General features: G+C 37.0%; 4 protein-coding genes and 1 long non-coding RNA gene across 8 annotated transcripts; all 5 read right to left on the reverse strand.

Annotated features, from left to right (window-relative positions):
• Nucleotides 1–972: 972 nt before the first annotated feature.
• LOC103960822 lies at nt 973–5,377 on the reverse strand. Of its 2 annotated transcripts, none has more exons than XR_669324.3 (3): nt 5,094–5,377; nt 1,454–4,923; nt 973–1,328 (listed from the first exon to the last, which is right to left on the reverse strand). It is a non-coding gene; the product is annotated as an uncharacterized LOC103960822 (long non-coding RNA). The 2 variants fall into 2 exon arrangements; XR_007260192.1 differs by having other exon boundaries at nt 973–1,362.
• A 16,616-nt stretch (nt 5,378–21,993) lies between these two features.
• On the reverse strand, nt 21,994–23,048 carry LOC103960823. Its single transcript, XM_009373313.3, has 2 exons — nt 22,840–23,048; nt 21,994–22,405 (listed from the first exon to the last, which is right to left on the reverse strand). The coding sequence occupies exons 1-2, from the start codon at nt 23,040–23,042 to the stop codon at nt 22,198–22,200; spliced, it is 411 nt and encodes a 136-aa protein (XP_009371588.1). The 5' UTR covers nt 23,043–23,048; the 3' UTR covers nt 21,994–22,197.
• A 7,668-nt stretch (nt 23,049–30,716) lies between these two features.
• On the reverse strand, nt 30,717–33,324 carry LOC103960824 (SCARECROW-LIKE protein 7-like). The gene is made up of 2 exons (XM_009373315.3): nt 33,171–33,324; nt 30,717–32,983 (listed from the first exon to the last, which is right to left on the reverse strand). The coding sequence occupies exon 2, from the start codon at nt 32,954–32,956 to the stop codon at nt 31,145–31,147; it is 1,812 nt and encodes a 603-aa protein (XP_009371590.2). The 5' UTR covers nt 32,957–32,983; nt 33,171–33,324; the 3' UTR covers nt 30,717–31,144.
• A 12,157-nt stretch (nt 33,325–45,481) lies between these two features.
• LOC103960821 (succinate dehydrogenase [ubiquinone] flavoprotein subunit, mitochondrial) lies at nt 45,482–50,675 on the reverse strand. Of its 2 annotated transcripts, XR_007260206.1 has the most exons (17): nt 50,456–50,675; nt 49,789–49,956; nt 49,583–49,670; nt 49,184–49,330; nt 48,942–49,082; nt 48,368–48,453; nt 48,173–48,265; nt 48,022–48,085; nt 47,703–47,846; nt 47,380–47,567; nt 47,105–47,279; nt 46,850–47,020; nt 46,599–46,668; nt 46,383–46,503; nt 46,272–46,309; nt 45,686–45,896; nt 45,482–45,579 (listed from the first exon to the last, which is right to left on the reverse strand). XR_007260206.1 is itself a non-coding variant. In XM_009373312.3 (16 exons), exons 1-16 carry the CDS (start codon nt 50,558–50,560, stop codon nt 45,794–45,796), a joined length of 1,902 nt encoding a protein of 633 aa, XP_009371587.2. In that variant the 5' UTR covers nt 50,561–50,675; the 3' UTR covers nt 45,482–45,793. The 2 variants fall into 2 exon arrangements, 1 of the variants encoding a protein (XP_009371587.2); XM_009373312.3 differs by having other exon boundaries at nt 45,482–45,896.
• A 4,023-nt stretch (nt 50,676–54,698) lies between these two features.
• On the reverse strand, nt 54,699–59,549 carry LOC103960819 (cytochrome P450 90B1). 2 transcript variants are annotated; one of them, XM_009373311.3, is made up of 8 exons: nt 59,132–59,549; nt 58,634–58,958; nt 58,244–58,396; nt 57,913–58,155; nt 57,733–57,825; nt 57,563–57,641; nt 56,855–56,961; nt 54,699–55,473 (listed from the first exon to the last, which is right to left on the reverse strand). In XM_009373311.3, the coding sequence occupies exons 1-8, from the start codon at nt 59,341–59,343 to the stop codon at nt 55,207–55,209; spliced, it is 1,479 nt and encodes a 492-aa protein (XP_009371586.2). In that variant the 5' UTR covers nt 59,344–59,549; the 3' UTR covers nt 54,699–55,206. The 2 variants fall into 2 exon arrangements, with proteins under 2 accessions (XP_009371586.2, XP_009371585.2); XM_009373310.3 differs by having other exon boundaries at nt 54,699–55,476; nt 59,132–59,547.
• Between the last annotated feature and the right edge of the window lie 12,540 nt (nt 59,550–72,089).

Genomic DNA, 72,089 nt, shown 5'->3' on the forward strand with positions numbered 1-72,089 from the left:
CAAATGGAACTCTACTGCTAAAAAAGAACAACAAATTACATATAGTTCCGCCGACTACATTCACATCAACTAAACCTGTATCTTCCAAACAAAATAACTCCAATTCCTCCAAAATTCAATAGAAAAAAAAATCAGGTGCAAAGTATTCAAACATAACTCCGACATGAATAAGATAATTAAATACATAATCCTGATAGCCAAATCTGAAATAATCTTTGTAATGACTCGTTGCGAGGACTTGCAATAACTTTTACAACAAAGGGAATGTGAAGCTCAACTTATATCATTGCCCCTCAAAACTTCTCATAGAGATTGCAGGGCAACGGAATTAGACTTTCCGCATGACCGAGCAGCTTTTATTTGAGCAGAGGACATCATTGGGGCTCGTAAAAAAAACAGAGCTTCCAGCAGACACTCCCTTACAACAAACTACGGGAATACATCCATGGCCGTATAAATAGCAGCCAAAAGCATTATTACATGATATTACAACCAGATCCCAGAATATAACATAACATCCATTGCGATCAAATTATGAAAGAACAAGCCAATACAAGAATTAATAACATAACACTGTTGCATTCTCATTTAATAAAATCTGTAGTAGCTTCGTAACGAGGCAACAATTACTGCACATGTCTGGAATTTGCCGCATAATATGACTTGCAAAAGAAATAAATTTGATGCGCCGATGGCCATCTTTGTAAACATACATGATTATATACATGATTAACGTGATATATGCAACTATGAACGAAACTAATTAATTATGACTTTACTGTGCAAATAGATTTAGTTAGATTAATACCTTTGGCGACGAGATTTTGAGGTTGTTGCTGTTGCCAACAATCCATGTTCGACCGCTATGCATGTGGCAAGAGAGCAAAAATAAAACAGAGAGAATGAAAAGGCAAAAAGGATGCACCACACACCGGAGGGGAGAAAAAGACTCATGCCGTCTCCCCTCCAAACTGAAAAATTGTTACTTTTGATTGAGATATGTTTTTTGACCTGCCATGCAAGCGCACCTGTCATGGCAAAGGCCGGATGACAAAGATCGGTCCAGGACTCAGCCCTTTCTCTGAACCTTTGGTCCCGACAATCTTATACATCCGATTCATAACCTATCCCCACCCCCAAATCCCCCAGCCTTCAGTTTCCCACTCATCAAATTACAATCACGCCCTTCGATTTACGAATGTACATCACTTACAGCATCATTAACTACCATTAACGACCAGAGAGTCAGTTCTGCAGAGGCTGAAACAACGCTTGAATCAAGCTCGCCTGAAGCCTCGTTGAATTCAACAACAGCTCCTTAGCCATATCTGATTGGATAAACAATCACAGAGCAATCAGACACTGTAGGGAACTACTGAATCAATTCAGCTTGCAGATTTACAAATCGATAGCATATCAAGATAAGAAAAACGAATTAAAATCACATACGAACCTGTAAATCTGAATCAAACATCGAAGAAGAACAAATCAAGCTGGTTTTAACTAGCTATTCAATTCAACAGCAGCTCAAAACATCTTCACAATCTAAAACCGGCATCGATATACAGATCTCTAATCAATCTACCAGAATTCAAAAGAAATCGAAAGAGAAAGCAATCCATGCAGACTGGATTTGCAGGAGTAGAACTACTCAGGACTCAGGAGGACCAATAGAGTTGTGGACAGAGAGAGGGAGAGACATTGAAGCCGTTGAAAGGTTTTAGATTCACCCAGCCTAACGTAATTTATACTAGAGATGGGATGCTATGGACGGTTAGGATTGAATTTTTGTCTTTGAAATCGAAGGCTGATATGGGAAGGGTGGTACCGGTTACCAAGCAGGACACATTAATTTGCCGCTTTAGTTGGTGGAGTGGGAATCCAGCACATGTGCGTATTAGTCTTGTACTATAATTAGGATTCACCCGCGCCAATTTTCTTAATCATGCTTCTAGAATATTGTATTTGCCACAAAAAGGCTGGCAATATTCAAAAAGTAAATAATCTAGTACCAAACCGGACATGCTTACATATAAAGAAAGATACCTGAGCTGCCTAAACCGTTGTAACAACACAAAGACAGATGTAAAGCGGTTAGAAAAAATATCGAAGCACTCTTCACTTGCATTTTTATTAAGAATTAGTAATAAAAACATTTTCACCAAAACCCCTTCAACTATTTTAAAAACACTTCCAAACGAACAATTATTTTCCCAAACCTTTAGCGTAAATATAATTTTGCATCAAAATGCAAAAGCAAGAAAACAGACTGAAAAAAGGTAACAGAAGGCAAACCTAAACCCTCACCCGACGTAACCAAACCATCTAACGGTCAACTCAGAGCAGATCTGGATGGATTCGAACCACCAACCTCTCAAAAGCCCTGTCAAGGACCCTGAGCGCTCTACCATTTTTGAGCTTACAGATCTTCGTTTCAATTGACGAGGCAAAATGAGAAACACCATCAACACCTAGTTTTTCAGTTTCTTCTTTCCAATAAGAAGTTTCCAGCACAAACAATAACTTGTCAACTCACGTTTAGCAAAAGGGAGATGTCTATTTGAATGGGGATAGAATTTAACTCGAATGAAGGAGAATTAAGCTAAGCCCCACAATTAGCCAACAATAAGAGCACTGTAAATATTACACATACTTGCCATCCATATGAGTTGAATGTCTCCAGACCGGGAGTTGAAAACCACTAGAGCGGGACACTAGTCGATCTCTAAACCCTGCTCCAAACTTGTAAACTACAAAGTATTTAACTTGGAGTGAATTACTTGTCAACTCAAATAGAGATCTAAAAAATCCTTTCCACGGGCATAAAAAAAATATTGTCCTAAGCAGAGCAACAGTCGCACAATTATTCCACAGCCCAGGAACAAAACAACCTACACTTTCTCATGCAACCCTAAACAGCATCCAACTTGTCCAAATTCAAAACGCCGCTGTTTCATTTTTACAAACAATTTACAGTGACACAAATGCTTCCAGCTAATTTTTGTTCTTTGGGGTTAAACCCCGTGGATCATAACAAGAAAGATATCATGAACTGACCAAAACAGCATACGTAAGTAATCATCATAGAAGCACAATAATAGAAACATAAAACGGATACGCGGAAATACTGTTTGAAACATAATCAAAATCAGTAAGTGTAAATCTAACAAATCCGCACACCACAATCTGATCCATTATGTATGTACCACAATTCAATAGAATCAAAATTAGGGGGGAATATTCTATCTAAACTTAACAATTGAACAGAATAAATAAATGATAATGCTAATGGGCACATGAAATAATCCTCGCAATGGATTCAATCACAAAAGGTAAATTAACTGAAACTATTACTTGCTGAGATTTAAAACTTTAAAGACCAAAGATTGTGAAGCTCAACTCGTTTCCTTGGTCACCTCAAGTTATGGGAAAAGAGACCGCAACGTAACGAAATTTGCATCTTCCCCATGACCACGCAGCTTGATTTGAGTAGAATTTCGATTAACTTGTAAATGATATGAGAGACTTCATTCTGGCTATTAGGACTCCTCGAGAAGAGAGCTTCCAGCAGCCAACCTCCCTAGAATCATCTAATTTGAATACAAGGCATGGCTTGCAACAATGGCAGCCAAAGCAACATAATTACATAATATTACAAAGAGCCATGCATTAACAGATCTCACAATATCCAGTAACAGCAATTGAGATCAAACAATAACAAAATAGGCACTTCAGGGTACAATCCCACTCTCAGCTCATAGAATTTGTAAGTACAATAATAACGAGGCAATAAACATTAATAACGAGGCAATAATCAGTACATAATGGTATCATAGGTATGCCTTTAAAAAGGAAGCCGGATAGATTTTGGAAGCGGAAATTGTTATGTAGTATGATAGAATGTGTGGAGTGTGGCATAAGTAGATTGCAAAATTACCCAGTAATTATTGGTCATGGATGGATCTTTCAATTAGAAAGTTCTATTTTGTTTGGATCAAATGTTGTAATTTGTATTCTACAATACATAGAGATTACATAACTTAATTTACCTTTAAATTAATAGAGGTGCTTTTTTTTTTCTGGATCAAATATTATATATTGTTTCGGAAAAAAAATATTATAAATTGTAATTTACAACATAAATGGAGATTAAATAACTTAATTTACCTTCAAAATAAAGGAGTTGATTGAAGAACTCCACAATTAGCAAACTGAAGAATTATTATTGTTCATTTCTACCAATCCCTAAGTTCCAAGAATATAGGTTATATCGATTGAAGGCTTCATAGTGTGTGCAAAAAATTAGATTAATCCCACATCGATTTAAGAAAACGTGAGCATGAGACCTAATTAATCGTGCACGTGATTATATGTTCCCTGTGCAAATCAATTGAAATAGGCTGTCAGATAATACCTTTGGAGGCGAGATATCGATGCATTTGTAGTTGTCCGGAATCCATGTCCGACTGTTTGCGGTTGGCGGCTAGCAAAATTGAAAGACGGAACAAAAAGACAAAGACAGAGAGCGCACACCACACCGGAGGGGAGACCCCGGGCAAAAAAAACCCATGCTGTCTCCCCTCAAAACCAAAATTTCGTTATTTTTTATTGAGATGTTTTTGACCCGCCATGCAAGCGCACCTGTCATGGCAAAGGTCGGATGACAAAGATCGGTCCAGGACTCGGCCCTTACACCGAGCCTTTCGTCCCGATATCTTATACATCCATCCAATTCAACCAATACTCCCACCCAAATCCCCACAATCTTCCGGCTACACTCATGAAATTACAATCATGACCCTCGATCAAGATTACATGTGAATCTTCTGATAGATATTCTTCAGCCACCAGGAGATCGAATCGGATCAGCAGCTGAAACGATGTCGAATACTTCTGATTTGGTTAGAGCTCCGTCTGCGAAATCTGTTTGGATACAAAAACTTACATCAATCAAAATATGTAGGAAAGCAGAAACACTAAATGTAAAATTCTTTGCAAATCATCAAAACTTACACAAAAATGCAAAAACAATAACGACTTGATACATAAATTCATATCCAGGTTAGTGAAACGAAACAAAAACATATACGAACCTGTGAATCCGAATCGAAGATCGGCGAACACAGAAGCTCGCGCAGGTGAAACCAGCTGAATTCAAAAGCAGCTCAATCCATCACCTCACAATCTCAAACCACCATCCACGCGTAGATCTCGATACGATCGATGCGAATCCAATGGAAATCGGCAGCGAAAACAATCCATGGAGCGTAAATCTGGAGAAGAAGTCGGAGGCTCATAGAGCTTTTTGGGTTTTGGTCGGGTGGGGGGGAAGATTTGGTGGCGTTGAATCTTGAATGGTTGATAAGCAGGCACCCTAACCTACTTTTATACGAGGATAAATGGACACGAACGGTTGAGATTGTTTTCGATTCATCGTGATCAACGGCTGTTATTGATGGGTTTGGTGGATTTGGCGGTGGGGAAATCACGGAGAAAACATTGCGTTATCGCAAAGCACGTTCCTCGTCATTGATCTTATCAAACACGACATGTTTATTCGGCCGCATCGATAGGTTATTTCGGTTCTAGATTATTCGATGTATCTGGGCTGGTGGGCTTGTTCTTTGGGCCTTCAGAGGCTGATATGGACCGAGCCCGAAATTACAGGCCTTGCGTATTTGCAACACCTATTCACCAAATTTTGATATCTGGACACCCACATTTTTTTTTTTTAAATTTTAATAACGTTATTGATAACACTGGTGAGAACCAGGGGTTTAGATTTAAAGTTTTTGGAGAAGAAGATGGATGTTTCCACTCGTTGTTATCTCTAGAAATAGAATGTCTAGAGATCACAACGAGTGGAACATAGCTACTCTTTCATGAATGACTAGTAACCTAGTTAGGTGTAAATGTAATTATGACTAATTTATTGTGTGACTTACTGAAGTATGATATGTTTCCAATGCTCTTGTGTTGGTTTATGAGGAAATGCTAGTTTTTGGATGTCTACTTGACCTTTTTTTCCTAAAAGGTTGTTTGTTCTTGCCACTTAATACTACTGTGTACTAGTATTCTTCTTCCCTTATAAGTGAGAAGTATTCGGTTTGATTCTCGCCAATGACGAATTTAAACCAAAATATTATGGCTAACCCATTATAAGGTTAAGTCAACTCCCTCGCTACTCAACGTATATAATATTGTATGTATTCAAATAAGCCTTTGTTCCTAGTTTGTTTATACTTAGTTCCCTTTGGTTTTGTGCTTTCGGTCTAGCTAGCTTTGCTTGGGTTGGGCTTGTTCCTTGGGCCATAAGAAACTCTAGCTGGTTTTAGTCCCTTCTAGTTAATCATTGTAAGGGCATTAACAACTCAATCCGAACTGAACTGACCGGTCCAATTCAACTTTTATCAACTTTTATGACTCTCTTGAATTGAATTGAATTTGGATAGTTGACGGATTTTGATTTTGAGAATCCATGCCAACCTATCTGTTAGTTTTGATGGTTCTTCTCCTGTCATGGGCATTTGAGTTTACCGCTTTTAGCATTCAATTTTTTAGGGTTTACATATCTTTAAAATGCTTGATATGACTAGGTTTAACGAATCAAACCAAGATGACGGTGTGGTTCAAATTTCGTTGGTGGCTAATCTAACATCTAATCTAACAAAATCTATCGTTTGACAAAAAAAAAAACAAGGATGTAAAGTTCACAATCCAATCTATGGGTAGGATGACTCAGTTTAACACACAAATTATGAAGTTGATCCAAATGAAAAATCGTTACCAAAAAGAACTACAGTTTAATCACTCAAATTAAGCGTTCATGCGCTCTTGATGATGAACATGTATGACAAAAATTTAAATAAATAAAACTTAAAAAATGAAAAGGAATTATATAAAAGGCCACTTATCCACATAGTCATTCTGCACAGACATTAGAGTATTGGCATCTGGTGCTTAATTAGTTTGTAGATGCATTGGGTTGGGTCTGGCATCACACTTTCTCCTTCTCCTTCATTTCACTTCCATGCGTCTTGTCATATGCAGGGTGGTTCGCATGGATCAGCTGGTCCTGCTTCGTCTTCGGAAGAATCTGGTTGTCTGAAAACACCCCTCCAAATCCTTCTTCATCAGACCTCGTCGCATACCCTTCCCCAAATGATTAGGACATCACATCTCTAAATACGAACATACACAAACTAATAACATTTAGCTACTAATCATAAATAAAACTCTTTTTCGACTGTCTAGCAACATAAACTGCTTACGTTGTAGACTGTCAATTTTCATAATAGTCTTCATGAATCTATCTGTGGATTCCAACAAAAGTTAAAAAACCTAGTCGAACTTTACATTAATCAGGTTGAATTTTTGCTTGAATGTACATCTAAAACCATGAAAAATATATGATGTATCAAAAAATAAGTCTGCTTGAAAGTGCTTTTAGAATAGTTAAAAACACTTTTAAATCACAAAAAACAAACAATTTTTGTGGTTCTTTCGGTTGGCAAGTCAGTGAAAAACATTTCGTCAAGAATTGCTTGATTTCTTATCATAAGTTGAACAAAACTATTTGAATGAAAACACATTCGAAAAAGAATTCATCCTCGAGTATGACTAGATAACATTACCCGCACACAAAAACTGGAAAGTTTTGAATACAAGAAGCAACGAGCGACTAACCCGGTTTTCTGATTAGGGCTTTGTGCCTTGTCCATATTGTGTTTATTATCTAGATCACTGGAAATAGTTGTGGCATGCTTTAATCCGACCCCGGAAGCAATCCGACCCAAGTTCGAAGGCGCTGAAGATTGGGTTCTGAGGGATTTTACTGCATGAATCATCTTTTGCATTCTTACAAGACTTTACAGCTTCCTATAAATACATGAGAGGAAAATTCACCACGACAAACCAGTAAATATACACGGGTGAGAAATAGTGGAAGTCCCCGATTAGGAATAGCACTATATCCGGTTCTATGGGACGCAGATCCATTTCACACCATAACACAATTACAAATAAATGGATAGTAATGAATAATGGGACACCGTACACTCCACATACTAATTAGAGACTCCAAATTGTCCTTTTCGGGTTCAGTCACTTACCCGCGCGATACACCATTAGGTCAACCTAGACCTAATAATTGAAAATTAGTAATTTTAAGATGTAACCGTTCACTTGATTTTTAACTATCATTGAGTTTTTACAATGAAGTATCATCGACCAACCATGTGGTGTTAGCATTTCTTTTTTTAAGATATCAACACCTCAACCAGCTATGTTGTGTAAGCAAAAAATAATCAAGAAAAATATGGAGGCGACACGTAGATAATTGGGTTAAAAAGACAAAATTACCCTTGAGGCACACCGGGACTCTCATGCGCATGCAACATGCAATAACGTCTCAATTAAGGTCAAAGGTGATCAAAATATTATTTATTCAAAACTCTCTCATCACTCCTCATCAAATCATCACCCACAAGGTAACTCCCAATTATTCTTTTCAAATTGGGATTAATTACCAAAATTAATTTATTAATTACCTAATTCATTGCAAGATATTATTTGGCAATCAAAGCCAAATTTCCACCATAAGTGCCACACCCTTATACATAGCCCCTCATTTCTCCAAAAACCTAAGTCCATTCTCTCCCTAAAATTTTCTAAACACTTTTTCTCTCAAATTGTAACTTCAGCATCAGAGATTCTTTTGCCAAAGTCCCCCATTCATCTTGGGCGTATGAGGCTCTTGGCCTTGATCTTAGGTGTTATTGTTTTGCAGGTGCATTTTCATCAAAGGAGAAGAAGGCGGAAACTTGCATCCACAAATTGGTGCTTTCATTGAGAGTTTGATTCACACGCTTGAAGAAAACTCTCGCATTCAAAGTTTCTCATTTATTGTTTACGTTCTTATTCCTAGAATTTTTTTATAAAATTCTTTGAATAAACGTAAAAGAAAAGTATAATGACTATAAATTCGGAAACCATAACGAAGTGGAACTTCCTACGTTCAAAGATTTGGACCAAGTGATGGAGATCAGGCAATAGCTCCACCGCAACGATCAACAAGGCTTAACACGACGAGCAGTAGAGTGGCACCACCCCCACGGCGCACTACTGTGGCAGCCACCACGGCAATGGCTCTTGGCGAGCCCAATACCTATGGTGAGCAGGACACCTCGCAGTAGTAGGCCCAAACCCATGCCACAAGGCAACCAGCCCAGCGCAAAGCAGCCTACATTCAACAGGTCCACGACATTGCAATGCCAGCTGAGGCCCAAGCAACTGCAGCAATTGGAGTAGCCCAGCACTCACGGGCCTAAGGTCAGCGCGCTCCAAAGCTAAACCTAAACCCACGCCACTGTGTAACAGCAAGCCCAAGCCGCTACCTCAGCAGCGTCGGCCCAAAGTCTGCACACGTCCACTCAATGCATGTCCCAAGTTGTCCAAGCCTAGTGTGAGCTCAGGCCCAGCGCCTACATGCGCTACACGCGGGGTAGCCCACTCCCATAGCTTTCCTAACAGCCCAAACCAATCCAAGACCAGTTTAACCGTCTCAACTTTAGATTTCTGGATCGACGATTAAACCGGGGGTATTTTCACCCTATTTCTCTGCAGATTTGACATATCCCAACTCAAATCTCACACCCAAAGTCCATTACTCAAGGAAACGCATATAGTCCAAGCTCTTCCAACCCAAATGGCAAACAACACTTGCCTCGACAAGTCATAGAGTTGATAGGCGCCCTCGGGCAATAAACGACCTTGGTGACAACTCTTGTAGCGTACCGAGATGCAACGTGCCCCAGACGAAGTGTCCCAAAGTAAGACAAGGGCAGCCACTCGACTAGTCACGAACCGAGTGTTCTAGCGGTGTACATTCCCGACTAGGCCCCCGAGATAGCGTATACTCTCGTTTTAGCACTCGGATAAGCATGCACTCTAAGTTAGGCCCACAAACGAGCATACACTCACAGTTGGGGCCACATTCCGATAATCAACATAAGCAACTTTCCAGGCGAAATGTTCATTTACGGCAAGGCCCGCAAAAAGCGTCATCCATCTCACATCAGAGTAGGAAACTCGACGGACGGAGAGAAACAGTCACTTAATCTGGCTCAAGTTTAACTAACAGTATGCAAGAAGTTCACTCGTCCGCTAGGAACATACCATATGCACCGCAGCCGTGACATGGATAAGCTGAACATATAGAAAAGCAGCCTAGCCTAGTAGACCACGACCAGGGGCAGCAGAGAGTTTCGCTACCCCCAACAAAGGCAAATTTAGGAAGAAGTAGAAAGGCTCATGACCGAGTGATTGTGCGATTTCCAATACAACAAGGTCACTGACGAGGCACTACAACGGGACGTAACCAACATAAGCAGGTCATCCTTCACGGACGAGATCGAGCAAGCAGAGCCTCCACACAAGTTCAGCATGCTGCATTTCACATCTTTTAAAGGGGATAAAGATCCGGAGAGACACCTAAAGCATTATCGAAACGCAATGATCCTCTATCGGAACAACGACGATCTCATGTGCAAGATATTCGCCATTACTCTACAAGGCAAGACGCATGATTGCTTCTACACCTTACCGCCACAATCCATTCAAAGTTTCAACGAACTTTCTTTGGTTTTCACCAAAGAATATTCATCATATCACTCGATCAAGAAGAAGTTCGACCATTTGTTCAACATCAAAAAGGACCCAAAGGAGTTGCTTCGCAACTATGTGAAGAGGTTTAAAGCAGAGAAGGTAAAGATAGTCGAATGCAACGACTCAATAGCTAGTGCAGCCTTCCAAAAAGGACTCTCAGCAGACCGCCTGCTATTCGAAGAATTGATAATGAAAGAAGATCTAACTCTGGCGTCTTTCGCTCTGGCATAGAAGCATGCATTTTGGGACGGGGCTCACCGATGCACATTCAAGGCAAGTCCAATCAATCTTGAATATGAAGTCCTTCACTACTCTGAAGGAGATTCAAGGTCTAACCAAACGAGGACCTATTCACATGTTTGATAGTATCTAAAGTAGTAATAAGCTCTACCCTCATACGAGAAAAGTTAGGGGCCCCGACTACCTGTATTCCACAGTTTAAAAGCTCTCATCGATGCGAAAACCAACTGCCAAAAATTCAAAGACTAACTTTGATGATAGTTGTTGCAACCTGGAAGCTCAAGTTATACCTTCAAATGCATGTCATTATCCTCATGACGCATTATTCCACTCAATCCAAACACGCGACAATAAAGGCGCAGACACTGGCAGATGCAAAGTTTTTTTACGAACGCAACAACTTAGCCCAAAATGCGTGCCAAGGGCAGACGAACATTAGAATGACACACTCGAAAGCAAGTTTTTTCCTCGTCGCCCCAAAAGATTTGACATAGGAGCAACATGTACCGGCAGTTGAGCACTACATCCTGCTATGCGTCACACTGTCCCAGCCAGCCTTTGCTCCATAATTCAACTTTAAAGTGTCCTAATACTGGCAGTTGAGCATCTCTTGCTGCGTGTAAACATGGCCCCAGCTCCACAGTTGCCTACCACATATTCACGCCTAGTCTAAGCAGCGCAACAGAACAACCTAACGACGCATTGGAGGCAACCGAGCACACCCTGGCCACGTCTGCTTCACCTAATGAAGACTTTTGGCATTTGCACGTCGACGACGCATCCAGCTACAAGGGCTTGGAAACAAGTGTGGTCCTTGTCACCTCAGATAAGTTCAATGCTCGAGTATGTAATCACTCTAAGCTTCAAAGCATCCAACAACGAAGCAGAGTACGAAGCCCCACTAGCAGGCATCCGAATAGCAAAAGACTTGGTGGTGAAACAGATTGCAATTCATTTTGATTCTCAGCTAATCACCAACCAAACTACTGGGGAGTACATGGCAAAACATACAAAATTAGTACAATGCCTAGAGAAGGTACGAAAGTAACTTGAGGCTTTTCAAACTTACACCATCACTCATGTTCCACGAGCAGACAACGCCCATACGGACGCGCTAGCTAGCCCAGGCTGTATCCTCGACCACCAACTCAACGCTCTATTCTGGTGAAGTATCTACACAAGCCAAGCATAAAGGCGGAGCCAGCAGTTGAGGTGTCACAGGTTAGTACAACTCCAAATTGGTAAGATTCCATTATAAACTACCTGATCAATGGCACACTCCCAATGGAAAAATTGGAGTCTAGAAAGCTCCAAACAAAGGCAGCACACTACTACATGTAGAACAACATTCTCGTTCGAAGATCCTAAGCTAGACCACATCTCTGTTGTCTAGTGTCTTCCGAAGACCTAAAGGTTCTAAGCTCAATCCATAAAGGCATTTATGGAAATCACTTCAAGGGCCGATCTTTAGCATAAAAGGTTCTTAACGTATGCTACTATTAGCCTACTATGCATCAAGACGCTAAGGAGTTAGTACAACAGTGCAACCACTGCCAACGCTACAAGCTGGTACCAACACTGCCTGTTAGTGAACTACACCTGCAGACGAGTCTTTGGCCATTCATGCAGTAGGTAATCGACTTGGTAGGGCCAATACCACTCGCTACTAGGGGTAGAGGCATGATGATCGTGCCAACTGACTACTTCACCAAGTAGGTGGAAGCAAAACCCATGACAACCACAACTTAGACGGACATAGAGCACTTCATATGAAGGAACATTATTTGCCAATTTGGCATTCCTCAATCCATCGTCATAGACAACGGCCCTCAAATCGTAGGCAAAGATTTGGCGAGTTTTTCTATAAATATGACATCAAGCAGTGCATGTCCACACCAATGTATCCCAAAGGCAATGAGCAGGCCAAAACATCCAACAAGACAATTCTCGACTACCTCAAGAAATCTCTCTCCGACATGAAGGGAAAATGGCCAGACGAACTTCCTGGATGTCTATGGGCGTATCGCACAGCCAAACGACGAGTAATCGGTAAAACTCATTTCTCTTTGGCATTTGGTTCAGAAGCAATCATTCATCCTAATGTCATCGTGCCAAGTATCAGCACTATATTGCCAAGCATTAAGCATAACAGAAAAGAGATGGCCACAAACTTAGATCTGGCAGAGGAAAAACGTGAGACGGTCATCACCACATCGTAACCTACCAGTAGCAGCTCCTCTCCAGCTACAACAAAAGGGCTAAGATCCGGCAGTTCCAGCTTGGAGATCTAGTTCTAAGAAAAGCCTTAATCACTACCCATAGAGAATGCCCCAAAAAGATGGAACCCCTACAATATGAGAAAGTACCATGCGAGACCTCTCACTACATCAGATCCCGAAGACTGAAATGGCTTGACGGGCACCACATCGCAAGCTAAGGACTATCCAGTTGTTATGCAATCTCTACCTTATAGCTAAGTTATCGTTCGTTTCACTTGTTTTTCAATGAGGAATTCAGAAGTAATTTACAACTTAGCTCGGCTGTATGCTTACAACAACTGATTACTCATGCACTTCAAAAAAAGACTACGCCCTTTTTTAGGGACTTATCGCAAGAATTGCGCCCCCTAGGACCAACGATACTCTCCATTGCGATAGGGTAAACCAATCCCCTGACACCCATCTGGGTCTGCTCTCCAGTGCGAGAGGATAGACAAATTGCTCTCCAATGTAAAAGGGTAAACCAATTTCCCAACATCCATATAGGTTTGCTCTCCAACGCGGGGGATAAACTTTACACTCTGAATATCCAGACGTGGATGAGTTGGGCTACCCTGGTATAACTAAATGCATGATGGCTTGCCAAGATTTCTAGAAGTAGCCACAATGGTCATTTTCAAGTCTTAGCTAACTGAAGGATTTTGGGTGTCTTGGCCTAATCCGTGGGGAACCGGGTTTTAAAGACAGATGAGGCATATTACGCAATATGCCTTATGGACGACTACCCTCAAACCTTAAAGCTACTACCGAGTGCACTAAGGTAAAGCTGCTATCGACTGCACTAAGGTAGCCTATAGTTTCCAGAATACTGCTTACAACTTGCCCTTCGAGCAGTAAGCCGCGCCAAACTTATACAACCGTCCATTTTTGTGAAAGGTTAAACAAGTTAGTGTGCAAATATGAAGCTTTATCCACTGCTGACATGCTACGTTGTCGATAAGATTCAAACTCTACCAAGCGCGGAATGATCATTTAGATCTACACTAATTCCTAAAGTGTTGTAATACTTGCTGCGCAACCCATGGAATTGGTTACATAAAAAGCAAGGAGTTCTCTCGGACCTTTGCTTACGAAATTCCATACAATCACATACTTTTGATACGAAAGGTTAGCGAATTTCATAACCCAAAAATCTTTAGTATGTTGTGATGCAGGCCACACAGCTCAAAGGATTAAAGAAAGCCAAGTGGTCACACGAACTCGTCTGCTTCCGTAAGTAAGGCATCTAACTGCCGACTCTATGGCTAACAACTTTGCAAAAGTTCTACTCCAACACCTACAGCTGCATAGGCTATGCGGACCTGTCTGCTTATAAAAAAGCAGCACGTCTGCCGCTAACCTAAAAATTAAAGGTTGGGTGTAAACAAAAGAATCAAAGATAAAGAAAAGCGAAGGAAGTAAGTTTATTAAATTTTCTAGCAAAATTGATAAACAAATAGCAAAGGCTGAATGAGTTCAAGCAAAACAAAAAACAATAAGGAAAACAAAGAAATCCTAAAAGCTACCTACAAGACTACTATTCAGCAGCTTGCACATCCCACGACTACTTGGTCGCCACACTTTCAGCATCAGTGACGTTCTCAGCAGTGGCATTATCTTTCACCCCCGATTGCCCCAGCCTGGGCACCAACTTCTCCGACTACTTCACCAATGGAAGCCTCAAAAGTAAAGGTAAGCAAGTCTTCTGGAAAAATAGAAAATGTCTCCAAGTGTTTCCCAGCAAACTCAAAGTTAGACAGCCTATCAAAGAGACGATCTACGTAACCCAGCTTGTAGAAATCGGCCTAACTCTGAACAAGCGAAGGCTCGAGCCTAGCCTTTTCACCCTTCAATTGCTCGCTCTCCTCGAGCAAACCAACATGAACGCACTACAGCTCATCCACTTCCTTGTTTAGATTTTCATTGATCTTCAGTGCATCTTAAAGTTCCAATAATTAGGGTTCAAGCCTATCGACGATCTTCTTGAAGTGGATTACTTGATTATAAGCAGCAATGAACTCTTCATCCTTCACGTAAGCAACAAAATGAAGCTCAGAAATGACACACTCAAGATCTGGAATTTGAGGTATGTAACAGCCAATCTCATTCTCTGCACTTTTATACTTAACTTGGATGGTGTCAAGCCTAGTCTTCAAGTCAACGATCTCTTAGCAAGTAGTCTCAAGCTACAGAGAAGTTAGGGCAGAGATATAAAACCCCTTCAAAGCGACGAGCTCAGACTCTAACTTTTAGATATTCTCGCAAAAGAATAAGCTTCAGCTGCCATAGTTTTTACCATCTCCTTAATAGCCTTGGTATCCTCTTAGTTAAGAAGCATAGACTCGATTATTAGAATCGCCCTTTTTTTGCATCATTGTAAGTAAAGCAGTTCTCCTATATTCCATCATATGTTTTGCAAATGAACTTGGGCAAACAACCCCTTTAACGTCATTAACAAGTTTCGAACATGTATCCATGTCTTCAAGCAAATCTGGTTTCAAGAGTGCACAAATCTCAGCAGCCTCCCTAGAAACAGGCTTAGTGGATTTCTCATAACTACCCATGCGAGCAGTCTTCTCTTTCTTGGTAGGCAAATTAGTCTCAGTAGCAAGGGAAGTGGGTTTTGGCGCCATTCTAGCAGCAGAGTCCACCTTATCACTTTTCACAGTAGCAAGTATCTCCAAAGGTGAACTAGACTTATCCCCTGACGGACGTTTTGGCACAAATTTTGGCACTTAGGACACGATGCAACTTCTATGCTAAGTAATTCTATCAGCAATCGTACTAGCTACCTTTGGCATGGCAGGCATCACTGACTCAGATCTAGCAGCCTTATCTTTCTTTTCCTTGAAAGAAGTCAAGTCAATCATAAGCTTATCAGTAGTAAGCGGACCCTTTCGAGCATCGAAGGAAATCTTTGGCTTTTTCTCAACTAGCATCTCTTGAGCAGGTGAGGAAGATCTTTTTTTTCCACCTTCATTCGCAGTAGGCTCCACGATAGCGATTGGACAAGCCATTGCATTCGCCTTAATCTTCTTCATCTCCTCTCTCGGGAGCAGCCCACCTTTCTCTGGCAAAGAAGACTAAGCAACCAACGTCATTCATGAAGGAAATATTTGTGAAAACTAGTTCATTTGAGTAACATCTAGACATGTAATTTATAATTAAAAGGCGGAATCATGCTTGTATGCACTCAAAAACAAAACTTTACCCATAAAATTCAAGGCCTAGTAATTGTGATGAACCAAGACTCAACTCAAATCTTAAAGAAAAGAGTTGAGAAACTTTTATACCTTTGAAGCACCTCTTTGCTTAGCAAAGGATATTCACCCATGTGAGGGCCTTCTTTCCTTAGTCTCCTTGCTCCTTGACTCCATGGATATGGATGGAGGAACTTTGCTTCTTGGCTCCATGACTTCTTGGATGGATGAAGGAATGGATTCTCCAAGTTCTCAAAATAAGGAACCTTTAAGTTTCCACACCAAGGAAAGCATTGAGGAAGAGATGAGTGACCTAGAGGAAGAAAGATTGCTAGCTATTTTCCTCTAGGGTGGCCGGCCTCCTAAGAGAAGAGATAGCTTTTTTTTCTCATCTTTTCTCTCTAGAAAACCCTTAAAGAACTTTTGGCTATAAAGTTCTATATATAGTCACTTCACTTAAGTGACAAAAAGAACCAAAGCCCATTCATTTACAATATGACCGGCCTTCTAAAGGCTTTGGGCTATTTGGGCCCTTTTGAGTCTTTAGTCATTAAGTTGTCATACAACTTAAGTTAATGGGCTTGACGGTTCTCAGCCCAATGGGCCTTGAGGTCGAATAATTACTCAAAAGCTAAAACAAACTTATTCGTTTGATTAATTAACATATTAATTAATAATAGCCATAAATAATTAAATCATTTAATTATCCTTTGTAATGACCCGTCCTAAATTTTACGGAACGAAAGGGGTATATTTTCACTTTGGTTGGGTTTTATTTGTTTTAAACTTTGTTTTATGCCTTAAATGGTGTGCCAAAGGTGAGGCCTACCCTTGATTTTGTCCCTCATCCCACTTTCCTCTCTTTCTCTTCTCCTTTTCGTGAGCTCTCTCACTCTCCCTCTCACAACACTCTCTTCCTCTCGGCTTTCTCTGAAAACAACATTTCCAAGGGCCTTCCATAACAAACAACAACAACAACCCTTCACCACCATTCTCTCCCCTTTAAGTGAACCCAGAAAACACCCTAAACTTTTCCCTTACCCTCGGCCGACACTATTCATCATCTTCTCCGATGAGTTTCTTGTTTTTCCGACGTTGGTAAGCTTATAAAAACCCTTGGGTTGTGCTTTAAGGTTAGATCGAAGCTTGTTTTAAGATGTGTATACGTGTGAATTGTAGAAAATAGCTCAAAGTAGCTTTTCCAAATTTTTCGACAAGCACCGCCTCTTTCGAGGCGTTTTCCAACCAAACCACGGTGAGTTAGCCGTCATGCAAAGTACCAATCTCTTCCTCTCGTCGAGTACTATAACTTTCATGTTTAGATCACTTGATTTGGTTGAGTAACGAAGAAGTTATGAGCCTTGGAAATCAACCTAGAAATCGGCCAAAAACTTGGCCTGAAAACGAGTCATCCCGACCTATTTGCCCTGAACCCAAACCCATTTAGGTTGAGACTTAGCCCAATTACCCTAAACCCAAATCCTTTTAAGTCTAGGCCTTGGGCTGGATTACCCAAGCCCAACCCAATTATTTGTATTTATTTATTTCTTTCTTTTTAAAAACCCAGAGGCATTCGGCTGGGCTTTCAAGCCCAATACTCTTTAAACAAAAACCCTTTGGACCCAAACCCTTTAGACCCAATTTGACCTGGTCAAAGCTGACTGTTGACTTTTGTTGACTTTTTCGGGTTTTTGTCCGGGACCCTTCTAGGCTAATTTCGACATCCTGAACCCGATTTTGATGTCCATTTTCCCAAATTCAATTGTTTAGGTAGAGTTTTATTAATTGAATCATTTATGTGCTTAAGTGCAATTATTATCGAAGATTCCAGCTTCCTAACTTGAACGGATGTGACTTCACAAGTATCTGTGAGGAGGTCATTTCTTTTTTTTATAAGTATATGCATACTTGCTAGTTTCCAGTTATACTTTGAAAAGAATTTACTACGTATGCCTTGCTTAGACTAAAATTACATGAAGTAGCAAAATGACGAAAGTTAGGGAATTATTCTGAATCCTATAGGTTCATAGGTATACGTGAGATACCATGATTATATTTTACAGCTATGATTAATTACTGTTACAAGAATTGTTGTACTGTTGTGAAATGCTAAAATAATCCTACGGGATGCGAAAGTAAGTTACTTTGTTGATTAGAATTATTGAATTGTTATGGCATGATTATATTTATGTTATCTAATCATCATTATTACACCCCGGTGTTAGTACTCGCCCTAGGACCAGGGCCAGTCCCTCACGTGTATGTTCACATCCGCACTGTTCGCTCGCTTTGGATCCAAGTTAAGTGTCAGTCCTGTCGTACAGATTGTATTAGGCAATTCCGACTTTTATGTTACCGCAATTCGACGTCAGCCTTCATGTGATCATAGTCGACATCAGCCTTCACGTGATCATAGTATAAGAGCGCATTGATTACACCCAATCATGTTCGTTTCAGAAATTATTTGTACGAACTCGTGTGTCAGCATAGGTTAATGAGCATTCGTTATGATGTGTTTACTATTTCGAGATTATGTGATTGCGGTCACCTTATGCTTACCTTGATAGTTGTACTTTATTTACTTTCTTGAGACCTTGCAGGTTACGGTAAGTATTTTCTTATTATACGTACTATGTATATTTTTGGAAACTATACTTGGTTTTATGGCGATGGATTATAATGTTTTTGAAAAGGTTTTTACAAAACGTTATTTTCTGACCCACTCAACTTTATTTTTCGCCCCTCCAGGTTTAGTAGTTGTCTTTACATGTAAACGAGGATTCTGGCAAATCTCAGGAGATGGTTATCTTCAGTGGTATGACCCTCATCCTATTTACTATATTGTCTTATGCTCTGACATCACGTGTGAAAAGGGTTTAATCCAGCTCACCCGTGAACTCTTTTGATTAGGCACTTTTAGGTTTAAAATTTATTCACATTCTTTTTCTACTACACTACACTTTATGGCTTCGTCACCCTCCAAGTGTCGACCAGTATAACTCGATTCGGAGTTCAAGTGGACATTCCGGGTCGGGGTGTGTCATCCTTACTCATTTCCGTTGTTTCTTCAATTTCTACCTTACACGGTGTACGATCCATTAGGTTCCTTTTAACGAGGCAGTGGGCGATTAGAACTCTTCAAATCGATTGTGAATTGAAACATACTTTCAATTATCCCTTTAGTGATTGTACACCTTTAGGGCTTCTACAAACCATGAGTGACACCTAGCAGTATATCATGGTTACCCAAGCTAATCAGAAGAAAAGGAGAACCTATTTAGTTTAGGATTACAATGCAATAATGTCTTTCTATAATACAATACTCTTGACCACATTGTTTGGTTTGATAGTTTATTCATGTCTACTATCCAATGTGATTCTTTTACTTATATGTTTACCTTGAATGTGATTTGGAACGACTTCCTAAATCTCATTCATACTCTGGCCAAAGATTCTTAATCATATCATAGAGTATTTTCCCTCAAACGGTTTAAAGGTTAGAGATCCCTTATTGTGCATTCACTTGCCTCCATGGCTAAGTGGCTTAACCCCAACTACGCCGTGGACTCCCTTTGACGGAGTGACTTTGACATAGTCAAAGATGAAGAACTTAACCACAAGACAACTATGATGCCTCAGGTCAAATGACTACTTTGCATTATCCCAACTATGAGTTCTCATGTGATATAAGTATGAGAACTCCTTGTTGATCGCGTTCAGTGGACTCATTCTCTATTGAGCACCTACATGCTTATCTTGATGTCAGTCATACCAATGACTCAAGATCAGTCACTCTCTTTAAGAGAATACATAACGCGTACTGATCTTAAGAGACTGTCAATGCCCAATTGGCAATCTTATGATCAGAAACGTTTAAGATATGTATACGAAAGACAATGGTCTTATGAATCTAACTTCTTTAGATCACATTCTCCCAATTACATATTCCTTGGACTTATTGTTTAAGCATATAACATTTATATGAGACGACTTTAGACAATAATCTTTGCCTTTTATATTAAACTAGATTAGTTTAACATGTGAAATATCAGTAAAGTATCATCATATGATTGGTTTTAGGGCACATTTCCAACAATTCACGGTACTCAACAGAGGAGCTCAACCCATGATGGATTTTCCCACATTTTTTTCTCTCGGACCAACAGGTAGAAGGCCTGCATGCCTATCATTCCAGCAGCCCATGAGGCTCGTAACCTCCTCATTTCTCTCAATCGCCGGCTTGGCATGTGTCAGGTCCAAGAACCCAAAGAACATAAGCCATGGTGCTCGTTTAGCACTGCGCCCCAGCGCCTCAATCCGTGGCCCCAGCCGCACAGCTGCCCTTAGCTTTAGCCACGCCGAGCAGCCCAAGTAGTGGTCATTACCACAACACCTTCTCAGCCCATGTTGAGCCGACTCTTAGCCTCTGTCAGCCGACGTGCCACATCACCCTGACAACTGCCCCACGACAACATTATCCAAGAAGAGGACAAGGAAAATTAATTTTTCTTACCTCGGTGCGGTGCCGAGAAGACAAAGAAAGCAATGAAAGACGGTCCTTTGCACGGGCAAGTGTAGAAGATTGCTAAGGGAGAGGAACAAATATCCTCTAGCTTTCTCTCTATTGTAGAACAAATTGCTCTCTAAAGTTGATTTAATCATCTACTTAAGGTAGACTTAAATAGACTTTAGAAGTAATTTATTTCTCTTTCCTAGAAGGATATAATTTCCAATTAAAAAAGGAATCTACATCAAAATAGGAAACAATATTATGTTTCCTAAAGGAAGGGAAGATCTCTACACCTGCTGCCTTTTCCTACGAGCAACCCAACATGTGTGGGGGCATTTGTGGAGCCACAAATAATCAAGAAAAATATGGAGACGACACATGGACTTTTAGGTTGAAAATACAAAATTATCCTTGAGGCACACTAGGACTTCCACGCTCATGCAACGAGCAATAACGACTCAATCAAGGTCAAAGGTGATCAAAATGGTATTCATTCAAAACCCTCTCATCACTCCTCATCAAATCCTTATCCACAAGGTAACTCCCAATTATTCTTTTCAAATTGGAATTAATTACCAAAATTAATTGATTAATTACCTAATTGATTGCAAGATATTATTTGGCATAATATCTTGCAATTAGAGCCAAATTTCCATCATAAATGACCGGTCCTTATTTCTCCAAATAGGGCCGACCACACCCTTATATATAGTTCCTCATTTCTCTAAAAACCTAAGTCCATTCTCTTCCTAAAATTCTCTGAACACTTTCTCTCTCAAATTCTAACTTTGGCATCAAAGATTCTTTGACCAAATTCCCCCATTCACCATGAGGGCGTAAAGCTCTTGACCTTAATCTTAAGTATTATTGTTTTACAGATGCATTTTCGTCAAAAAAGAAGAAAACGAAAATTTACATTCACAATGTGGTGTTACTAATTCTTTTTTTAAGACATCAATTCCTCGACCTGCCATGCAGTGTTAATAATTCTTTCTTTGACATTGTAAGTCGACCAGCCACGCGGTGTTACTAATTCTTTCGTTGACATTGTAAACCCTAATACTTCGACCTGAAATCTGATAAACTCAAAAGTTCACCGGGGCAAGTACATTTCGTAAAATTTGAGAAACATGAGATTAATTATTAAAACACAAAATATTTACATTAGCTAGATCAAGGGTAGAAATTAACCACTCAAGCCAGACTCATACACACGAATCTGGCATTTGCTCTTCATAAACAAACAGGAATACGAAAAAAAAGATTGATTAGTAGTAGAAAGTTCGAAATAGTAAATAAAACGGCACAGCATGCTGTATTTTATCTATGAAGAGGCATCGGTGTGGTGTCGTGCTTTCTCCTTCTCCTTCACTTCACTTCCCTGCGACTTGTCGTAGGCCGGATGATTCTCATGGACCAGCTGACCGTGCTCCATCTTTGGAAGGGACTGGTTTCCTCCAGATATCCCACCAAATCCTTCGTCCTCGCACCTCGAGGCATACCCCTCCCCGAAAGAATGTGACAGAAGGTCCCTGATATTTTTCTTACAAACAACATTAGTCAATAGATTAAGAGCACTAGTTTGCACTAATTTTGACACTCATATTTTTGTCATTGAGAGTGCACTCGTCCCTAAATTTTGCCCCTTTATTAATTTTATACCGTTCGCTCAACAGGTCAATAAGTTAATTACACTAGTGGATAATATGTGAAAATCAAGCGAGATATATTGGGATCAAGATAATATATATGAATCGAGACATGATCCAACATGTTATCGATATCCTCAACATGTAATCGATTTGATCAACATGTTACTAATAAATTATCAACGCCATTTCACAAACATGTTATCGATTTAATCAACATGTTGTTAATAAATTATCAACGTTATCGATACAAAGTTCGATCTTTTTCTAATCATGAATTTCAAAAAATACAAGTATGTCAAAGAAATTACACTGACCCAGTTTTCTCAGTAGGTTTCTCCTGTTGCTTGTCCATGCTACTGTTCTCACTTTCGGGCTCACTGGAAACGTCTACACTTGCAGCCTGCTTGAATCGGACTCCGGAAGCTTTCCGGCCTAAGTTTGACGGCAGCGGCGGCGTGAATATCAAAGCTGGCGGTTGGGGTCGAATTAATCTGATCGCAGTGGTCATCTTCTTCATCTTCAAACTTCTCCTGCTTTGCTATTTATACATAGAGGTTGAGATTTTTTTTTGTTATATGCACTCTTGCAGAGAAAAATCTTTGACAGCTCTAAGATTTGTCTGACTGTCGTCGGTGTTACCAGAAGCTTTGTTCTCACGTCGTGACACGTGGTGATGAGAGGACACATGTCGGATTCTGGAGAGAGGAGTGTGGTTACGTGGGCTTTCAAGTGTGCATGTCGGCACTGACATGACATTTGAAACTTGGCACATTTTTTATGCTGGGAGAAGATAAGGGATACGGATGAGCAGCACAACATGTATAGGTTTGATTGGTAGCAGGAATGCCAGCAAAGATAGATATCATACCACATTATATAAAATGCGGATGAGCCGCAAAATTTACTTCCATAAAAATATGGTTTCAAGGAATGCAAATGAAAATCGGAGGCCAGTCATCAAATGTCATCCCACAATTGGCTCAAGGTACCAAGAAGTATCACAAGCGCCTGCATCGGTTGTATTTCGAACCTATTGTCCCCTCCACGACTGTGCATAAATAGAAAACAAGAATAGCATTTTTGTACAAAATAATAAAAAAATAGCCTACGTAGGTCAAAGTTTGATCATTCATTCTTTTCACAATTAATATTACGATCGTGTAGTATTAATTGAATAAGGATTCTTTTCGGATTTTCCTGAGAATTCTCTAATCACGTTCATTCATCGTACATCGTACGGTCAGTTTTCGCCAGATACTGTTTATATTCAATTTTAAATAAAAAAAATTTACAATGATTTATGACCGCACGATGTACGATGAACGGATGTGATTGAAAGATTTCCGGAATCCACACAAATAGGACCGGAGAGGATCCTCATTCGTATTAATTTTCACTTTTAAACGAATTAGTTTTTTTACTTTTAATATATATAAGATGGAGGTCATAGGTTCCTCTTTTGTAAATGAGAGGTTTTAGGTTCGATTCTCCCTAAAGGAAAAACTGAACCACATTATTATGATTTGCCCCTTGTGAAGCTTAGCCCACTCCCACACTCCTCATATAATATCGTTTCAAAAATATATATATAAGATGAGGGAGTATCGTTGTTCAATCCATGGGATAAAAAGGCCCAATATTTCCTAGCCCAGAACGCAGCCCATAGCCTCCACTATTTACAACTATGGACTACCGCCAACTGGACTCATTAAATCGAACAGAAAGTTTTGGTTACATTGCCTTGTGTCACCGTAGTGTTCCAAGTGTAAACAGAACTAAGAACTTCCGTAAAACAGACGAGTCATGGTGTCACTATAGTGTTTCAAGTTAATTATATCATGTCATATCGTTTTTTGCCACTAAAAAATGTAGATTCTCTTACACGACATTTGAAAGTTGTATGTAAGTTCTCCTCCTTCACAAGATTAAGTTGGTCGACCACAAAAGTAACCTTCTCATAATAATTGGAACATCTTAAAACTAAATGGGATCATACAAAGACGTCAAGTGATCAAGTAACTTGGTGGAAATTTTTACGCTCAAGTTATATAAAGTAAGACTCTCTATAAACTCTTTATTACCTCGCAGTTTAACGTCAATTCTCATGCTAACATTAAAAACATTATGTTAAAAACATGATATGACAGAAAATCTATGGAAATATTCACTTTTGAAAGAGTCACAGCATTTCTCTAATAACTTTTATGCAGCAAAATAGTAGTGCCACAATATTTGGGTTACCAAATTTACAAGAATGACAGGAAATTATATGACATGCTGTGTGGACATTCCATGAAATAAATCCAAGACATGAAATTCAACTAAATTTGCAGTGGATTCAAACATATGATGATATTGTCGACGACAACCTTTTAGTCTTTTTCTTTCGGCAGTAGTAAGTAAATATGAGTCATGATCCAGTCAGCCAATGCACATCGACGATGAATAGGAAAAGGTAAACGGTCAAGATGGAAGAGATGTACAGAAGAAGATGAAAGTGAACAATAATGAATTTCTAACCGTTCGATTTTCGGTTGAACGAACAAATTAAAGAGTCCGGAGAATCCAAATGAAAGGAAAGCAGGGAGGATCGTACAGGAATATCTCCCCAGAGAGAAGAGGGTGGGACCACCCGACCGTTGCAGCATGAATGATGTCATCTGACCACATTCTAAAATCCAGCCCTGATAAAATCACCACCCAAAAAAACCTCAAATATTTGAGTGGTCAATAGTGATAGTGAAAAAGTGAAGCAAGACAGCTTCTTTTCAGCTCTGTTTCGAGTGGGAAACTTCCGCGCAATCATAACGCAGAATCGCTTGTTTTTCAACCCTATCATATTCATATTCACACGATGCAACACGTGTGATTGAGTTCAAATACAATCGTTTTTACATGGAAATTGTTCTTCTAGTTGAACTAACAATAGTTACATTACAGTTTACCATCTCGTCTCGTCTCTAGTCTATTTGGTTGTTCGCTCTAATGAAGTTCGTACGTAGTTTGAGGAAACCTCGATATTATAAGTGAGTTTTTGAGGAGATCAGTCTCCTTCAAGTTGCACCTTTAGCTTGTATTGGACTAGTACCTTTAGAGCCACTTGTAGCGTAGGAAGATCTTTCTGGGCAATATGCAACTTAATCTCCTTAAATGAACAATAATTATCTAAGTGCATCTTTATCTCTAAACTGAATAGTCTAACCAATTCGTATTAAAATATTAGTATTTTTTATTTTATAAAATAATAAAAGATAACTTTGTTTTTAATTTCGGATAATAATAAAAGATTGGTTAAAAGTATTTGAAAATATTGAAATGTAATGTGAAGTGGAAGAATATTGGTAGGTATTTATAGAAAAAAAAATTATAATTTTTTATATTTTAATTAGTTTTTTAATAATTTAAATTGTGGATGACGTCATGATGATGTCAGCCTTATGTCACATAACAGGGCGCTGGGCTAAGCGATTATTGCATGGAGTCCAATTGTCTGAGTGAGCTGAAGTGTTTTGGTGAGAGAGATAGTGGACTAAGTTGCCTATTCTCAAGGCAATAAGCAACGGTGGAGTTGCTATTAGCTTGTATTGAACTAGCCTTTCTGTTTTGAAATGGAAATCTATCGTTTTTTATCAAAAATAAAAAGCATTAGTCACCTCACAAAATCAAGGCTGTTTTTGGTGGTGGTCAGGGGCGGAGGGAAGAAGAGAATAGGCCTATCCTCACTTTTTTATGCAAGCCTTCCTTATAAACATCTTTCATTATTCTTCTTTACAACCCTTCTCCTATTAGTCAATAATACAAAACACATTATAAACTATCTCCTATTTAAATTTCCAACTCCCATATTTGATTCCATCCCAACACTAATTTAATATTTATTTATTGGACATAAAATCATTAACCTTTAACATTTTGATAAAAATAAAATCTCTTAACATTAAACCCGTTCACTTTTAATTAAAACAAAAAACTTCTCTCGTCTTTCTTTCATAGTGCAACCCAGGAGCAAGAGTCCAAGACTAAAAAGCTATTATTTTTCGAGTAATGCTATTCGTACCATATTTTTGTACTACATTTCAATACCACCTTAGATAGCATTTGATGTGAACATCCACATCATTTGAATTAATCAAATTTTTAAATTTAGTTCATTCTTTAATAAACTAATAATTAAAAAAATTGTTAATTAAATGATGATTGTGGTATACGAGAAGTCTTTCTCCTTCATTTTCTTGGGTTTTGCAAATTTTTCAAATGATGTAGTTGTCCACATCAGATGCCACCTAAAGTGGTATAGAAATATGGTATAAAAACATGGTATGAATAGCATTACTCTTATTTTTCTCATTTCTTGAAATTTCATAACTATTTTCATATATAATTCAAATTAATTCAACAAAAACAAAACTATTTGTAAAATCTATCTTACGTTCTATAATTTTTTTTTATTGTTTCTCATCTATCTTACATCTTACTTAAGTGTTAGAGTTTGGACCTTTTGATTAATTCTTCTTATTAAATTTAATAGTATAGATAACGAGATTATCATGCAACGGTTTCAAAATATTAAAATTTGTGAGAGACAAATATGATTATTGAAAATATATAAAATATTATAGAGGCATGCATTATTATGGTGTTCTAATTAGTAGTTTTGTAATTGTTATTCATTATATTTGTTTGTATTTGTAAAGGACTTCTCTCCACATGAAATTCTGACTCTACCACTAATGGTGGTAGTAAAGTGTGGCAGTAAAGGTTTCATCATTGTGTAGACGAAAGCCTAACAAATGCAGAATTCTCTCACAACCGGTGAAATTACGTAATAACAATACAACGAGCAGGTATCTATGCCATCAATAGTGACACTAAATCAACACATTAGTGGCCATTCAGTACTCTGCTCAGAATACCAATTTGATGGCGCGAATGTAACAGCGATCAACTATACCATTTGATTCGTACGGTTGGAAAATTGTGAATAAATATGATTTGATAGGATGAGAGTCGTGCAACTGCAAACCAAACGCTGTCGATGTATCAACAGCTGTTGGCTGTAAGGACTAGTCCCTTCAATCTTTGCGCTATTCCATTACCCTTGTCTAAAATTTCCCTCCTTTTAACCCCAACTAAAACAAGAAAAGAAAAAAACACCCAAATCAAACTACTTAACTAGAACTTTTACAGATCGTCGTCAAAGTAAAAGATGTAAAATGTAAGATTTTCTACTCTAATGGTGGATTCAATCATCTTTAGTAGGATGCGAATTAATCGCAATTCTTTTTATTGTGCTCGCATATGGTATATTAATTTCCCAAGTCCATAGCAAAACCGTTAGTGTCCCTAAAATTAGGATAATAAGATACTAAAATTACACTGGTATGGTGTGAACCAAACTTTTACTGGCTGGTAATACAATATAACTTGAGCTTAATCAATGCGTGATTAGGTACACGCAATCTTCCAATATGTACATAATGAGTGAATATGTCTCGGAATAATATACATTACTATACACATGACATTTTCACAGCGAAATTATGCCCCCAAATTTCTCAATGTTGGCCTCTTTCACTTGGCCATTTAGGAAAATTCACGTGTCATATCACAGCATACCAAGTACTGACTCATCTCGTCAAATTAACCCAGTACTTGAATGGAAAAAGGCATTTCTAGAAGTGTTCCCTTTTTTTTCACCTTTTTTTTTTTTAACTGAAACGATCTGGTTTCATTGATAAGGAAGAGGGAATACAAAGACTCTTAACTGGAGTCACACTCTTTGAAATTTAGGTCACAAATTAGAATGTGCATCTAACCTGAACTGCAAAACGGGTTAGGCGACACCGTTGGCGTTGCGGCGAACATGGGTAATACTAACATCCTATACAATGTGTCCAACGGACAATAGGATCGCAGAGGTACCCGCACCACTGTACAGATCGAACCACCATGGCCGTGAATCTCTTTCGATAATCAGGTTTTGAAATCCCCTCCTAGCCGCAAACGCCAACCCTTCTCGAACCACCATGGCCTCGGCTTGTAAGGGCTTGGTTGGTGGTGTTCTACAAGAACTGAAAAGAGATTCCATATAATGTGTATTGTAGTCCTTAAAATTTATTACTTCATAACTTCAACCAGAAAATGGTCCATAAATTTCACATTCAACTACTTATAACTAGGTTAACCAGTGCCCTAGCTGTCAATTTACCAAATCAGGCGGTCTTGGGGACAATTAGTGATGAACACATACCTAGTTTGAGCCACTAAGTATGCAATTTGCTGGACTAAATTGATTAGTTGGAAAAGATATAAACTTTTTTATTTGTTTTACTTATAACGCGATATTTCAAATTATTAGAATTTATAAAGAGAAATAATCGTACTTGGGTACTACGGAATTGACACACTGCTTTAATCAACTCGCCGAGCTCACATTTGCTGAAAGATATGAATTTTAAGTTTGAAACAACCATTTGATCATTTATCCCCACTTGTGAGAATGACATGTCAAATAGTAGTGGCAGGGTGGAGGGACTATAAGGGTCCATTTTTGCAATTCAAGAAGGGGTTTGTGTTATACAAGTAAACCGAGCGCAGAGATTGACAGAGACTTATACCAAACCCCACATTTGTGTTTTTAGCAAAAATTAGACCCTAACTTAAGGCAAAATGAAGTTTCTATAAACTCAAATATTTCCTTTTACAATTGAGTCCTGAGTTGTCACAATCGCTCGGACCATAAGCAGCAGCATTATATATCATGCAGTCCACTGCATTCCTTGTCATGCTTTTGGCCCCATTGATTTTGTACACTGAACAGGAAAGGTAATGCTTCTCCTCCCCAGCTTGTTTAATCCTGAGAGAGAGAGAGAGAGAGAGAGAGAGAGAGAGGGATTGATCGGAGAGCGAAGGGGACCGCCATTAATATCACAATCGAGAAGAAAACTTGGTCCCATGGATTTGAAGTTTGAAGTTCAAGTCATTGTCTTTGGGGCTGGTTTAAGGAAATTGATTACGAAACCCTAATAAAGCAACAGCCTTTGAATATGGAAAGGTTTCATCTGCAGAAGAAAAAAGATTTTTATGGCAGATTGATTTTGCTTACAGGTCGTCCTCCTCGGAAGGCGACTTTACATTCACAACCTGGTGAATATTGAAGCAATTAAAACTGTCAGATATGATCATTTACTCCTTCTGCAAGTCAGAAAAATGAAAAATCTGATGCCTTACGCATATGCATTGAAAATGTGGACACCAGTTAAAGAATTTGAAGGAGGCAAAATATTGAGCCTACTCACTACTGTGAGAGGGAGACTTACCTTGCATCTCAAATTAATTAGCAATTCTACGTGAGAAAGTTACGATACATGACATTTTAGTGTGTGTCAGGGTTTAGGGTGGTGTTAGTTCAGAACACCACTACAAACGCAATACTATGTTTTGATAATATGGCATGAATAATATTTGCATTCCTGTAAAGTGATAAGCTCATCTCCTTACTTGCAAATAACGTATGATTATATAGACATTTCAATTTCATAATTGGAACTATTCAATCTCTTCATCTTCATTTGAATGTCATATATATATATAAAACTATTTGAATCGGATATCGTTTAGTCATTCAAATGTATCAAATAAATCAACATTGTAGGGTACCAAATAATACATTCCTTATGAATCGTTGATTTATTTCACACATATAAATGACTCAACGATACTCGATTGAATAAATTTTTTTAAGAATGATCTTCAAATGAAGATCAGATGATTGAACGGATCCGCTGTACGGAAGTTTTACGGTGCAGATCCGTTTGCAACTAATAATAAAATAATTAAGATCTATAGTCATGTATTTCGGTGTATCATAGGCCCCCAATGTATCATGTAAAATCCAGCAAATTATCACCACGGTAGTGTATCGGTGTTGTCATCATCTCCTAGTCTTGAATTGAATAAATCAAACGAAAGAAAGAACAGAAACAATCTTATTAAAAAGTACAGAACGAGAAAACAGGAGTGAATATCATGTAAAATCCAACAAGTTATCATCACAGTAGTGTATCGGCTTTATCATCTTCTAGTCATGAATTGAATTGAATAAATCAAACGAAAGAAAGAACAGAAACAATCTTACTAAAAAGTAGAGAATGAGAAAACAGGAGTGAAAAGCACTACCCAAGAATTAAGCTGAAATTAAATGAAAACTAAACTCAATATCAAGATTCAAATTTACAAACAGAATTACAGACAACAAAGGGGGCAGAACCTTTTTACCCCTCCATTTTTCAATGCCATTTTTCTTTTTTTTACAATTAGTCATATTTCAGTCTCAGACCTGTAACCAAGAAAGCCAAAAAACGGAGGAAGTTGAAAAAAACTAGTACCAAACTACAAAATTAACAAGCAATTTGTGACCCAAAAAGCTCAAAATTAACACTGATGGATGGTAATTACTAATCCTAAGTTTGTCACTGAGGCAGAGTCTTGAGTTTCATATCTGATTGCCGTCAATGGCTGTCAATGGCGTACTGAAACCAACAGGCTCCCGCCCAGTTATAAAAGACCTGGCGAAAACCCGATACCGATAACCCGATTCCGAAATCGAAGCAAAAGCCATTAACGCCATGAAGAAACTGTGAACAGGGGAACTTCACTCCAGGATAGAGAGAGAAACCCAGGTGGAGATTCCTTTAGAGAGTACAAAGAACTGTAATTGTAGTTCCAGAGCAGGATTTTAGCTTGGCTGACGGAGTAATGGCTGAGGGCTACCGGCTCAAAACCGGAGCTTTCCATCAGATACTTCCACTGCTCCTTGTCTTCGAACCGTTCTCGTTTGGTTCCCGATTGTTCGGGCCCGACCAAACCGCCAATTCGTCGACCCAGTAAAAGCCTCTCCACTTTCAGCCGCTCCGGCGAGTCTCGGGTCATGTTCGGCTCCAACGATTCGAACAGCGCAGTGTAGTACTTCAATGCGTTCTTGAACCGGCTGGCGAATTCAACCCGGTTCAAATTCGCTTCGTACTCGCCCAAAGTCACAATCTGTGGGTTCAGAGACTTGGCCAGCTTCAGAGCAGAATGAACCGCTGTTGGTTTCTCGTCAAGCAGGTTGTACAATTGAAGCATGAAGTTCACAGCCAAGGCCTCGTCCGGTTCGAACCGGAAGCACGACTCGTCAAGCTCGTTTACCGGAGTCAGAATCGGTTCGAACTCAAAGTTCAGCTCCAGAAGCTTCGCGAACTCTCGGAGTCGATTTCCAGTGGCGAATAGCGAGGCCGCTGGAGAATCCCCAAGTGAAGGAGCGGGTATGCCGGAGATCCGAATACTGACTGGTTTTCCGGTGGACCGGGTGGCGAGGGCCTGCAGCAGCGCCGCCCATTGGACCCCTTGGACAATTCCGAAGTCGACTATGTGGATCTTGGTAGCTCTCTCCGTCGCTTCGAGTATCGCTTGGTTCGCCGTCAAATGGGCAAACTTGGAATACGGACAGGCATCGTTTAAGGCCTTGTATGACAGCGTGAAGTCCTCGCAGGGAGTGTCGTACGCCGTCGTAAAGTTCTTCTCTGATTGCAGAACTGACACTCTGCTGTGCAGCGCTTCGGCGAAGTAAAAGGCGACTCTTTCGGTTGGATCTCCGTGGTCTGAGACCGATTCCCTGAGTCGAATCAGTGATTTGACGGCGCGGTCAGTGTCCGACTCGGTGAGCCTGGCGCAGTCGAGTAGGGCTTTAAGCAGCGGCGGTGCTGACTCAATCTCGGGCGACCCTAACGACACCCCGACAGCGTCGTTTTTGAGAGAAGGATGGTCTGCTGATTTGGATTCTTTAATCGAAACCTGGTGTAGCTGTTGTGGCGGCGGTGGAGTCCACGTTGGCAATTGGTTCTGGGTTTCGGAGAATACGACTCTGTTGAGATCGGACGGCGGAGAGCAAGTGTTGCTGAGTCGACTCGGGCAGTGGGGTTGAAACGGATCGGCGCCATAGAGACCGAAATCAGCATTGTTCCCCTGCCACGTGTCGCAAGCATAAGGGAGGTTGGAACTATCCGTTGAATCCCCACCGCCTATTATGCTATCCATCCACTCGTCCGAGTCGAACTCGGCCGCTCCACCGCCGCCCAAATCAGAGAACCTAAACCCAGCGGCGTGGTGATCCAAGTTAGGAAACGGAAACCCAGGCTCCCCACCGGCGTCGGAACCTCCCGGCATCTGAAACGGGTCGGAAAACCCCGACCCAGTTAGCCCGAAGCCCAGATTGGGGCTTTGAGCGAGTGTGTGGTGGGTGTTGTTGGGCCATGGAGTGAGGGAGAAAGCACCGAGCGGCGGCTGCTGGTGGTGCTGTTGCTGCTGCTGCTGCTCCTGCTGCTGCTTCTGCTGGATGACTTGCTGGGCAATCGCCATTAGATTTCCACTGTCCGCACACATATATGCCATTCTCCGGCCGAATCGAACCGGAAATCACTGCACTCACATTACAACAACAAAAACCCAGGATCAGAAAATAGTAGCAGGAAAGTGAGTTCGAGAGTGAAAGATTGAGACTTTATAGAGTGAGAGACGGAGTGAGAAGGGGAGAGAGAGAGAGAGAGAGAGTGTGTAGAGAGAGAGAGAGAGAGAGGTAGAGAGAGAGAGAGAGAGGTGTACATACACAACTGGAGGTCCAGAAACAACGGGATCACAACTTGAATTTTGCTGAGAAGAGAGAGAGGAAGGAGAGAGAGGACAGTGTAATACAAAGTGTGGAGTGCGTAGAATGGCTTCGTTTTTTATTTTTATTATTATTTGATAATAATAATATAATGAAGGGTTGGAGGTGAAGCTAAAATCTCAAAAGAGAGTACTTCTCATGTTCCCCAAAGGGAATTTAGCGTTTTAAGTTATTCGCACCTTTAAAGGATGTGTTAAATTTTAAATATCAAAATAATAGTTGATAATTTATGTGGTAATTTAACATTTTGTATAATATTTTATTTTATCTGATATGTCAAATAATAATGTCATTTAATAAATTTTTATCGTTTTGTAAAGCCCAATGATTAAAGCAACCAATCCAATATTTCAAAAATATAACAGCATTTATTATATATTATATTAATTTATTAAAATATCATTTAATAAATTTGACATCTAGCGTCAAATTTAACAGGAAAAAGTTTTGCCTTCAAATGACTCAGCGTCACTTAAGAAACTGAAGGCTTGTTTGGAGAGAGTTTGGAGAGAGTTTGATGCCATTTTTTATTGTTGTATACCTATGCGGCAATTATGACATCTCCTTTGGAGATGCTCTTAATCTGTATTTTCCACAAATATCTTATTTTTAACAATAAATAGTATTTACATTAACGGAGTGGAGAAGTAAGCAAAGCTTTATAATGAGTTTGTCAAAATAATGTAGTTTAACTTCGTTTTTAGTGAGAATCAAATGTAAAACCTCTCACTTATAAGTAAAAAGAAATAACAGTAAACCGTAGTAGTAAGTGTCGTGAAAATACACCATAGACAATTAAAATGATAGGAAGATACACCATGCATGAAGTAATTTTTCTTGAGTGCCTATGTGTATTATAGCATCAACACGTGTCTTCACTTATTTCACTTGATCAAATTTAATCGTCAAATATATTCAATGCACATTTCTTATAGGTACTAATCTCAAGCTTCGAAGATGTGATTTTTATATTTTAGGCCATCTCCAACCGAGGGCTAGTCAGAGGGCTCGTTTTAGCCCTCTAGCCCTCTAAGATATTAATATTTTAATAAACAATACATTATCATATTTGCCTTCGTCTCTAACTGAGAGTCATAGGGCTCGTTTTAGCCCTATCACAAAAACCATCTCCAACTAAGAGCTAAAGGGTCATAGGGCCAAACATAATTTATTATTTAAATTTAAAAACTACAACGGTAACTGGCCCAAAAAAACCAACAAAATTAGAACTTAAATTTATTCAATGGTTTAGGTATTTATAGGGAAAAAAATAGAATTTTTAAGAATTAAAAAAAAAAAAAAATTGGCCCAAAAAAAATTTGAATACAACGGCTAGCTGACTAGCTGTTGGATTCAAATTTTTGTTTAAGCATTACTGTCGACTATAACCAACATGATTTTTTGAATTTTTGGCTAGCCCTGGGCTGGTTGCATGCGGCCAGCCCTTTGGCCCTTTCAGATTCTGTAGGACTCACAAGCCTTTTGGCCTAGCCCTCGATTGGAGATAGTTTTTCGGCTATTTTCGGTCATTTGACCCTCTGGACCCTTCAGTTGGAGATGACCTTAATGTTTAATAAATGATAAGATAATTACATTAAATTAATTTAAATTGAAAGAAAATTTTAAACTTAAAGTATATATTGGAGCAAACTCCTAGAGATTATTAGATTGGATCTTCGTTTAATTAAATGTTGGCTTACGTCTTGATACTTTGGTCGTATTTTTCCAAATTGCCCTCCGTTGTTCGTTGAGAGTCACTACTACTATATTATTGATGTCATAAGTCAAAATAATGAACGTCGTATGAATTAAATTTAATAAAAGAAAGTAACAATGGCTTCATGCTGCACGATTTGATGTTCTATTCAAATTTATTCTAATATCCTCTGTCATATCACTCTTTTTACTCTCAATTCTAAATGGCACTAATCTATGCATAAAAAAATATTTAGGAACAAGTAGCGCATGTGATAAAAAAGACCTTGCGCATGTAAAAATACTTGTAAAAATGCCAGTAAATAATAACAGTAATTAGGGATATCTTGAGAAAGATAAGTAAAGTCTTTTCTTATTGTGCCAATCAAATAAGGGAAAATAACTAGAATTATATTTAGAATTAAGTACAAAAACCACCTAACATTTTAGTGTCATTTCAAATTGGTCTTAACCTTTATAAACATTCCAAATAAGTCCTCAACTTATTGAAAATGACACATTCATTAAGCCCTAGTTAAAAATCTATTGGATTAATTAAGCTTACTTTGTCTTTAAAATCAATAGAAGGTGATGGAAGCATTAGCCTCCACCAACTAACGATTACCACTACTCCCATCAGGCCATCACCTCCAAACCTAACGCAAAGCCGCCAACTTCACCCTACAACTCAAGCCGCGACCATTGAGGAGAAAGTCATAGAGGTTGCTGAATTAGTTTGGAAGCTTTACGAGTTGAGAATCGGTGAATGAGAAAATAACATGAGCAGAAACTAAGCTCATTGAAACTGTATCTGAATTCTTAACTCTCTTCTTTGTTAAGATATTGCCCTCCTTATGTAATTTAATTTGAGTCTATTTTTTCAAGTCAACACATATTTGATCATTGGGTTCCATAATATATAATCTATGTTTAAATTTAGTTCTTGAGGCAACTAATATTAATATTGTTCATGATATATACCTAGTTAATCCTTATATTTATTAGCTACTTTTCCATGACCAACACGGGAAATACATGATCAATTTCTCATCCGTTAATAAGAAATGACATGGCGATTAATTTCATATATGTATAATTTTTTTTAGAAGAGATCATATCCGGATCTCTTCCACCAAAATCATCGAATCAAGTGATTCGGGTTTGAAATTTCATCCAACAGCCCATGTGTTTTGATTCCTTAAAAGTTATAATAATTTTTTATCGTTGGATGAAATTTAAAAAATTTGAATCACTTGATTCAGTAACCTTGATAGAAGAGATCCAGAGATGATCCATTCTCTATTTTTTTTTGGAGTAAAATTTTCTTAAAGCTGTGATTAACATCCCTTCCAAATGGAAACAGTGTGGGACTTACCAAATATAAAGAAGTAAAAAATAAAAACTCACGAGGGAAAACCCTACTGAAAAGTTAGATACCTAGACCCTCTCTTTCCTGCGCTCCTTCTCATTTTCCCGTACCTGACGTGGCGGCCATATGAGCGTGGGACCCGGTTACTCAAATATGATAACGGCATCTCAGAACGTCCACGTGTTAAATTTATTTTATTGCTTCCGATGTGTTCGAGAGAGGTTTTAACGTGTGCCGTTACGTTAAGTGACAAAAAGCAATTAGCTAGAAAAAAATTTCAATTAATTGTATTATGACAATATTGCACCGTATCGTGTTTTCGTCGTACTAAAATTTGTTCAGTTGGAAACTTAACCCCCACGGGCCACTCAATTTTGAAACGGTAGCGACTGTGTCACCGTCTGGGAATGACGTCACCGCGGGTGATCATTTTCGGAAAAAGTAAGCAAATTCTGACCGCTGGTTTGACCGACTTGCACACAAACAGAAACGTTCGGCGAAACCTGTCAACTTCATTCTTGTTGCCCGATATGTCTATGCAGTTGGCGCATCGTACGACATTCAAGTGAATGCAATTACTGTCGTCTGTCGTGTGCCACTGACACGTGGGGTCAAAAATTAAAATTTGAAGCGGTGCTGTGACTGATGAGTTTTAGATTACAGTTTAATGGTTCATTAGATTAGATTAGATTTACTTGTCACCATCTTATTCATTGCCAATTGCCTATTTGATATCTCTTTTAATGAAGATGAAATAAATGGCGTACCAAATGCTTCCATTTTTATAGAATAAAAAAGTGGAATTTTAATTAGGTTTTTCTTGAATATATTATTGACATTTTAAAATTTTAATTGTGTTACATTTTTAAATTAGTTAAGAATGTAACTGTGTAAATTTTATGTATAAAATTCTACAATATTTTTTAGATAGTTTCCTGACAATCAGTTAAGAATGTAATTGTGTAAATTCCATGTATAAGATTCTACAATATCTTTTAGATAGTTTCCTTACGTGATTATATTTCTTGGGGAGCAAGTTTATCTCTCTCTTATTACTATAAATAAAATCACAAGACATGAGAAATAACATACAAAATTTCTCAAGTCATTCTCTATCTATCCCTTACTCTCTTTGTCGCACCCCTTCAGTAAAATAGGCCACAATACGTTATCAACACACTCTTGATGCTATGCTAAGGAATTGAAGGTTTTTGCTACAAACTCATTCACAAGATTCATCATCGCAATCCAGATTCTTCTAAAACACGATCTAAGTTATCAATATTTTTTCAGCCTGATTACATGAGATATTCACCATTGAGCAACTACAATTTTTTATTACCGAAATATATTTTACTAAAATTATTATTTGCAATTATATTGTATTACTGCTATTATAATTATACTAAATCGAGTCGTCAAGCCGTTGATCTCCCACTAGGATACACGTACCTAACAAACATTGAGTTAACAAACCCACAAGGTGTGTCATCCTGAACGACGATTGATCACTTATGTTGGATGACCCTGTACATCGGCAGATAGCTAATCAATCTGTATGTGGCCTGAAGTACGACATATCATTCGGTTCGTAGGATTCACTTCCTTATAAAAGGAAGAATATGACATAAAACAAATCCATACTCGATCACTGTCTCAATCATTTCCACCTCATGAGATTAGTCCAGATTAATATTGAAACGTGAAGTTGTTGGTTCAGTATACTAGTTTGGGTGAGATTTGGAATTGGAATGAGATTATAATCGATGATGTTCAATTATATGGTAGCTACCGACATAAATGAAAAATGATGATATTAAACCTGTTTTGTTGATTAGTGACAAGTATAACTGATTCGCCAACTGAAATTACAATCCAAGTCGAATTAGATTCCTTATCAAAGTGTGTTTGGACCTGTTGTCCCTACACTGCCTAAGGTAACCTTATCGTGTTACAAATAGGAAAGGAAGCATAATGAGATGAATGAAATAGTGCAGTGTAATGCATGCTTTGTGGCTTGACCTAAGGTTCAAGCATTGTTCTGGTGGTATTCTGGTTCACCAGTCGAAGTACATTGAGAAGGTGTTGTTTTGAGTACACCAATGATCGTCTATACGGTAGATTCAAATGTAGAGCCTTGAAGAGGTTGTGGAACCCGAAGTTCCATATCTAAGTTTAACTTTGCGCTTTGTTGTACTTACCTCGTTGCATTAGACATGACATCTCTTTAACTATTAATATATTTGTAAATATATTTATACATCATCACACGAAGAACAAATGCACCATTTACTTTAGTAATTACGCACTCAAAGGGGAGTGTTGCAATCTTAAATTAGTTAGGAATGTGATTTTGTAAATCCTGAGTAGACTGATTATGTATGGGATTCTACAATATCTTTTAGATAGTTTCCTGATTGTGATTGTATTCCTTGGGGAGTAAGTTCTCTCCCTTATTAATATAAACAAAGGCACAAGGCATGAGGAATAACACAAAATTCCTCAAGTCATTATCCATCTCTCTCTTTCTTTCTTTTTTGCACCCCACCAATAAAAAAGGCCACAATATTTGAAGAATGACTATTTTCTTTTCTGAATATAAAAAGTTTAAAATGTACAATTAAATTTTTAGAATGCGAATAACAATTATGTTCTTTGATGGCTATGGATATATGGCAACTTAATAAAAATTTATCAATTTTTTTGGGGTAGATAAACTTTTCTTTAAATTATTTTTTAGGGCAATGTACTAATCAAATTTAAATTAGGGGAAGTTCAAGTAGTTCTAGTCAAATTTTTGTTAAATTATTATTATTATCAAAACGGATGGTTCGAAACTATAACACTAAGACTTATTTTTAGTCACGCTCCCTAGAACTCTATTTTGATCTCACTCTATCCCTATAACTCAAAAGTCACCACTTTACTTCCTAAAACTTAAAATTCATTCCCCTTTGACTTGTGAACTATCTCTTTCCCTGAAACTTACAGGTCATCTTTTGAAACATACATGGGACCCAACAACAAATAAGATTATGTCACATGTGCAATAAATTTGATTATAAATCTCCATTATGCCACATTCAACAATTAGAGAATATTGAATTTAAAAGGAATTGAAGAGATGAAAAAAAAAAATTGATTAGCCTGGTGCACCCAAATCTAACCTTCATAACTAATTAACAGATCTAAACAATGTGGAGCAAATTTTGAGTTTTATAGGGATGAATTTAAAGTTTTAAGGGGCAAAATGAGATCAAAATCGAGTTCCAATGGGCAAAGTGGAGCGAACTTTGAGTTTCATGAGTAAGCGACGACTTTTGAGTTACAGGGAGTAAAATGAGATTAAAATCGACTTCCAGGGGGCGTAGCTAAAAATAAGCCTAACATTAATTTAGGAGACGAGAGTTCTAAACTTAGAATGCATGAGTACAATCCCGACACTATATGCATTGGGATATTAGACAACATGCAAAATAAAAACTTTGCATTTGAGAAATAGTAATTAACGCTAAGTCATCAAATAATTTATATATAGTAGCACGTTGCGGTTATTTTAGTTAGATATGGCAGTGTGCCTCTCCTTGTAACGTGTTTGGTTTGTTCTCTTGAATTATAGTTATCAAAATATAATTTCTTTATTGAGTCCTTTTGATTTAAGATGGTTTTAATAATTCACAGATTTTTTCAACAAAATTTCTACCTCAATGCCCCCGAATGAAATTTAACTCTATTTCAACTTTAGGCCATATTTTAAAAATTATTAAAAATGTAAATAAAATTAGTGACCGAGGTCCTAGTGAAGTAATTTCACCGGGGTCAAGAGACAAAAGGTGAGTCAAGGCCCAAGGGGGGGGGTGATTTTGGATAAAAGGTTAGAGATAAGGTGAAAAAGTAACAAAGAAAATGGAAAGGTAAAAATTTGGAGTGGGCTTTTTTTCAATGGGAAAAGTGGGGAGGAGACTCGCAAGATTGGGGTCCGTTCTTTTTGGGCGGTCATGGCCCACAGTAAACCAATGGGCCCCACGTGTCAAGGACTGATGAGCAAAAGTGTTACCATTGGGGCCCCACCTGGACAATTTTAAACCAACCAAGATGCAACAACTGAGAAAAAGCAACGGTGCAGGAAAGTTTGACAGGGAACAAAGAGCAACGGGCAAACAAACAAACCAAAATCTAGACGACTGACTCACAGAAAGCAACGTCACGGTGGTGGTGGACCGGTGGCGGTAGTGGTGGTGGTGGTGGTGGTCTCTACCACACTGAGATGTTTTGTTGTGTTACGTTTCATAAAATATGCAATTGAACAAACCACCGCAACCAGTTCCATTGGAGAATCTTGAGACATATGATCATGGTGCAAGTCAAGGGGTTCATCATTTTGAAATGTATTTTTGTTGGAAAATAACAGCAAGTGTTTACTATTTTTGGCATGTATAGAAGATATGTAGTTGGGTTTCGATTTCCCACTATCGCAATGCTGATTTGGCGAGTATTGTTACGGTAAGTCAATCACGCATGAGTGATTTTTAATCACACATGGATGTCATTTCCAGTTTATAAAACCTAGAACCACATGAATATCATTTCTAGATGTTCACGCCAATTTGAAGAAATTAGCCCATTTTACTTCATAACTTCTAAAACAATATCAATCAGTCACTTATACATAATAGACGAATAAAAAAAAAAAAAACCCAGAATAACACCTAATAAAAATTTCTACTTGCGCCTCTGACGACAACGTAACGAAACCCTAATGAGGATGAAGCCAAAGTAGTGGTGGTTAAAAAGTTGAGGTCAACAAAATAAGTTGAGTTTAGTGATGATGATCGCATGTAATTAGGATGTGGATTTGAGGTGTTTTCAGCTGGGAAAGCATGTAAAAGAAGCCTTTTTCCCCTCTAAATTAAAGATTAGCAGTTAATATTATAAAAGCAAAGTAGACAAGATTAGTCCGCCGTCACTAAATGGGTGATTAGACAATAAATCAAAGCAATCCATTGCTTGCTTTTCTTTGTTAACTTGAAATAGGCCCCACAACTTATATATCCCCCTTACCACTTTTCTTTTCTCCTTCTTCTTTTCACACCTTTAATTTAAGATAACCCAAGTTCTTAAATTACTAATTAAGGGTGTGAGAATTGAACAAAAACATAAAGTTTGATTGACATAGTATACGTAAATATTCTATTCGTCATCAGGTGATTAAGAATTGCATTGTCACTTCTTTTCTCCTAGATATTATGGTGGAGAGCAAGTAGATATATATTTTTAAAATATTTTAATCTCAACTTTTAATGTTAAATTTTAAATTAAATAATCAAGTGACCAAAAGAACGAGGGTCATAACATATAGACTTTCATGAATTTACTCAAAATCCCAAAATTTCTTGTATGCACGAAAGTTATGCGTAAAAGTGTTTTTCACAACTTTTAGAATGCATGAAAGTTCAACGGTATACATTTGATGCATACGAATCAATGTTTTCAAATCCAGATCCTCGCCGGATCCTCTTTGTGAGGATCCTGAGAATCCATGAATCATATCCGTTTATCGTATATCTTGCGGTCTGAAATTATTTTAAATATTTTATTTAAAATTACAAACAGTATCTGACAAAAACTGATCGTACGATGTACGATGAACGGACACGATTTACAAATCTTCAAGATCCTCACCAAAAGGATATGGAGAAGATCCTGTTGGAATGATGATGTGTACAATAACTTTTCCCAAGAAACGGTATACATGAATCAATGTTTTTATCGAAATTATTTCATGACTTGTACAATAATTTCATTTTTAAGAAACGCTATACATGCGACACATATGAATCAATATTTTCATGGATATTGGATATTGTATCGTGACGCATGGCTACTCCCCTTTTCCAATTTGAAGAAACAGTGATTCTTTAGTGGTAGATTGATTTGATTACCGACTGATTTAGCAAATAATCATCATTAAAGCATTTACTTCATGGAATTAAAATGTGTTAGAAAAAAGACTACAAATCATCAAAAGCAAATTAATATTGCCTAAATATTTCTAAATTGGCAATTTGATCAGTTGAATAGGAGTTAATTGTACAGTTGAATCAGACTGACGCAACTTCAGAAAAATGTCAGTAGCTTAGGACATAAAAGGTGGTAATTAAATCAATACTAATTAGGGTTAATTAGCTTTATTAATTAGAAAATTAAAGTATAAGCAATTTATATATTTAGCTTGGTCAACAATCTGATTAAGATCCAGCACTGAAATAGTACTTCAAAAGTATAAAAAAATATAAATAGGTACTGTTTAGTAGCAGCTGGGAGACTCTTGCCAGCCTGAGATAGTTGAATGTTTTGGAAGTTCAGTTGAAAGCGAAAGCAATAGCCACTAAACACGTATTTCTACTTTTTAATCACTTGAATATTTTACCATGACGAATTTAGGATTTGAAGCTTGCAAAGAAAAAAAAAGAAAAAAACGATTTATTCACTTCGTGTTATGCACATAATCAATAAATATTATCATATGCCGAAATAATTTGATGAGTGATATAAAGAGAACTTGTCGAGTGTTATCAATACAACATGTCAATATATGCCTAGTATACATTAAATTAAACATTTAACTAACACACAAAAGACCTGTACCAAATATTCAAAAGGTTCTCAAAAGATATTCACATGTATATTTTCAACACTCGTGTGGTCCTAGACCACCTTAATTCCTATTTCCATCCACCCCTGCATGTAGTATATATAGATATATGATATATTACGAGAGACTTTGTAGTGGAACTATTCAATATAAGTAGAATTTAACTTGACGAGGTTTGCAATGCGGAACAGGTAGTTTATATTTCATAAACATGTATGTTGCATGATATTTTGTATTCTTTATGTATTAAAAGACTAGACGTTACACTGAATCACAAATAAAAACTCGGGAGGCGATCGATGACTTGTAAGTGTTTGGTCATGATATTATATTTGGTCTTAGTTTAGGTGAGTAGTGGTGAATGGGGTTGGTAAGAATGAATATTTAATGCAGGTTGATGTGCGATCATCTACTACTTGACTACTTTGTCTAATAATTCAAGCGGCCTGTAAACCTCTTTTAATTTAAACAATTAACTTCTCTTTTACAAATTTAGGATATAAACATTTCAAGTCTTTTTGTGGTCCACCAAAATCCCAATACCCAAGAGTGCGCAATCGATCAAATTCGTGTATGCATAAGAAGAATAAGTTATACACGAATTATTAAAGGTGAAAATTTTGCATTGTGCGCAAGGATGGAGTTTGAGATTTTTTTGAATGAGGCATTAAACCAAAAATTTATTAAGAGAAATGAAATGAAATCCACACATATCTTTTATCCTTTTACGCACATCTATGTTTATTTTGTTCATTGATATTTTTTATTTCTTCAATTCAATAGCTAAAAATTCACACGAGAGAAGGTGAATGTGTGAAAGTTGATATTACATGTACTATTTTTCCTTTTTAGACCAATGTGAGTGAGAGCATCTGGCCCCAATGAGTATATGGTGGCTCCGTCTTCTCCGTCTTTTTGATTGTGCGCAATAAATAATGAATTTCATAACTTTCGATCCGATGCGTAATATAAGGCTTACAATGTAAAAAATTGACTAATTTCGAAGTTGTATTTTTCTCTGCGTTTCTATTCCATTTGTCTTGACTCATGACAAGTTATAAATTCTAATCCTATCATACGAGAGTTACTTAGAATTATGTTTATATAGACCCTAAAATAATACAAGACTTTTTTTTTTCAATCACATTCCTTAAAATAAAGGAATTTTAACGAAAAATTCACGGTACTGTTTATTTTAACTAAAAACCATATTTTTACACTAAAAAGTCAATCCTAATACTATTCACTTTACCCTTTATTTTATCATTATCGTTAAAACTCAAAATTTTAAAACCATTTTCATTCGTTTTCTTTTAAAATAATGACACTTGCTTAGTCTTATAATATCATAAACTGTATGTACGACTTGCCTAAACAAATCAAATCCAAACAGAAGGTTACATTAAATTAGGCACCGAACGTCACAATCATTGGACAATAAAACGCCGTCCATACACCAAGTGGGTTACATAATTGAAGCCGTTATTCAAATTAGTGACTGTGGTCATGATGACTAATGAGTATTTGGTTTTATATTACAAATTAGAAACAAAATTATGAGAAGACATCAACCAGTACTACAATTCAATAATATTATTCTTCACTCGTAAATAAGAAATTTCGTATTCAACTCACGATCTTACACAAATAAAAAGATATATATCATTTGTGTCCAGTTAAATATTAGGTTATAACTGACTTATTATTATTATTTTTGACTCACACAATATTATGAGCAAATATCTGTTCTCGTAAAATAAAATATCTTTATATAAAATAAATGAGTGAGTAGTTATTTGATTTGGTTAAGGGGCACAGTGTCTCCCACTAATATATGTATTAAAAAGAAGTCATGTAGTCATATTGTATCAACGTCTCTCTCATCAGTCCATTAGTCCAACTAAAAAGCCACTAGTGTCGCCTACTTGTTACTAAACTCACTCCCTCCCTCCCTCCCATATTATTATATTACCATTACTATGCACATTAGAAATGCCAATGAAGCTGTACATTTGGATCAACACACCAATTCATTGCAAATTTGACTCCCAAAAGACGAACCCTTGTCTTTCATGCTTATTGTTCATTGTACCGTTTGTGAATGCTTACGTAGATAGAATTTCAGCTCATAAGTGCTTTTACAAGAAGCACGTTAAAATGCTGAATAAAGTGTTTTTACAATCCATAACCACTTCTAGTTGTTTTCTACTGTAAGCACTTCAGTCACCTGAAAGCAATTTTGGTCGATCTAAGGTTGAAAAAATCGTGTGTCTAGTCAGTGCGTCCAAGTTGAAGGTAGTAAACAGATTACTCATTATAAAAACTTACTCATTCAATCCCACAAAATGATTGGATTATAACGAGTAATTTTTCTTCATGTCTAATCCCCCATGAAAAATCAGAACCCGACCATCAATATATCTTGAATATAGCGTTATCCATTCAAGTCTAATCATGTACATCAAACGAGGCCGATACGTTAAACAAATTCACTAGCAAATCAAAAGTCCAACAAATCGCCTAGAGAGGCCCTCAACCAAAAACACCATCACATCCGTGAGTATGCTGGCGGTTTAACACATAAAACGGGCTTATCCAACAAATACATTCTGACATTTATTCCCCAATTGCTGCAAAAATACACATTCAAATCCGCGATTGAAATTATTGACACTTTGGATCGCATCAGTTTTTAAAACAGATGAATGCAATAAATTATTAGTCAAAAAGCTGTACCTACAACAATTGACAGAATTATTCTTTGCGGAGTGAGTCACTACAGGCTCGTAAAAAGATTTTCTGCGTGACTATGGATGACCGGGTCTGTAGCCTAGTCGGACCCTCTCAGTAGACACGAGCTTTAGGTGGGAATGTCTCGATTTCATCATCTAATGTGTTCATGTGAACCGGTCTGTAGTCTAGTCGGACCTTCTCATTTTCCCAGTACCTGCATAGAAAATGAACATAATTTATACAATGAAATGCCACGAATAGATAACGACATATTTCCCAAAACAGTCTCGGTTAGAACTTAGAATAGACAGCTAAACAAAGAACGTGCATTTTTAATAATTGAGTCTAAAGTTCTTTGCGACTTTGGAAGTCCCTCATCCAAACATAGGGTAAAAGGCGTGAAGTTATAAAATATAAAGACAACAGTCTAATGAAACCTTCACGGTTACTTTTGAACTGTGCCTAGAGGAGATAAACTGTTTGATCTATCAAGTAATTGTGAAGCGACAATTTTGCCTAACTGACCATTCTACCTGTGTTTTCTCTTTAATTTAATATTATTCTTAAGAGGATGGAAAAAATGACTTACCCCAATGAATGTTTTATCCATTTCTCATCATCCCTTGTCTGCAAAACCAAAGGAATTTCATTTATATAATGGTATGGAAAAGACATTCTAACTAAAAGAAACAGGACTAACCGTGAAGTCTTCACGAGCATGTGCTCCTCTGCTTTCTTTCCTGGCTTCAGCAGAATGCATGGTGATACAGGCATTTATCAATAGGTTTTCCAATTCTATAGTCTCTATCAAGTCGGAGTTCCTGTCAAAATATATTATTTTTGAATCGTAAGCTAATGAAATAAATAAGCAAATGATATACTTATTCATCAACATTCTCGTAAAAAAAAATTTCACCATATCAAACTCCGATCCTTCAATTGAACCTCATGAAAGCTCTCCCAAGCCTTGTCAATCAACTGAACACCTACAAAAGGATCATAGAAAAGGGGGGTAAATAAAAGGTTGCAACGGTAAGTGATCTCCAACCTAAAAGTTTGGGAAGAATATGAGATCTTCAGTTGAAAGAGAATACAATAAAGCAACTTGATGTATCCCGAAAGCTAGAAAATGGGGTAAGGCACTGTAACTTCTGTGAAAAGGAATACCTTCTTCTAATGTTTCCTGTGTGCGGAACACAGCAGCATTATTTTGCATTATTCGTTGCATATTCAACCGGATTTTTGAAGTTGGTAATGAGCCATTAGAATTCCTTATTTTGTCCAACCATGCAATGGTCTTCTCTCCAGCATCCTTTTCCAGGGGCTTTTGTTTCTCCCCTACACAAACCAATTAGAGAAGTTTAAGTTTTTCATCTGTATATTATTATTGATTTATCTTCATTAGCACGAAAATAAGCTTACCCGGTTTATGGATCTCTGCAACTCTATTTGCACAAGCTCGACCAAAAACAACAATGTCAAGGAGTGAATTTGCACCAAGCCGATTGGCACCGTGAACTGATGCACAGGCTGCCTCCCCCGCTGCCATTAACCCAGGTATTATTGAATCTGGATCATCTCCTTTAATGGTAAGTACCTTGAAAATAAGAGAGCATGTTGGTCAGCAAAAGCAAACTTTCACCCTACATTGCAGACCATTGACTAAATAATTTGACATAAATTATATCAACTCATACCTCTCCGTGGTAATTTGTTGGAATTCCACCCATATTATAGTGCACAGTAGGTAAGACAGGAATAGGCTCCTTTGTAACATCCACACCAGCGAAAATGGCAGCAGTTTCAGAGATACCAGGAAGCCTCTCCTTGAGTACATCTGGGGGCAAATGATTCAAGTGGAGATAGATGTGGTCCTTCAAAGGTCCTGATGAAAACAGCTGTAACAGTTACTAAAACACGCACCAAAAGCATAGAAAATGGATAGCAGGGGTCTTTCTCAAAGATACACAGCAATGTCAGTATGGATGAAGGTCAATATCATTTCTGAATGCATCATTACCTACACCACGACCCTCCCGGATTTCCATAGTCATAGATCTCGACACAACATCCCTAGAAGCAAGATCTTTTGCTGTAGGGGCATATCGTTCCATAAATCGCTCACCTTCACTATTTCTTAGGATACCACCTTCCCCCCGTGATCCTACAAAAAAAAAAAAAAAAAAAAAAAAAAATCAGAATATATGATTTTCCAACTTCAATTGAACTGTGACTAAAGCAACAAGATAATAACAAATAATAAGGTGAGATTACAGAGTAGATCACTAACCAAAATTTAGGTTAACCTAACAAATTTATCAAAACCTTAAGAATCTAACCTTCAGTGATGAGGCATCCAGCACCATATATACCAGTAGGGTGAAACTGCACAAACTCCAAATCCTGCAGAAGGAATACAATAAAATATATAAATAATGACAGTGAACACGTACTTATAGATTAAAGAATGGCAAGGACCTAAACACAAACCTGAAGCGGGAGCCCAGCACGTGCAACCATGGCATTACCATCTCCAGTGCAGGTATGGGCGGAGGTTGCAGAAAAATAAGCTCTACCATAACCCTGAGAGAAACACAAAAGATAGATTTGGATATGATTGCTTAAATGAAATAAGGTGAACGTCAATGATATATCTCCAATGGGAACAAAAGACAGAAAAAGTACCCCTGTGGCCAAAATTGTTGATGATGCTTGGAACCGATGTAAAGTCCCATCCTCCATATTTAATGCAATGACTCCTTGGCAGGTTCCTGAATATTCAATTTCAATAATCAATTACCTTAACAACATGCACACTGGATATACAAACACGATTCTTTTTGTCATGTTCTATTTGCAATTCTATCAATACGGTGGACACAGCTGAACATTTTACACAATATAGAATACCCTGGTAAAATACCAAAGCATCAACATATAAGACCAAACCTGCAAAATGGTGAGGATTAAGATTTATACATTTAAGTGGAAGTACCATTTCACTAAAAGACACTTAAAGTTTTTGAATTTAATGTACAAGAGCGTGTTATCAAATCAAATTCATCCAATATGTAGTGTATTACAACTTTCTTCTCATGAAAGGCAAGTCTGAATATAACTAATTACTTCTGATATTCTTCTGGTTTGTTGAAACATTTGTCTTCCTATTGTTCAATAACCAAAACAAAAGGATCGCAACTTGAACTGATTTTATTTGTTTTTTCATCAAATAAGGTGCGTTTATTATGCATCAACTTACCCTCACTGTCCATTAAAAGATCCAAAGCGAAGTATTCAACGAAAAATTGTGTATTATGTTTCATAGCTTGTCCATAGAGAGTATGCAATAGAGCATGCCCGGTTCTGTCAGCAGCACAAGCACAGCGGTATGCCTGTCCACCTGTAGGGTAGCAAGATAAAGGTAAAGGAAGCCAATGTCAGACAATAGAAACCATAAGATAAACATACCAACTTCAAAACTGCACGGATACATTGTCTTACCTTTTCCAAAGTCAAGACTTTGACCACCAAATGCACGTTGATATATTCTTCCATCTTCGGTTCGAGAAAATGGCAATCCATAATTCTCAAGTTCAATCACAGCTTTCGGAGCCTCTCTACACATATATTGGATGGCATCTTGATCACCTATAGAAACACGAAACCCTTACATGTTAAAATACAACCAAAAAGTCATAAAACCACATAGCCTATGTTGATCTGTCTGCAAGTGTACGTTGGTGGTGTAACTCTGCAAGAATAAGGGTGCCTAGGAAATCCTTACACAACTAAAATAGAACAACCCTTTATAATCTATACAACCAAGTGTTTTACGTGTAATGCCCCCAGTCAAACATCAAATGAAAATCATAATCGGGTCAATCTTAACAGGTAACATACCCAGCCAATCGCTTCCTTTGACTGTGTCATACATGTGCCATCTCCAGTCATCCTCGGTCATATTTCCTAATGCAGCATTTATACCACCCTACACACAACTCAGGGCATAAACAAGGATATCCAACCGAAAGAAACGAACTTTACAGAGACACATAATTTCAAGGGAGCTACATGCAATAGTCGGATTAAGTTGCAATATCTCATACCTGGGCTGCAACGGTGTGTGAACGAGTTGGAAAAAGCTTAGTAATGCAAGCGGTGTTAAATCCATGCTCCGAAAGTCCGATGGCTGCTCTCAGCCCTGCACCACCAGCCCCGACAACCACAGCATCATAAGTATGATCCACCACAGTGTACGGAGAACGTCCTGTAGCCTGCCAACCTCAAAAGGCACAATGTTATCACCAAATACAATCGATCACAAAGTAATATAATTAAACTTGCGCAGATTAAAGAATAATCAACCGAACAAATACAGTGCTTGCATTTTTAAAAGCCAAAAACAGTAACTTTGAATCCAACTTTAACTTTCAAAGGAAGCTAATCCAATTATCAGCAATGAGGTCGTTTGAGGCCGTTTCAATTTCGAGAGAAAAAAAATGGAGAATCAGACACATTTAAGCTTAGATTCCCTTATTTTCCAGCTATTTCTCGGCAACCAAACAGACAAGGAACGCAAAAAATCAAGTACATGCATATATACAATGACAAATACCAAAACAATCAGCTGGAATCCCATTAAAATCCAACAAAAATTATAAAATAATCCGAAAAACCAAAGCTTTACAAACAAACAAACAGTTTCGGATCAATTCCGATGAAGCTAAGAAGAACAAGAATGGAAAAACCCAAAGATTGAGATAGTGATCGTACAGATTCGGAGGAGAAGAGCCTGGAGATGTGAGATCTAAGAGAGTCACCGGAGGCGGATCTCTTGGAGGAAGAAACGCCAAGCCCACGAGAAACGCAGCGCCACATGTCGCCGGAAGCAGTGGTAGCTCTGAGGGGGGTGTTTGGTTACGAGTTTACCTCGGGGGATTGGAATGGGAGGGTCTCTGCTGTTGTCAGGCGTTTGTTTCTTCTCGGCGTCAGAGTGGAGGCGAAATGTCAAGCGCAGCAACGAAATGGGAATAAAGTAGACAGTGGGTTTTGCGTATTGTTGCGTCAGCATGTGATTAGCGAAAGCTTAACAGTTAAAAAGGAGTTAAAAAGTTTCATTAAAAATTTGTCTCGGGCTTATTTGTTCCTTGCATTTATCACAATTTGTTACGATTTAATGATATTTTTTATTTGTAATTGATAAATTTGAAGATTAAATTTCGTAAGTTGTAAGTTTGATATTAATTTATTTATTTATTTCATTAGTAATATAAATATATCACTGTAAACAAAAAAGAAAAAAAAAAACCACTACTTACTACCCAAGAGGAGAATTCAATAAATTTAACGGGTTTACTTTTCATATCTTTATCGGCATTTTTTGATCCGCAATTTTCTAAACTAAATTTCTCATTTTTTATCTTTTAGTGTTGTTTTAGGGGTAATAGCTTCAATTAATTCCTTTAACTAATACTGTGGAATCACCCAGTAATAATTGGTTTATTATCATTATTATTAAGGTTTAGTGATTCAATTTCATTTGTCAGTGAGAAGTCATATATATATTATTTTAAAAAAATCATATGTTTAATTCTCATAAATGACGAATTCGATACTTAAATATACTTGATTTATTATGCATCTTTATTCAAATTCTTTCCGCACAAAATATCATGATGAGAAAAAAAAAAAATCAATTCATATCATTTAGTACTAATATCTAGTGATATTGTTTTAACATATTTGAATCTCGTAAATCAAAAGTTCAATATCAATTCCACAAGCTCAATATTTTGCTAACATCACTTATGGAGAATATTTGTTCGAGTAAATCACATTTGCACCAATTACTAGCTTCATAGTTGTCAAATTTGTTGACATGTTTGTGTATAAATATCGCAATGGAATTTAGTGATTGTTTATTGACCACGCTTCATATGCAAAAACCTCACGTTGATCACTTTCCTCCTCCCTTTTCTTTACTTAATTTGTTATAAGTCGGTTTAGCTTGTGTAGTTGGATAATGTCCGGCTATTGGCATCATAAAAGTGCTTTTAGGAAAGGACTTATATGAGTCGACGTCGAATTCCAATATTTTGCAGGTTTGGTAGGAAGGGGCTGCTGGTGCTATTTAAGCCACGATTGACATAGAGAAGACAAGGTCCATGTGGCATTTGATCCACCATTTGCTAATAGACTTCGAGTTCGAATTGAATTTGGATTGGCAATTAGGAATAGTATCGTATCATGTTGTCACATATATGTCTACACAAATGGAAAGCAAATAAAATCAAGAATAAACATTGGTTTATCTGATAACTAATCATATTCGTCAATGATTAAGTTACATGAACTACTACTTAGTTTAATTGTAATTTTATTTCTCAATTGAAAAAAGCGTATGTATGAAAACACCTGACATTGTTATTAAATTAGTTGTAAATTTAGCGTTAATTTTCAAAACACTATCGAAATGGAGAGTGTCGATTTTTCACTTACAAATTAGTAAAAAAAAAAAAAAAAAAAAAAAACCATGCTCAATTAGAGTTTATGAGTTTCTCATTTGTGATTGGGCCGGACTTTTTGCTAATTATACACAGTTTTGGGCCAGTACTAGATATTCACATCTGATCTGCAAAATTGGATGTGGGAACGCATCAAATGGACTTAGAGCCCATCACATGAATATACAGGCTTTGTATTGTACCGGACTCCGGAATTAAGTTGGGCTGGATACAAAGCTGTACTAGGTTGGGTCAAAGCCCAAATCTCAATTTTGCAATTGCCTTCCATCTTTCCCCAACAACTATGAAAGCTTAACTAAGTCCTTCAGACATTGCCCTACAACGATATATTTAATGGGGGTCACTGATTTAAAAGGATGTGAGATGTGGATCAAGTTATGGAATATATTGAACATCAAGTTCAAGGGCACAAATCTTACATTTAGAATTAAGTTTTACATAACTGGGCTCTAGTATTTGATTCGGACCTATGACCTGCTATTTTTAAGAGAATGAAAACATACATCAAGATTTACGTTATGCATGAAGTGGACGTTTTGGGCCAAATTTCATTAATTACAGTGTTTAGGGTTTTAAGTTTTAAGGACGTTTTAGACGTTTTGTTATTCTATTCCTATTTGGACTCTGGAGCCTTAAAAAGACATTATAAATAGAATGATTAGGCTTTAGGAAATTAATCGATAAATTTTGATTTGTTCTTATACTTTTACGGTGGATTTCAATTTTCTGGTTCTTTCACGTTAGCATTGAATAATTGATTTTTTGTACTATGTCAGTGTTTGGACATGTATGTGTTATATTTGTTAAAGAGTAGGATTCCACAATGGTCATATGACAAAATAATATCACCGAAGATTTTTGTGATAAAACACCTATGAATATGTAACTTTTTTTTTTTTTGAACAAACGATATTATGCACACTAAGGGGAGGGTGTGAGCTTAGCCTTACAATAGGGCTATAAATAATGTGGTTCAAATTCGTTTTTGACAAAAATTGAACCTAAGAGAGAAACACCACTAGACCGTAGTACTAAGTGGCCTATCAATATGTAATTAAGTTGGGAAGATAGTGTAGTGACAATTTGTAGTGGACTTGCAAGGCTTATCAATATTGGACCATATTCGAAAACTTAGGAATCAATTTGTACCTCAAGCTGAAAACTAGAGAGAGAAGAAGACGCTGGAAAATCAAGTTGAAAATTTTGTGTGGCCAATTCTATATGATGCCCTTTAAAACAAAAAGAGACTTATTGATCGACAATGATTTCCGTTAGTTTTCACTGTCGATCCCTAATCACTATACCCTTCCTAATTAAGGTCCACATTTCATTTCTTAGAACCATAACGTGCCAGCTTCCTAGACCTCAGGTCCGGAGTGAGGGAGATCAATCATCGACAATTCGACATTCGACAAGAACAAAAACCCATCAATCATTTCAGAAGCTACGGAAATAACAAGAACAAAACAATTCCACATTGGAAAGCGAAATAAAACCTAACAAGGACGATTACTGTTGCACTACAGGGATCAAAAACCCATTCATATTTTGGGAGTTCCTCTCCAGCACGGTCAGACTTCTCCTCTCACCTCCCTTTCGGTGATCATTTTCTCTCTTTTTTTTGTCAAAATCTTCTTCTTTGGGCATGAAACCAGTTGCTGAAGAGCTCAGATCCATGCCGTAATTTATCGATCTTTTGTTGGATCTCATTGGCCCGTCATTATAATTTATCGCAACGTCGTTATCTCGCATCGCCCTGCCATCTCATCGCACTACCGAAGAGGCCGAGTGGAGAGATTGAGGGAGAAGCATAAATACAATATGTAAAGTTTAACGGATTCATTATTTTCTCTGTTCTCCTCGTTAAATCTAGCGAGCACAATTCACCCAACTAAAATAGCGAGTCTTATGCGTTTTTTCCGTTAATATAACAAAACAACCTCATTTAGCTAGGCTATTGAAGATGCTCTTATAGCAATAAAGATTTAATAAAGGTAGTGATTTAGTTTCTACTCTATAATTTTATCATATTGGTGCTGAAAAAGCGATGTAACAAGATGTACTAATTGTGATAATGAGGGTCTATCATTTAATTAGAGGCTTGAATAAGCGATAACCTAACAACTATATAAAGATTGTCTTTGCTCTCACAATACAGGCCCTATTCCAATGCTAAACCCTATTCACTAGCAAGACCATTTAGATTGTAGAGAGTAGAATACAATTCTGAGATCAAATTCCAACCATGTCTTGGAATTCAAGAGATAAGTCTGTTTCTTTTATGTCCATTTGGTTTATTCAATATGCCATCCTAATGTCTTATTATTGTACTGTTCAGAATATACCTTACAAGGTAACACTGGTGAGAAATACATAGAAAACAAAAGGTTACTGAACTGCGGACTTATTGCTGTTCAAATGTGAAGTTATTAGAACAGTTCAAATTACCAATTCGATAGGTGAGCATCAAACAGTAAATAGCAAAAACGATGGAAATGTAAATGATTAATATTTTACGGTAAAAAAAAGAAAAATAAATATTATTACATATAAATAAATAATTTACCCTCGAGTCTCTCCCAACATGCATGAAGGACTCAAGACAAAATCAAATTTACAATGAGACAGAAAAGGAAGACGAGATATTTTGTTTATCCTCTAGGGTTTTGCATATGTGCAGCTTGGTGAGAGTGGTCCTAGCTGTTACGTATATATCATCTGAGTAGCTGTAGCAGTGCATTTGGCCTTTTTCTTCCTTTTTTGCATCTGAGTACGTCTAGCAGTACAAGAAAGACTCATCTACTTATCTACACTTCCTACGCCACCATGACAACTGCGTTCTTACAAGACGTTGTATCATTAGTCCGGGATGTCACGGTTGCATACCAAAGTGTAGGAAAGTCTCTCATATCCCTGGTGCAGTAGAAACAATGGAGTTTGATTTGATTTGATTCCAATCCAATTTCATGGAGTTTAAAATTGTTGGGATTATATGTGAGATTAGTTTGGTACGTAGCGGTGGGCTGTGATTGGTAGGCCATTTTGGAAATCGACAAAAGGGAAAGCAAAAGGTTTGTCGAAAGGATCGGCTAACTCCCAGTGGAAGTTGAGGACAAGGTGGTGGATAAACACGGCCATTTCAAGTTTGGCCAATTCTGAACCAGCGCAAAGTCGTGGTCCTCCCCCGAATGGCATAAAGTTGTTACTTGTCATGCTCGTGTAGCATGATGATGATGACGAAGATCCACAGTGGTGGTGGTTGTTATTCTGCTGCATAATCATTAACAACACAAATAATTATCACCATGTTAGACATCTAATCAAACCAAAAGTTTATTTATTTTTTTTGAAAGCTCATTGGGACCTATACAGGACAGGGAGAAAGTCTAGAATGAGGCTGTTTGACATAACAATAACAACAACAAACTCGCATTGAGTAGGACTACTTGCATTTAAGCCCATCCGGTCCCACTTCTCGCGTGTATCGTTGCATGAGGCAACCTCATCCAAAACTCTCCTTTTGTATGAGTTACTATTTGTATAGTCTAAGTGACGGATTCACTAAGGAGCAAAATGGATCAATTTACCCTGCAGGCTCGGTTTCCTCCCATTAGATTCTTGAGAGTTACCTCCAACATATTTGACAAAATGCCTCAAAGAGCCAACTTTACTGTTCGGGAAAAATTCGAGGGCTTCATTTGTGTAGTACATGATATACATCTAGAACTATGTTTCTAGGTTAGCTTGCATTATCATGGTGAGTGTGACTATTGCACCATAATCATTGCAAATTTCACATAAGTTCCGTGGTGTACTCTCCTAAACCTTTTGTGACGGATGGACTTTGTAAGTAAGTATTTCTATTCCCTTGTTTGTTTGGGATATTCTGGATCAGCTTTTTGGGCTTTTTTCTCCTTTTGTCAATAAAGAAGAAGAAATTGGTCAGGACCAGTTTGGCATTTGACCCACTAGAAAAGCAAAGGCACTTATGTGCACGTGCATGGCACCATGATGATACCCCACGTCCACATGGGAGCTCTAAAATTCTAATCATCTCCCAACCCTAAAGTCTCTCCCCACACGCACACTAGGGCAACAAAGAAAAGCAAAGGAAAGTTGGGACAATGTAATGTCCGTACACAGTATGCAGCTTCCAATCCTTTCAATTGGATGATCTAGACACTTCATCTGAATGGGAAATCTACGAGATCTCTCATCATATGCCTTTGCAACTATATCTTGTTATGCCTCATCTAATGGGATTCAAGAGGCGTCGACAACGAATCAAAGTATCGACTAGGTCAATCATAACCCGAAAGTACATTTTTTATTCGTAGTATGTCAAACGTGATATTTTATGTATTTGATAAAAGAAAGATGTATAACTGTATTGCTAATACTGGATAATAAATATCAGAATTAGAAAGGAGTTAAATTTTTTTGGATCTCTTTGTTAAAGAGTGGATTCAAAACTAAACAACCAATTGCTGCTCTGTAGGAGCCACAAGAACAACCAAAAGGATGGTGTGCCAGGTACTCTTTTTACTTTTATTTTTAGCTTTGACACAAAGAATTATTTAAAGGAAAATAATAACGAAAAATAATAATTATGAGGCATGCTGTCCAAAGGCCAAAGGTATTGACTGACCTGCCATCTCCATGGATTGAAGTGTTGCGGGTGGTCAAAAAGTAAAGGATCCAAATGCACGGCTGCAATCACCGGAAGCACTTTCCACCCACATGGAATGTCATATCCTTTCCAAGTTTCAAACACCAAACCAAATAAAAATAAGAATTCATTCCAAGTTTTTTTGTGGAGAAAAATTTCAGTAGGACACCTAATTGACTTAATAATAAGCATTTACAAAAGATCAAGTTCTGTCATATTTGGTACCATCTGAGCTCATACAGGTAAATGTTCCAATGAAACGACTCCATCCTTTGTAAGAGGCTTGATCATTAAACTGATATGCCAGGTTGCCCTACTAAATGTTTTCTTGCAATTCGTCATTTCTACTTGCCTATAAATTAGGGAGTTTTAACGAAAAGCTCATGGTACTGTTCATTTTAACGAAAAACCACATTTTTACACTAAAATGTCAATCCTAGTACTATTCACTTTACCCTTTATTTTATCTTTATCATTAAAACTCAAAGTTTTCAAGCTCTTTTCATTAGTTTTCTTATAAATTATAGTTTGACATGTAGGTGTAGAACAATATATTTGTTTTTGTACTTCTGTTGTATTATTCGTCTATGCTAAACTGAGATTTGTAGTAAAAAGAGAGTGGCATAAGCGGCCTCATCTTCCAGATGACTTTTTGGCTACAAACACTAAATTATCCTTGACACTCACCTTTGTACCGAACATCCTTCAGAGCCTTTCTGTGTAAAAATCTCACCACATTCCCAAGCCGAAGTGTCTCACAGATAACCTTCACAAAAAGACATCAAAACTTTCAAATCCTGAAATATTTTTTTTTACTGCATAAAGTTAAAACTTGAACCCATGATTAAAAGACTTACCCACTGGGTGAACTCCATTTTCTTGTAGTCCTCCCAATTCAACTCTGTCTCCCCTGCCAGTTTCTTGGCTTTGGCAATTTCACTGTGTTCTTCCTGCAGAACAAATCAAATCCATAAAAAAAATTTAAATATAATCAAAGCCAAAAAGTAGAAGGATTAAAATTAATATTTTTGACTTACCCTTAACTGCAGAATTGCATTAGGGCAGCTTGGTAAAAAGTAAATTGCTAAAGCTATAGACACTGATGAAGTTTCATGGCCAGCAAAGAGCAAGCTCAATATTAAGTCAAGAATTTGTTCTTTTGAAAGATTTGAATTCTTCAAAACCCATCCAAGCAGATCATCTTCCCCAATGTTTTCGGTTCCCTCCATCAATCTTTCTTTCATTTTGCACTCTATAAACTTCAGAATCGTTGATCTTGACTGTAAAAAATTCAATAGAAATGTTATGAAAACAGTAAAAAGTTCAACTCTGATGAACTCCCATGTTGAAAAATGTTGATTAATTTACCTGTAAGGCTCTTCTGTAAGCAGTTCCTGGTAAATTCAGAGGAGCAGAAACCACACCTTTCATGAAAGTAACATATAATTTCTTCAGCTGCTCAGTCTCTGGTTTTCCAGGATCCAAGCTCATGATATGTTTGGCCATCAAGTTGAACGTGAACTGCAATCACTTTTTCAAAAAGCCCAGTTAAGCTTCTTTCTTTTATTAATTCGCAAGCATTCATTTCACAAAATGTTAATATGCTATGATTTTCGCACTCTCGCTTTCTCCTTCTGCACTCCTCTTATTTCTATCTCGTGATTCTCTTTTGGTTTATTCAATTATTGGACGAGAAACAAAGAGAGGAGTGCAGAGAGACAAAAGCAGACTGCGAAAATGGCTTTCCGATTTAATTACCTTCTTAGCTTCATCCTGAGCTGAAAAAACAGAGTTTTCCCTCCAACTCCCCAAAACAAGAAGAGTGTGCTTTTCAACTTCTCTCATCAGATGGGTTCTGAGTCTGGCATGGCTCAAGAAGTTGAGAGATATCATCCTCATGTCTCTGTGCATGTCACCGACCAAAACCAGCATGGACCATTTCCCAAGAATCCCTCCTATGCTTCTTGGGTAGCTGCATTCAAACAATCTCCCTTCATTCTGCAATATGAATCTGTTGAGCCCTGCATCTGCCGACACAATTGTTGGCTCCCCAAACAAATTCGACTTGTAAATTTTCCCATACCTGCAGAATTTTCAAGCAAAAGTTTAAGTTTTACATAAAAACGTAGCCAAGTTAGCCAGAGCAGCGTACTCGGCCCTCTGCACCCAAGTTCGAACATCGCCCGAATCAAAAAAATAAAACATGGGTTTTGAAATTCAAGGATTTTGGATTTCTGGGTACTTGTGACTCTTTACCTTGAGATATGCTCCTCCATGAATTTGCCAATGGTGATTGCAGAGTAGGGCTTCAAGTAGCCAATGGTTTCACCAAGAAAAGGCCAACCCATGTTTCCTGGCGGGAGATTGAGTCTGGTTTTCTGGTTCTGCTTCCTTCTGAGAAGAATGAGGAAGAGGAAGAGAGCTACAATTGATGGAAGAAGACAGAGAATAATCTCTGAGTCAGACATGGAGGCTGCTGCTGCCTTCTAACTTTTGTTTTTCTTGCTGTTTTCTGTGGGAGTTTTTAACTTTAGCTGAAGCTGTTATAGTACAAAAATGAAATAAGATATCTGCTTCTTTGAAGCTCTGGAGCTGTGGAAAAGCACCTTCTGAGCTTATTCTTAAACAAAAGTAGGTTTTGTGAAACCAAAAACTTAATGAAAAGCTTCTGCTGCCAGTGGGTCGCCTTTTATAAGCTTCTTCATTTTTGTCTTTTGAGCATAAACAGCGGATAACAGTAACTTGAGTTGTTTTTTTTTTCCCTGCATTAATTTATATGCTATATTTATAAATAAATAATTGCACATAAGTATTCTTGTCAGCATTGCCATCTCTTTCAAGGTTTTGTGGGCAAAGAGATGGTGAAGTTGACAAGAATACTTTCTATTAAGTACGAAATTTAAATAAATAAAACGAAAGAGATGGTGATAACAATAAGAAAATTTTTAAACGAAAAAGATGACGATGTTGTTAATGGCGTCGCAAAATATGGACGGAGGAGGTACCGGAGAAATGGAGGTGCTCTCCATTTTCGTGAAGAAAATCGGTTCTTTTTTCATCTTCTTCTATTCCGTTTAATCTCTTGGTACAACTCAAAGGTATTGAACAATATCTTATTTATTCTCTTAGAAGAATTCTTGCAATTGAAAATAGAATGAACAATTTGTTTGTGCAGTTGAAGCCAAGAAAACGCATTCAGAAATAATGGAGGGATTCTATCAATTTTTCATTTTTTTCTTAATGGTTAATTTAAATTTTCTTATTTATTTATAAGATGATTTTATTTTGTTAAGTAATTAATTATAAGGGTAAATTTTGTTTTTTAGAGACAGATATTAGACCAAATGGGTATTTGTGAAAATGAATTAAAACCTTAAGAGGTGTTTGTGTAATGTTTAAAACCCGATAGGATTTTGTGAAAACTCAAAAAACTTCAAGGGATTTTAGTGTAATTAATCCTAATCACTTCAAGAAATTAACGTAAATAATATGGTGTAAGAACTCTGTTGACGTCATATGGTTCATCTACCAGCAACATTCACACTAAAATTAGGAAAGGGATCCTCTTCGGATTCCTTCCTCCTAGTTCACCAAATCAGGGAATATGTGCTATTGAAATTTGATCAAACGGCTACAAATAGCTTTAAAAGTTATAATAACTTCAGCCGTTTGATCAAATTTTAATAGTACGGATCCACTAATTTGGTGGATTAGAAGAAAAGGATCCAGAGAGAATCTCTTTTCCTAAAATTAGAGTACAGGGTAAGATAGAATTTGTGTTGTTTTTCCATTATTTTGTTTTGGATAAACTAATAAGAGAGTTAATTAGTTACATCGATTAGCAGCCCTTATTGCAGAACTTTTGAGTTGTTGTGTTGGGTTAATCAAATGATCTGGTGAAGATTGAGCAGGTATGAATGTTGAATAAAAAAACCTCCTGTAGGACGGTGGTCAGAATTATCATAATAACATGTATAATTAGCCATTAACAATTCATAATGGGTGGCTCAGTAGTATTGAGATAAATTTCAGGCTCATATTCTATATGATATATCTTGAATTTGATTACTGGCGTTAGTAAATCGCACGATAGTGGTCAGAAAAGACTAAAATACTTTTGTGAGTCTTCTCGACTCTGAAATGGTGAACTATCGTGACGAAACTACCAGCTGATTCCCGTTTGAAAAAAAAAAAAAGCCATTAAGAATGGTATGTTTCAGAAAAAAAAAAAAACATACAGCTTTTCTCTCTTTTTGTTTTTGATTTTTAATACATTTTTTTTAATTTTTAATACACTAGTGAGCAAAATAATTAAATCTTCAGTATTAGTCCCCCAACATGTCACCATGTGTGATCATTTGTTTTGTTATTGTGAAAGAATGAAAGTTTGAACTTTAAGCATCTCAAATACTAGATTATATTTTTAGACCTGTATTCTTATATTTAAATTTTAAAAAGTAGTCGATTTGATGGTTTTTATTTTCTCTTCAGGTGCAAGGACTTATGTTATTAGACTCGTATTCTTATATAATGCTACCTCTAGTTTAAAAAGACAAAAGTTAAAGGTTATAAAACCATATTTGACCCTAAATGTGATACTACAAGTTATAAAATCTTAAATGCATACAAAGTCAAATTTTAATTTTAATTTTAACTCGTATACCTTAGAAGGAATAAGTAAATTTTAAAGTTAAATATAACTTTTGTATCCTTTAAAGGTTGGGCTCTCACTTTTTACTGTAGAGTTATATCTAAAGTGAAATATGACTTAATGTGTGGCACCAAAATCATATTGATCCCAACTTTTTGGACATTGGAGATAAGTGGTGTCAAATATAACTTGTGACTCAAAATTTTTAGATGCGTCACATCCCGGTTTGGGCTCTCATCACATCCCGGGCTTGACTCATCCATAGCACGATATTGTCCGTTTTGGGTCCCGACCACGCCCTCACGGTTTTGTTTTTGGGAACTCACACGAGAACTTCCCAGTGGGTCACCCATCCTGGGAATGCTCTCGCCTGAACTCGCTTAACTTCGAAGTTCTGATGGAACTCGAAGCCAGTGAGCTCCCAAAAGGCCTCGTGCTAGGTAGAGATGAGAATATACATATAAGGCTTACAGGATCCTCATCCCTGGATGATGTGGGATCTTACAAGATGTATTTGAGATAGTCTAAGATTTGAGTATTAACATTGTTGGAGAACAATTCAGAAATAAACAAAAATAACAGAAATAAACAGAACTTGAAATTCTAATATTTTATTTACCAAATATACTTGATGTGCAGAATGAAATTATACGATAAATACATAAACTAATATAAAAATATCAATGATACTAACTTGATCACAGAAGGTAGAGGCTAGCGTAAAATCTATGTTCTTCGAACAGTATTTTCGTCTCACTCTTGTGCTTGTGGTTCTACAACGTTTGCTCGACCAGGATACAACTACCAAATTCTACAACCCGCACTGGATTATAGAACTCTTTCTAATAGCTGCGTCTTTTAATCAAATGTTTTTAATTAATAAATTAATTAAAAAACTTAATCCGAAAATTAAAATTAATGAATCTGATTAATTTTTAATTCCAAGGCCCCAAGGCCTAAGGCCCTTGTCTTGATTAATTAATATTAATTGTATTTAGGCTATATTATATTCAAGCCTAATCCACACAACCATAAGGCCCAAACCTTCAATCCATTTCCAAATGGTCCTAGTTCTAATTACTAAGAAAAGGGAATAAGCCTATATAAAGGCTTGTGAAAAAATACTATTGACCAATGTGGGACAAGAGGGTCTCAAACTCCAACAATACCTCACATTTGAGACGACTCTTTGGTCCTAGACACACTAAGATACGAGAGTAAACAATAGATGTGACATACATCAGGAGAGGTGTCTTTTGGACTTGAACCTACCTTAGTATATACTTATCGGATTTACTAGATGACGTAGTGAATATAAAATCTTGAACTGTTCATCTCCGCAGTAAACCAAGACAATAAGCAAAACATATGCCACATTTACACATCACAAATTCATACGTTTGTGTTCTTTTTGGTCCTGAACAAATCCTGGATTCATGAGAGCTTTAGAGACTGTAGCCATGTAATTCTCATAAATGCGACCCCACATTTACTCTCATATAGGTGATATTGATTAAGAATAGGCTGCTACTATTCCACTTGATTTACAAGTATCAATATTATTAAACTAATGTATCCTACATCATCAGCAGTCAGCACACTTCTTCCATCATAGGAATGGGTATGTAAGTGTGTTTCTTCTTGAATCTAACCAAACCAGTTTGCCTATTGAACCTAGACCATGAGATCTCCAATCAATTAGGTTAGGTTTCCGTTTAGCAGTTTCATTTTACTCTATTGGCTTTAAACCCATTCCCCTCGATGTATGCTTAACTTGCTCTCTAGACAAACCTTTAGTAAGCGGATCCGCAATATTATCTTTTGACTTAACATAGTCAATAAAAATTACACCACTAGAGAGCCATTCTTTTATCGTATTATGCCGTCGTCTAATTTGTCTAGATTTCCCTTTGTATACACTATTTTTAGCTCGATATTGTGCAGCTAAACTATCACAGTGTATACATATTGCCGTTACAGGTTTAGGCCATATGGGAACATCCTCCAAAAAATCTCTTAGCCACTTAGCTTCTCCTCCAGCCATATCGAGAGCTATAAATTCCGATTCCATAGTTGATCGGGCTATGCATGTTTGTTTAGAAGATTTCCAAGATATTGCTGCTCCTCCCAAAGTAAATACATATCCACTTGTGGATTTTGTATCATTACTATCCGATATCCAATTCGCATCAGTAAATCCTTCAAGCACAGGAGGATATCTTGTATAATGCAATCCATAATTCATTGTATGCTTTAAGTATCTCAATACTCAAATTAAAGCTTCCCAATGATCATGCCCAGGATTACATGTATATCTACTCAGTCTACTCACTGAGTATGCTATATCAGGCCTTGTACAGTTCATAATGTACATAAGACTTCCAATAACTTGTGAGTATTCACGTTGAGATATAGCATCATCTCTATTTTTCTTAAGTTTGCTATTGACATCAAAAGGAGTAATTGCATCTTTACTTTCCAAATGACCATATTTTCTAAGTGTAGCTTCTATATAATGGGACTGTGTAAGAATATATCCTTCTTGGTTTCTTTTTATTTTTACACCAAGAATCACATCAGCTAATCCAAGATCTTTCATATCAAAGCTTGATTTCAACTTCTTGGTCCAATTTATTATCTCTTTGTTAGTTCCTATTATAAGCATATCATCTACATATAAACACAACATAACGCAAGCATTATTTTGAGTTCTTGTGTAGACACACTTATCACACTCGTTTATCTTAAAACCATGTGTTATCATAATATGGTCAAATTTTTCATGCCATTGCTTTGGAGCTTGTTTAAGCCCATATAGTGATTTCACAAGTTTACAAACTTTGTGTTCTTGACCTTTAACCACAAACCCCTCGGGTTGTTCCATATATATTTCCTCATCTAAGTCTCCATTTAAGAATGCAGTCTTTACATCCATTTGATGTATTTCCATGTTATGGAGTGCAGCTATAGCAATCAACAGTCTTATTGACGTAATTCTCGTTATAGGTGAGTATGTATCAAAGAAATCCAAACCATGTTTTTGACGGTATCCTTTAGCTACCAAACGAGCCTTATATTTGTCAATTGTACCATCAGGTTTTAATTTCTTCTTAAATATCCATTTGTACCCAATTGGCTTATTGCCAGGGGGCAAATCGACTAATTCCCATGTATGATTTTGCATAATGGAATCTGTCTCACTGTTAACTGCATCCTTCCAAAATGGAGCTTCAGGAGTGGACATGGCCTCCGTGAATGATTGAGGTTTTGTCTCGGTTAATAAGGTCACAAAATCAGGCCCAAAGTCCTTTCAAATTTTTGTTCTTTTACTCCTTCTAGGTTCAAGTTCTTCTTCTTCTTGAACTCTAGACAAGGATGAACCATCATCATGTTCTCTATGTTCGTCATTAACCTCAGATACATCATCATGTAATCTCTTTTTCAATAAATTAGACTTGCCTATTTTGTATGGAAATATATCCTCAAAAAATATTGCATTTATAGATTCTATAATAGTATTGACATGTATATCACTGACTTCGGAATGAAAAACTAAGAATCTATAAGTTGAACTATTAGATGCAAAACCAATAAAAACACAATCTATAGTTTTAGGCCCTAATTTTGTTCTCTTTGGCAATGAGACTTGTACTTTTGTTAGGCAACCCCACACTTTAAGCAATTTAAACGTTGGGGTTCTTCCTTTCCATAATTCATATGGTGACTCCTTTCTCGTTTTAGGTGGAATCCGATTCAAAATTTTATTTGCAGTAAGTAAAGCTTCACCCCACAAATTGTGGGGAAGCCCAGAGCTATTCAACATAGAATTGATCATGTCTTTGAAAGTCCTATTTTTCCGTTCGGCAACACCGTTTTGTTGCGGTGTATAAAGGGCTGTTGTTTGATGAATTATGCCATGTGTGGCACAAAATTCAGCAAAGGCATGAGACTCATATTCTCCTCCCCTATCAGACCTTAAGACTTTAATCTTCTTGTTAAGTTGATTCTCAACTTCTGCCTTATATGTCTTAAACATATCCAAGGTCTCATCTTTACTATGAAGTAAATAAATATAACAATACTTACTGAAATCATCTATAAATGTTACATAATAGTTCTTTCCACCACGAGTTGGATATGATCTAAAATCACACAAGTCACTATGAATTAAATCTAATAAATCATTGGACTTTTCATGCACGGATTTAAAGCTTTGACTTGCAAATTTCGATTCTGTACAAGTCTCACATTTAACATTATCTAGATAATCAATTTTGGGCAGTAAACCTAAGTTATGCATTCTAAAAAGTGAACGAAAATTTACATGTCCTAACCTAGAGTGCCATAAATTAGAAGAATCAACAATATAAGCAAAAGCATTATTTATTTCATTCATAGCATTATCAAGTACATTTAGTTTGAATAATCCATCAGCAAGGTAACCCTTCCCTACAAACATTCCCCCTTTAGTTAGTACAAACTTATTAGACTCAAAAACTAGTTCGAATCCTTTATTACTAAGGATAGGACCAGAAACAAGATTCTTCCTTATATCGGGGACATGCAGCACGTCAAGGAAGGTTAATTCCTTTCCAGAAGTGAATTTCAGAACACATTTCCCTATTCCAGCCACAAAAGATGCAGATGCATTTCCCATAAACAGCTGCTCGTTTCCTTCGATTTTCTGGTACAAAGAGAACATATTTCTGTCACCACACACATGGCGAGTTGCACCAGTATCTATCCACCAATCAGCGTGATCAGATACAAGGTTGATTTCAGAAATCATTGCAGCCAAGGCATCCACATTGTTTCAATTAGGTTCGCGCGGTTGTTGTTGCCTTGATTTCCAGGACCTTGATCCATTCGATGGCGACATTCTTGAGCCTATGGCCTTGCTTTCCACAAACCCAGCAACTTCCCTTGATTTTTTTGAAGTCTTTGCCTTTCGCACTAGGGACAAAGTGTTTTTCCTTCTTCTTAGTTTTCTGGAACTTCAGCCTTTGCTTTGATGAACTTCCTTCAACAACATTCGCCTTGGCTTCCATACTCGAAACCAGGCCCTTCTCATTCTTTCTGTTATCTTCCTCTATTCTCAGCCTGACAATGAGATCCTCAAGCGTCATCTCCTTACGTTTGTGCTTAAGATAATTCTTGAACTCTTTCCAAGAAGGTGTCAGTTTTTCTATAAAGGACGCCACTTGGAAAGACTCATTGATTATCATCCCTTCAACATGAATGTCATGGATGATTTTCTGGAGATCTTCAGTTTGAGAAACAACGGACTTGGAATCCATCATTTTGTAGTCCAAAAATTTGCCCACGACAAATTTCTTCGAACCAGCATCCTCGGTTTTATATTTTTTCTCAAGTGATTCCCAAAGTTCCTTGGCTGTTTTACATACTACATAGACATCATACAATGAATTATCTAATGCATTGAGAATATAGTTTCTGCAGAGGAAATCATTATGATTCCAGGCATCTATAGCCGTTAAAGTTTCTGCAGAAAAAATATTTTCTCCATTTGCAGTAGGTACAGTCTCGCGCAGAACATTAGCCAAATTCATGGTTGTCAAATAGAACAGCATTTTCTGCTACCATCTTTTGAAGTCTCCGCCCTTAAATTTCTCAGGCTTCTCAGAATGAGGTTTAGTTCCCGATTGTTCCATACTGTTCGAAGATTGTTGGAGAACAATTGAGAAATAAACAAAAATAACAGAAATAAACAGAACTTGAAATTCTAATATTTTATTTACCAAATATACTTGATGTGCAGAATGAAATTATACGATAAATACATAAACTAATATAAAAATATCAATGATACTAACTTGATCACAAAAGGTAGAGGCTAGTGTAAAAGCTATGTCATTCGAACAGTATTTTCATCCCACTCTTGTGCTTGTGGTTCTACAACGTCTGCTCGACCATGATACAACTACCGAATTCTACAACCCGCACTGGATTATAGAACTCTGGCGAATTGCTTTGTGTGTTTACTCTCTGGAAATTTTGTAGGGAAGATAAGGAGAAAGAAAAGATGATCTGACTTGGATACTGTGATTGCAAATATATAGGCTGTTTCACACCCTTTCAAATACCTGTTCAGTGTATTTGAAAGCACACAACTCTTTCTAATAGCTGTGTCTTTTAATCAAAATGTACAACTCTTTCTAATAGCTGTGACTTTTAATCAAAACGTTTTTTAATTAATAAATTAATTAAAAAACTTAATCCGAAAATTAAAATTAATGAATCTGATTAATTTTAAATTCCAAGGCCCCAAGGCCAAAGGCCCTTGTCTTGATTAATTAATATTAATTGTATTTAGACTATATTATATTCAAGCCTAATCCACACAACCATAAGGGTATATTGTATTTAGGCTATATTATATTTAGGCTATATTACTAAGAAAAGGGAATAAGCCTATATAAAGGCTTGTGAAAAAATACTATTGACCAATGTGGGACAAGAGGGTCTCAAACTCCAACAAATATCAGAGAAGAAAACACTGTCAAAACTCATAAATACAAAATTCAAGTATGTGATGTTGGAGGCAAACTCAAATCTTGTTTTTCTTGGTTGAATTTTCCTCATTTTGCATGGCCTCTACCTTGGACTCATATCTCGTCAACCCAAATTTAACTCACTTCGCCTTTGTCCGGAAATTGAATAATGTTATGCTTCTGATACGATGTTTTGCATTATTTTTAGTGTGAAATCTCGTTCCAAAATTTATTATTTATGTATTTTACAGTTTTTGAAAGAAAAAAATAATTTCAGTCATCTTAAATTTACTTTGGCTTTGAGGTGGATTTATAATGGATGGATAAAGCTCGAACCCACAAGCATTGGAAGTGAGTGGCATTTTTCTTGATTCGAGGCATCAGTAAAACAAAACATTGCCGTCTCTTTCAAAGTACTCCTTAGTATACCGGTCGAATAGTATGAATTGGACCGGACATGATTTATTATATTATTTAATAAGAAATGGAGTCTCATTCAGCATTCAAAGGATCTTTCATCAATGTTGCAGAAAACGGAGGATGCTCTAACTGAGAATTCAAAGAAGACTTGTTCTAACTAAGGATTCTTGTGCTTCTGGAGGATCTAGTTATAAGTGAACTGAGACTAGGCAATTGAGAAGGCCATAGCATAGAAAAGCCTCTCTCATCCACTTTGAGCTCAATAAATAGCAGCTGGGCTAGACATTTAGGCTTTACAAATAGAATATATAGGGCTTTTCTCGTTTGTTTAGAAGAATTGGGTTCGACTCCCATAGCCCCGATGACACGAAAAATACTGATTCAAAGAGATACTCATGTGACATTACCTTATCTCACAAAATTCTTTATTATCTTTACTATTATCTAGAGATCATCTGTAAAAAATTCTTTTAATTTGGAAACAAGTAATATCATCCTAATTAATTGTCTACTTGTTTGGCTCATATACATGATTAACCGGTATCCAAATCAAACGAAAATTTAATAAAAATGATCATTAGTTGTAATAAAGAAGATGAACGGTTTAAACTATATATAAGTGAAAGGATGTCATGTCTCAAATAATGTCCAAGAATGAAATATCCAAAACTCTAACTTTTAACGTACTTACAAATGAACCTTTGATGTCATGGAAAACGTCTCTTAGTTAGAGGATGCTTTAATTTCGACTCACACGAATACGAAGATAATTATTTTTGTTATGTCGGATACTTAATGAATTTGCAGATGACATATTCAGAGAACTTTGTTTTGGATGAATTATCTCAATGTAAATTTAGTCTTGTAAGTATCCCATTGTTTGTCAATTAAAAAACCACTCTAAACATCTTTTTCTGATTAAGATTTTGTCTTTTGTTCGGACGATGGTTTACCTGCATTGTACGCAACCAGAGATGCTGTGGTTTCAGCATCAAAGATTACGTACGTACTTACGCATGGAGACATAGAAATGTTACACAAGTCTGTGTATGAATATTCCAGCTACCTAATTAATTAATTGATTGGTGATTAATAACTAATAGCAACTAATCATATACATTAGCTTTATTGCTCACGAATATTTTCATCTGAGCTGTTCAAGTCATCCACAAATCCAAGGACAGGATTGATGCATGGCCCCGCTTCCAAGAACTAAGAAGATTAATTAAAATTCTAATGAGCTATTTATATACACACATTATCTCTTTATTCTAATGAACAATAATACCAAAAAATGAGAACATGGCTGGTTGGTACTAATTTAATTAGATGTTTTAGAGGCATATATCGTTTGAGGAAAATTCTCCGAACCAATAGTGCTAGAGTCTAATAACAATATTCTTCTTCAATTGTAATTGTAAGTAGAAGGTTTTAGCTTCGACTTTCTTGGATGATGAGTTCGAACCAACTTATTGATTGACCAAATTATGTGATTAGCTTAAATCTTGAAACCCTTAAATTCACGCAATCGTTGTATACACAAATTAATTAAAGGGGTTGTTTTATTGACACCTCATATTATATTTACATCTCACATACCAAAAACACCACATATCTACATTTTAAATTAAAAATTATCTTAACACACCCATATACTTTCCCACGCTATCCTACCCTCACGTTCCGCATCTTCAAATACACCCCACATCAAACTCCTTAATTCGTCTTCACAAACTTCTTGTCTTCACCACATGTAGAAGACCTATACGTAACAAAAGTGTCCTCCAGTTCTCTTTTCAATTTTTATATCAGTTGCAAAGTGACACAGAACAGACTCGTGGCAAAAACAGAACGCAAAACACAGACCAAGCTACAATAAAAACTAAACCAACTAAAGCACCAGAACTGAAAACAAAGACCTACAAAAGAACTACCTGGAAGGCCAAGGCAGCCAGCTTCCATGCCAAAAGACGTGACAAAAAGAAGTCTGTTGCTTGTTATTCAATTTAGGGGTTTTAGGTCTTGTATTTTTATATATGTGTATATATATTGAAGTGATGGAGTTTGAAATTGAGCTTTCAAACTTTCACGGAAAACCTTTTCATTCTTTTCTGGCAAAAAAAATTATAAATGCACCTTATGTGAAAAGCTGATTTCATGCAAATTTTTAGAGCCTAGAAGTGAATTTTAGGCATATGAGTCAGGAAAAAAAAAATCTTAGTTCTTGTATTCAGAATTTTTTTTTTTAATTTTTACCTTTTAGAGTGTATATAGTCATTTCATAGAACATATGAATCATTTAATAATTAATTTTTTAAGTGAGCTGCAATCAACAAAATATGGGATCTCAATAAAAAAATTGTAGTTATAAATAGTTTCTGGCAAGCACCATGAATGCCTCAGTTTCTAGTTGTATGTGCGCCCATCCATGAAGAAATAATCATAGAGAGGACAAGTGTGGTGCTAGATGAAATTATAATAGTTGCTTCATGCATCCCATGTGTTCTACTATAATCTATATATTAGTAGCTTGGTGGAATACAAAAATATATATAGCGCAAGACATTGTTGGTAAACTAGATTGTGTCCAATCCAAGTGTGATCTATCCTATAATTGAGCCACAAAAACCCCAGTCCTTTTCATTTTTGGTTCGATAACAATACTAATACTAAATTAATCAAATTAATATAAGCACTACCTAACCTTCGATTTTGAACATAATATTAATCACTAACTTAGCTTTCGAACATAAAATTAATTAATTGTTCTTTGTTCTTTATGCAGAGACAAATAATCCCAACATATGGGACCTTAATTCCTGATGTTGAAGATTCTTTGCAAAGATTTACATGTAGATATCTTTGTTAAAGAGAAATATTGAGCAACTAATTTTTAAAACACTCTTAACTTTTAAAGCGGCAAGGACCTTGCAATTTAGTATCTAATTGTTCACACATGCTAAGCATTCTAATCATAAAAAACAATATTATACGAATTCGAAGATCCTATTTTTCCTCGATGATGAATAGATCGAGTCTTGTTTGATAATATGAAAACTGAGGTTTTCAATTATAATTCGTGTAGTTTTTATATTGTTGTTACAAAATGTGCTAATATATAATACATATAATTAGTCTCTAATGAGTTTTAATTAATATTAGGGACGTTTGTTGTCTTCTCCTTTGATCGTCTGCTACAGGCATCAAGCGATAGGCCTTTATACCTATACATATAGATCCAGACATGTAAACATTAATGTATTGGAATGTGAAGGTAAAAGAGTCTCACATCAATGAAAGAAGAAATTTTGCAAGCGCTTATAAAAAGTTTGATTCCTTTCCATATTACCAACTAATTTTATGTGAAAGCTCAATTTTCTACGTATTGTTCTTAAGGTGGAAACTCATCTGCCAACTTATATCTTCCGAAGACCCTAAGCTTTACCAAAATCGATATGCATAAGAGTGAGGTTTTGCAGAGACAACATTTGTAGCCAAGAAATACCATACTCTCTCAATCCAAGCCTCAAGCAAAATGTTTTCTAGATCTTTATTTTTTTGTTCGAGGGGTGGTATGCACTAGTAAACTAAATTGCGAGAAGGAGGTTCGAACATGAATGCTGAAAAAAAA

The sequence above is a fragment of a genome, unplaced genomic scaffold, assembly GCF_019419815.1.
Source record: "Pyrus x bretschneideri cultivar Hongxiangsu unplaced genomic scaffold, Pyrus_bretschneideri_v1 Contig1, whole genome shotgun sequence".
NCBI lineage: Eukaryota > Viridiplantae > Streptophyta > Magnoliopsida > Rosales > Rosaceae > Pyrus > Pyrus x bretschneideri.

What these genes read in the sequence shown, in the direction of transcription:
- LOC103960823 (XM_009373313.3), bottom strand. Translation starts at nt 23,042, where the DNA reads ATGAAGAAGATGACCACTGCGATCAGATTAATTCGACCCCAACCGCCA. An exon ending in AAACCTACTGAGAAAACTGG is followed by an intron (nt 22,406 to 22,839) that starts GTCAGTGTAATT and finishes GAAAAATATCAG; the next exon opens with GGACCTTCTGTCACATTCTT.
- LOC103960824 (XM_009373315.3), bottom strand. Translation starts at nt 32,956, where the DNA reads ATGGCATATATGTGTGCGGACAGTGGAAATCTAATGGCGATTGCCCAG.
- LOC103960821 (XM_009373312.3), bottom strand. Translation starts at nt 50,560, where the DNA reads ATGTGGCGCTGCGTTTCTCGTGGGCTTGGCGTTTCTTCCTCCAAGAGA. An exon ending in CAAAGGAAGCGATTGGCTGG is followed by an intron (nt 49,331 to 49,582) that starts GTATGTTACCTG and finishes GTGTTTCTATAG; the next exon opens with GTGATCAAGATGCCATCCAA. An exon ending in GTGCTGGGCTCCCGCTTCAG is followed by an intron (nt 48,086 to 48,172) that starts GTTTGTGTTTAG and finishes TTCCTTCTGCAG; the next exon opens with GATTTGGAGTTTGTGCAGTT.
- LOC103960819 (XM_009373310.3), bottom strand. Translation starts at nt 59,343, where the DNA reads ATGTCTGACTCAGAGATTATTCTCTGTCTTCTTCCATCAATTGTAGCT. An exon ending in CTCAGGATGAAGCTAAGAAG is followed by an intron (nt 58,397 to 58,633) that starts GTAATTAAATCG and finishes AAGTGATTGCAG; the next exon opens with TTCACGTTCAACTTGATGGC. An exon ending in AAATGGAGTTCACCCAGTGG is followed by an intron (nt 57,642 to 57,732) that starts GTAAGTCTTTTA and finishes CTTTTTGTGAAG; the next exon opens with GTTATCTGTGAGACACTTCG.